Source organism: Cinclus cinclus, chromosome 9, assembly GCF_963662255.1.
Source record: "Cinclus cinclus chromosome 9, bCinCin1.1, whole genome shotgun sequence".
NCBI lineage: Eukaryota > Metazoa > Chordata > Aves > Passeriformes > Cinclidae > Cinclus > Cinclus cinclus.
The window spans coordinates 18,272,425-18,332,726 of NC_085054.1; the positions used below are offsets into that span (position 1 = coordinate 18,272,425).

General features: G+C 43.1%; 1 protein-coding gene across 1 annotated transcript; it reads left to right on the forward strand.

Moving 5' to 3' along the window:
- The first annotated feature begins 6,632 nt into the window (after window positions 1-6,632).
- On the forward strand, window positions 6,633-44,363 carry SLC15A2 (solute carrier family 15 member 2). The gene is made up of 22 exons (XM_062498302.1): window positions 6,633-6,764; window positions 10,061-10,148; window positions 10,753-10,894; window positions 12,710-12,802; window positions 13,895-13,994; window positions 19,115-19,205; window positions 21,249-21,326; window positions 23,948-24,030; window positions 25,007-25,093; window positions 25,397-25,486; window positions 25,817-25,861; window positions 27,917-27,949; window positions 29,004-29,092; window positions 30,780-30,861; window positions 32,807-32,932; window positions 33,295-33,459; window positions 36,093-36,139; window positions 38,147-38,257; window positions 39,335-39,431; window positions 41,857-42,003; window positions 43,023-43,127; window positions 43,970-44,363. Exons 1-22 carry the CDS (start codon window positions 6,633-6,635, stop codon window positions 44,144-44,146), a joined length of 2,208 nt encoding a protein of 735 aa, XP_062354286.1. The 3' UTR covers window positions 44,147-44,363.
- Window positions 44,364-60,302: the final 15,939 nt, after the last annotated feature.

The window sequence follows — 60,302 nt, forward strand, 5'->3', positions numbered from 1 at the left end:
CTGCTCTGAAAGATCACAAGTCTTATTCTGGAACCAGTTCCAGGTTTGTTTTTTTTTTTCAGTGTTTTTGTGATACTCTCATCTTGAAAGCCTAGAAAGTAATTTAAATTCATGGTTTTATTTTGTTTGTGCTGAGTTTTCTTCATTTCCTGCCTCAGCTCTCTCATGTCCCGTGTTTTGCTTGAACATTCCCTTCAATAAAGAGAAAAATCCTAATTTTTCCTTGCTACAATGGCCTCTTAAATAATTGTTCACAAATAAAAGCCCTTCCCCCTTTCTCTCTCCTCCAGTCTTCTAATATAAGTTACAAGCATTACCAAGTGAAGATTTTTTATTTTTCCCAACAACTATTCTCCCTCCAGCTTTTCTTCTCTATTGCATTGTCTGGCCTGTAGTGCTCATTTGTCTTTTCTGCTTGTTTTTCACAGTGCTTGCCCAGAGTCTCATGCTGCTGGCTTTGCCATGCTGTGCTTTGTACTTATCTATGCTATATCTTCTTATAATATGAATAACACTCCCTGGATCCTGCCCACACTTCCTACATTATAGATTTAAATTCTTCTTACCATCTATCTTTTCTTTAATATCTCTTCTGTGCACAGCCTGCTCTTTTGTAGCCATTATTAAAGTTTTGCTTCAATCCTCCTTTCACAAGCCCCTCATGATTTGCCATCATCTTTTTATGAGTTGTTCATGCTGTTCTTCGTCTTTCACTTCAGGCTTTGCATCCCTTGTTGCTCTACCAAATGAATCATCATAGGTAGGAATTTATTCCTCGTTTCATTTTGGAGTTTGATTGTGATCAGCTTAGGCTTCTCACTATTGCACATTGTAACTATTGTATGCTTCTCTTCACTCTTAAATTCAGGTCTCTCTTGGCGTTTCCCTAGTGCATCTTTCTAGTCCTCCTGCCCAATTCCACTGGATCATTCTATGTTCAGCTAATAGCAGAGTTCATCAGGAACTGACTGCCTGCTTGTAGCCTTGACTTTACCTTGAGGTGATGATGATAGATATGGGGCCTTGAAGCAGATGGGACTTGAGTGCAATAAGAAGATGAAGGATGTAGATGTCTTCAGGGCCATGATGTTGGCTGATGGAGACCACATTTTACTCTACTGCTGAACTCACTCCAAACTATTTTTGTGTCTGCAGAAAATATTTGGGATTTTCTCCTGAAGAAGATCTTCTCTAAAGCCTCTCTGAAAGAAAGTCACAGAAGTTTAGAGGAGGTTATGTGGGAAAGCAGAAAGGACTAAACTAGATGTGTAGTAGTAGAAAAATTGTTGATTTTCCTTCAGGCAGCTCATGGCTTGAAGGTGAAAAAGAGTTTGGGGGAACAGCTTGTCAATGTTTTATCTGCTTTCCTATGTGATCTGTGAAGAACTGGGAACTGAAGACAGTCTGTCAAAGATTGGTGAAGAAGCCCTGTGTCTTTTCACAACCTTAAACACTAGGTGTCCCATCCCTGGAAACGTTCATAATCAGGTTTGACAGGGCTTTGAGCAACCTAATCTAGTTGGAGATGTCCCTGCTTATTGCAGAGGAGTTGAAATGGATGGACTTTGAAGGTCCCCTCCAGCCCAACCTGTTCTGTGATTCTATGATAATGTAAGCCATGTATAGTTATAACCAGCTTTGTTGCTGGTGTACAGTGTCAAAAAATTGGATTTATGGCCAGCTGTAGATCCTGTCTAGTCACAGAGCCAGTCCCTACCCTCAGCCAGAAGTAGTATTTTTATTGAAAGATAGTATAGCTGCAGCACGAAGTGATTGACTGTGAACATCCATGAAAGGTGCCATGCAGCCTCAGAGGCTGTATTCAAGAAAGGCAGATTCCCTATGACATTTGAGAGCTGAGCAGAGGTGACTTCAGATCAGAAATAAATGGAAGTTTAACTATTTTATTGGTGGCCAAAGGACTGCTGCTGAGAAGTGAAACATTAACGGCAGTGTGAAAGAGAGCTGGGATTGCTCAACGAGGTTCATCTTCAGGCACAACAGAGCTGGGGTCATCCAAGGCATGGGAAGCAGCTGGAATGGCAGAGGGGGACTGCACACTACAGCCTGCAAAGGAAGCCCAAGCTGGTGAGGAAGTTTTTAAAGATTTCTTCTTGCTGACAGTAGGGGAAACTGAAGGGAAAATGGCACAAGGAGGGATGAGAAGTTTCTCTGACTGTTATAGGTTGACTTGTGACCAGATGACAGGCTCTTAAATATAGATTAGGTACTTGATGTTGTTCGTGGTATTAATCTAAATGCCTTCACAATTTTGAGTCTGTAATGGCTGGTGAATAGAGGAGAGATGTGGGTTTGAAGGCTTCTGGCGTATTTTCCTGGTTGTTCAAGTGATTTGATACATGATTTTCTTAAATTACTTTGAAGTTTGGGAGAAGTCTGCAGGCAATGGAAACCACTCTTGATCTGTATAAATCAGTTAAGCACTGCTCTTTCTTGTGATCAAAGAATTGGAGAAAATAAGCAAGAGGAGACCTCCAGAGGTTATCACATCCTTCCAGGGTCTGGTCACCGAGCCCAAAGTGTTGCTGCCACACATTCATCTAGTTTCTTAAAGCCTTATCTCAGAAACAGAGAAAGAGGAGAGAAATACATATATGGTAAAAGGGCTATAAAAGTATGGCCAGTGTATTGAATTAAAAATAAGACTCATTATTAAAAGACAAGTGTGGCTGAGCTGAAAATTAGGAAGGGATTGTACCATGAGATGAATGCAGGTAAAAATGAAGAGATTAGTTGAGTATAAACAGATTAAGGTGCACAGTACTGCAGCAGGGAGTGGTAAGAATGTAAGGATTGTAAAAGCAATGTGAAAATGCAGATTCTCTTTGTGAGGATTTGGGAACCAGGAAAAAATTAAATTATGAACTGAAAGTCATATTAAAATGTATTCATGGGAACTTCTGGCTATGCGAGGCATCTGGTAGCTGACTATAACACTAAGCATGAATCATCCTATAGACTCCCCAGCTCCATAAAGGATAATTTAGAAGAGAGGAGATCTTACAGAAAGCAGTCCTTGCTTTCTTACTTACCAGGTGAAATTTTTTGGCGCAAGATTTTCACAGGAATTCAGGAGGGCACCTGATCAGTGTGCCTGCTCTGGGACAGGACCTGATGTTTGTGTAGTCCCTAACACTTTCTTATATAACAGACATCATGGGTTGTCTGAACCCTGCAGGCCGAGCCACACCATCTCTGTTCCAATTCTCATCTGTTCTCACTGAAAGGGAAATTGGAAAAAGGACCCCCAAATATTCTTTACTGGAAAAATCACTTATTTCTCTCATCTTATCCTCAACAAAAATGGATTATAGTTCTTCTCTCTGGCTGTTTTCCTGTCAATAGAAAGGAGTAGCATTTGGTATTCTTTCCCAAATTTCATAATTTTCATTCCAGAGTAATAAAATGGTTTCTCTCATTTTGCTACACCATTTTGGAATCATACCCCGTTGTCCCCCAGGCTTCTTCACCCTGGTTTCGAGCTCAAACAAGAACTCCGTGATGACTGTGCTGAAGTTTTCTTTGCTCATGGAAAAGTTGAGCACCTGCATGTTTCATGCTTTCCTAACCTGATGGAAAATCATTGATACTCTTAGAGGGATTTCCCAGTTGTCCACTATTATGGACATTTCATATGGACACTATTTCCTTGTGAGGGTTCAGAGACACTGGAGTTAGGATATATTACGCACAGAGCTGCTCTAGCTGTTACTCCATTTACCAAAGAATAAATCAGTATGGTTTGAGAGCATTTTTTTCCAATCTGATATGGCTGTTTTGTAATTCTTATTCTCCTTTTGGTGCTTAGAAAGGACTATCTGATCAAGTATTTCACTTGCTATGGAGAAACACTCCTGGAGGAACAATCTGCTTTTTTAAAGGCAGTGGTGATGCTTGTTCTGCTTTTGCCCTTCACGAGGGAAGTGGCTCAATATGGTATTCTGCACTTGAAGGTGAATTTCATCGGGCTTTGATGATCTGAGCATATTTGAGATATCCAAATATTATTTAAGCAGGTTTTTTGTCTCATTTCACACATACTCCTGATGATTCATTTCAAAGGTGTTGCATACCTTGTTGCAATTTATTTTTTTTAGTGAAAATATCAAAAAGGATATAAGTTTCCTGGCTTCTCTGGACGAGCTTTTGTTTACTTGTTTTCTGGTTTAAATAACAGCTTTTCATTTTCCTTCCTCTTTCTCCAATATTGACAGCATTTCTAACACCTTTCCTTATTGCCTTTTATGTCCCCTTGCTAGCTGTAGTTCATTTTGTGCCATAGCTTTGCAGGCACACCTCTACTGCTACGTGTTTGATCTGTTTGTTTATACTTGTCTTCAGAAATGTCACCTTATTTCCAATTGTGATACAATTCCTTCCTGATTTTCAGTCCAGTTGCACAGGTCTCCTATCAAATATTAGTCTGTATTTGTATCCGAGGTGCTTGCAAATTTATTCTCCTAAACTTGTTTTTGCTTTTTGCTCCAAGTTAACATTTATTGCCAGACATTTGAATTCCTTTTCTTCCTTTCTGTCTGAGAAGACCTTCTGGCAGCTCATGGCCTAAACAGCTCTGCAGTGTATTAGACAAGTAGTATGATAATCCTACTGACAGATAGGGATTTTCATGCTAGCATTAAAAAAAAAGTCATTTAGCTTATGTGATGCATGGGTCTGTATACACACAGAGGAAATATAGCTGCAGGAGGCTGAAAACATTAAGGCATCACACTGCAGCAGTGTGGGAGTGCTGTGCAAGGGATGGTGAAACATTTCCTGTTTTCCTTTTGTATTATTCCTTTAATAACTCTGCTGCTGTGTTTGCTCTGCTTGCCTGTGTATGGCAGAATACAGCAGGTTTCTACTGGGAGCTGTATAGGCATACCTGGGGCATGAGATGCCAGCAGAGGGCTCAGAAATATTTCTTTCCCCTCTAGCACGGGGTCAGACTTGCAGGACATTGAGTACCTGCCAACCTGGTGTGTAGGGACAGGACCCATGTGAACAAGACCTGTTCTGCCCCCAACACTGGGTCTGCTTTTGAGCACTCATGCCCATGAAAAGGGCTTGATAAACCTCAGCTCCCTGGAGGCTGCACCCAGGTAAAAGCAATGTTGTGTGTGTGTGCTGGTCACTGGGAGGGCTGAAGACAAGGGGCAGGTTTGTGGCAGGACAGAGGAGGTACCAGACTGTTGTTTTGCCACTGCTGTAGAAGAAGAAAAGAACAAGGAAGGGGTAGAACTTTCTGGCACCGTCAAAAGTTTGGCCTTCAAGTCAGCTGCCCAGTGAGCAGGAGTGAAACGGAATCTCAGGATTTCCAGAGGAAGCAATGCCAGAGCCCATGGAATGTGGATAGGAAGTGTACTTCCTCTGTGAAGGCCATCACATCTGATTCCCTTGTGTAAGTGTTCTCCATGTCTTGTTAGCAATAACTGAAGCCAGATTAAGGATCTGTGGTGTGGCCAAAGGCTTCTTTCCTGGTTCATTAGCCGCCAACCTGGTTCTTGTGATAACCAAGAGCTGTCAGCAACTTAGTACTTGCACTAAGGATGAGTTTATGCAGACTCCTTGCACCAGCTGTGGATTCTGGGTGTGGTCTGTGCATTGCTGATAAGAGAAGGGAGAAATATTTGGGAAAATTCTTTGAACATTTGCGTTTTAAAGAAGCCAAGTATAAGAGGAAGTAAAATCCTCTGCACTGCGCTGAGGTTACAGCAAACCCACAAGCATTGAGGATAGTTTAGGGAAAGGTTGTGAGTTTTGTTCTGCAATTGCAACTGGCACTGGAAGAATACTGATGAAGAGCTCCACTATTGCCGTGGGAAGGGCTTGGAAGGAGGGACAACAATGTATCTACAGGGAACTGAGCACAGGGAGCTGCAGGGGGAATCCAGGGACTCCCAGCGCAGAGAGTCTGTATTTGTCACATATGGAGCCCCAAAGTGGTCTTCTGGATAATAGAAAGTAGAGAGAGGGGTTGGGGCTGCTTCTGGGTGCTGGCTGTGCCCCTTTAATTAAACTATCCCATGGAAAAAAGCAAGGTCATTCTAGGGAATTGGTGTGGGAATGAACCCTGGGTCACTTCACTCCTGCAGAAAAGAAATTATTTAACACAGTGCAGGCATCTGTGACATCCAGCGTCCAAAGGTTTGGTGTGATGAACATTTTTGCAGTTAAGTCTTGGAATATGTGACTTTCCAGTGAAATGAGATCCCTGCAGAGTAAACCTGTCATTACCACACTGGGAGGGAGATGCATGCTCTGCTCCTAAATCCGCAGGCTGTAGGTGTATCTGGGACCTGGGATTTTTATTCGGCTCACATCTGTGCAGCATCTAGCACCGTTCTCGGCTGGTGAACGCACAATAGCTGGGGGCATGCCAAACAACAGGGAAGGGTGTGCCACAAAGAGCTGACAGCCCCAACCTGTGACTGATTTAGACTATTTTCCCTGACTCCTTTTGAACTCTAGAGTTGTCTTTCCTGGTAGCATCTCCCTCCCCTTTCTGCCCTGGCTGCACAAATGTGCTCAATTAGGGTTAACTCAAACTGAATCAAACTTCGTGCCTGAGGTTGGAAATCTTCCCAGTCAACTCACCACAGCCACATAGCATGGTGGGAGACAAGGCGAGAGGGGAGATGAACGCTTTTCAGAGAAACGAATCCAAGGAAACTTTGTTCACTTTTATTTCTGCAGGAGATGATCCCCCCAAAGGAGATTTCCCTCTTCAGAAAAAATCCCCGGTAAGTGTTACTGCTGGTTTCCTTTGCTTTGCTTTCTGCTCAGCTTGTTTTAAACATTGCAAGATCTCTCTGTTCTCTCCTCTGTTGTGCTCTGGCTAGAGACAAACACCCTTTCTTGCAGAGGGTTGAAATAAGCCTTAACAACTCAAGGCAAAAAAATCCCTCCACTAACCTGATTAAGTTAAGAAAGTGCAGTTTAAAGGGAAAACACAAACTGTCTGAATGTTTGGGGAAAAGGGTGAGGGTTTTTATTGCCTTTTTCCTGAACACTACTTTCCTTGTGGGAAAGAACTTAGATCTCTGAAGTGGATGGAGCTGTTGTGCATCAACAGGAGGGAGAGACCTGAACTCTGTTTAGTTTTATGAAACCAACTAGGGAAGGGTACCCAGATGCTGAAAAGCAAAAGGAAAGACAGGGATTGCGGACAGGACACTGGTGAATGTTACAGAGCCCAACTGTAGTGCCAGAGCCTTGGGTTTTCATCTTTGGCTCCAATTTAAAGCCTGATTCAGGTGAATGTGTTGTTGCCTTGCAGCTTTGATATTTGTGCAGGTTTTCAGGCTAATTCTTGTTGAGTGCTTGACCCCTAAAAACTGTTCACTGCATAGGATTCAGGTAGAATTTGGCTTATATTGCAGCTGCTTTGACTTGCAGGATAATATTTAATACTTGGTCTTAAAACTCACAGTCATGTCATTAGCAAGCCAACTATTTAACTCAATTTTAATTACTGTGCAGACATTAACTATTGGATATCCAGTGCTCCTTGGAAATATTAATCTTTATCCAGTTTTGCCATTAGTCAGCAAGAAGGAGAGCTGAAAACAAACATCTCCTGTCGTGGGTACTTTAAATGAACTTTCTTTTTTCCAAAGACACAGTCTATCAACTTCCACAGTATCATTAAGAGATCCATAATCCCACAGATCCCAGGCTTGCTGTGGCACTGCAGACTATCTGTGTGTTCATGAATCCAGGCTTAACCTCTTTGCTTTTGCTGGGGCTCTCTGCTGAGCACGGTCCGCCTCCGCGAAAGCGAGCAAACTGCATCTGGCTCTCCGCATGGATGAAAGCTTCCCACTTTTGGATGTCCAGGCAGGCCACAGGCAGGTCAGTGACACAGTGGAGAGAATACATGAGGGTTTCTGCATGTGCTGATGCCATCTGATGACACACAAGCCAGATGGAAGTACCCCCACTTGTAAGTTGTTGCTATGTGTTTGTAAGCACTTACTCAGGGTCGTGGCTCAGGCACTCGGGAAGGTTTAGCTGGGAAGTCACTGCCTCCTGCTCTCCTTTCCCTCCTTGCCCCTGCTCGTCTGTAGGAGGTGCCATTCCAGAGCAGGAGTGGCTGAAATGAGTCACTGCACCTTAAACCGGTGCAGATAAATCCACTGGGGCTTGTGCACTGGATGTGGAGGGTCGAGTTCAGGCAGCAATGCTTCTGCCACTTATCCACCTGGTTTGGACAGTCATTCTCTGCACGTCCATCAAATCTTACTAAATACTATGAGTATGTATAGTGAGGTCTGGGAAGGAGAGGAAGAAAAAAAAAATCCGTGTTGTACAATTGTACTTCCGATTTCATAAAATGCCTCCCAGCACCACACAAAATATAACCTGCCTCTTATGGATTTTCTTCTGCTATTATGAAGAACTTACTGGAGGAAAATATTCTGTGTGCGCATATGGTTGTGTGTTTGTGCATTTATAGCTTAAATATGCCACCATTTTTAGGCTAGTCTAAAAGCAGGAGGCCCCAGTGCAGTTTCTGAGGGAGCCCACTCTTACAAGGCATATTGCTGAGCACAATGGTCTCAGAGTAAATCATAAACTACATGAATAATTACGTATTTACTTTAGTAAAGCAAAAAAGTCAAGGGTTTCTTATAAAAAGGCAGCCCATATTTAGTGAGAAAAATATATACATTTATATTATACATAAAAATATTTGTCTTTAGAGGTTTAATTAATGGAAAGTAGGGGGGAGTGGGAGTTGTGGAGTTCTGATTTTTTACAATCAGTCTGTTTTGTTGCTCTTTCATAATGTTGAGGAAGAAAATGTCATTAAGATAGACTCTTCTAAATTTAATGCCATTGCTTTGGGAATCCAAATAAGCTTAGGTCCCTTGGTGGTGAAATAAACCTGAATAAACACATCTATTTTGGTACTGTATTTGCATTTGGGACTCTGGGAAGAAATACAGGAATTCATTATTTCTGACAAGGAAATGAGACACAGAAATCCATGTGACGAGTTCACCTCACTTCACTGACCCATACCATGACTGTTTAAATCCATAAGTATAGTTGCATCTGTTAATATCGCATTCCCCCCAAATTCCTCACCAAATCCGTGGCCAGCCCCTCTCTCCCACTAATTGGCAGAGGCTGGGCAGTGCTGTGAAAACCTGCTTTCCTGTTGCGAGGCAGTGGAGCTACTAAGCAGCTGGAAGCTGAAAGCTGCTTAGCTCAGACCACTGTGGGGTAGCAAGAGGGACAGAGGCCCACACAAGGTCGTGCCAAGACTCATCTGTTTAACGCCTTGTATTTCACTTGAGAAGTGCTGATGTTAGCTGGAGTAAAGTCAGGCTCAGAGAAAGAGTGGCCACACTTAGGTTTGACAGTCTCGCTGCCGGGTTTTTTAAAAGTTCTGATTAATAAACTGAATTATCCACAACTATGCCAGCAATCTCGGAATATGAAATAGGTGTCATGCCTGAGGGAGTGCTGGACAGAGGGCTGATGTTCTGCTTCAATGAGTGGTGGCACAGCTCAGCACAAGTAAGAAGCAGAGATTGAGCGAGGTAGCAGCTTCACACACAGAGGCAGACAGCAGATCCCTGGGGTCTCCCAGTTTCTGAGGCAAGATCTGGTTTTAGAAGAGGGAGAAGTTTTGGGGCAGGGTGGTAGCTTTATATGAAGTGTGGAAGAAAACGCATCCAAAGGTGGTTTTTTTTGGTCTTAGTGACTTTTCAGCATTGCAGTTGAGAGTTAGTAGCATCCTTCCAGTGGAGTTCCTGGAGCTACAAGCATGGTGGGCTGCTGGCAGCTCACGAATCCTCATGACAATCCTTACTGGGCCCATGTCTAGCCTGATTCACTGGGGAGCCTTAATCAAGGCAAGAGTAGTGTGAGGTTCACTCTCTCCTTTGAGTCCGGCTCACAGGCCACTCAAGCAGCTGTGGGCACTTGGTTTTTGGACTGGACTCCTCTCCACCATCTAGACACTGTGGGAATATGTTGGTGGGGTGAAGGCATGGACAGCTGATATGATCTTGTTTGTCTCCCACAGAAACTCTGTGGCTCCAACTACCCCCTGAGCATTGCCTTCATTGTGGTGAACGAGTTCTGTGAGCGCTTCTCCTACTATGGCATGCGAGGTATGTGGCCTGTGTCTGGGGAGTGACTTTCCCTACACAAACTGGATTGGTGTTTCTGAGCTGTGCTGTGTGTAGTATCAGCTGTCTTTCAAAGTTAATTGACATTTTGGAATGCATATATGATCAGTGTACTAACATTGTTGCTGTATCTAAGATGAGAAGAAGTTGGGACTAGAGAGCTCCAAATGTACCTTCCAGTCTAAATTATTATACAATTGTCTATATCAAACCTGGTTTTCCACTACGTGATGTCTTTCATAGTTGATGTGCAATCAGTGTGTTTGGGAACTGAATCTTACAGGCACCTAACCTGCAAATAGAAAATGTGCATAAGCAGAACTACAGGTTAGGGTAAGATAAGCTAGAAAATGCGTTTTTCTGCTAAACATAAATGTTTATGAGCAAAGGATGTCAGATACTCATATATCTCATTTTAGCTTCTCCTGTGTTAGAAATTATGTGGAACAGGTCTGAAAGCACAAATCTTTCCACAGCACTTCTCAGTTTCTAGACCAATCAGTAGTTTTCTTGCCACCATGATCCTGTTTACCTGCAGATATACACACTAATTATCTGATATGATTTTTTGTTTGTTTCCTTTTAGCTGTCCTGACACTGTATTTCTTAAGCTTCTTCCACTGGGATGAGAATCTCTCCACTGCTGTGTACCATGCTTTTTCCGCGTTGTGTTATTTCACACCTGTCATCGGCGCCATCATGGCAGACTCGTGGCTGGGGAAGTACAAGTAAGTGAAGACATCTCTCTAATTCAGTCAGCATGCATCCATGCTGTGCAGCCTGTGCAAGGACAGTTGCTGCGTGTGGTCCCAGTTTTAAGCTAGCTCAGAGTGCAGCGGACACACTTGTGAAGGTCAGCTCCTCTCTCTTAACAGAGCTCATCTGTTTGCTCATGCTGTTCTGTGCTTGTCTAACACGTAAAGACCAACAGGCAACAAAGCTGGGACAAATTAAATATTACAATAACCCTTTTCATCCACTGTCTTTCCCTACCTGATTTCAGGAAGCTGTAGTGTAGGGCAATTAACCCTCAGTTTGCTAAGGTCTGCTTCTGAGAAGGATTCAAAGATAGTGAGGAAGCAATGTCATCATGTAGATCTCACAGATTCAGATGAAATGTCACTAACTGTAATGTACTTACACTTCTCACAGCATAGGTAATGTGTCAACACACCCACTTTTATGCCTGAGAAACCTGTGTTCTCTCAAATCATCTCCATCAGCACATAACCAGGTCAGCTCTTCCTGAGTAAGTCCTTAGGCACTCTTCCCTTCTGTTGATAAGTTGTGTAGCCAACATCCACCCTAGAGCGGTGATGACCAGCTGGATATAGGACTTTGTTTGCTTGGCACTGTTTTTTGATTGTCGGAGGAGTCTTGGCTGTCAGGGGGTTGAAGTGCAGCTGAACTCTTCTCTCTAGGACTAAGCCTATCTGGCAGAAGAGTCTCAATAGGAAATAAACACCTGCCATAAGCCTGTCCAGAAGAAAGTTCTTAAAGTGCTATCAGTGTCCTTTTTTCTCTGTGCTTAGTTTTAGTTATCTTCTTGACCCTTTGAATGAAAAAAAAAACCCAGCTTTATTAAATTCATTATTTAAGGTCACCTAGCAATGTTCATTGGTATTTGAGGATGTCTACCTTGCAGCATGATGTGTTGAGAACAGATACTTGTGTGTTAGGCAAGAGACTCCTTGGAGCAATCCCTATAATTTAATGGGAAGTGGATTTGCTGGACCTTGGCCAATATAACAGATCAGAGGGGCTTTGAGGAATGATCTGATGTGGTGCTAAATTAGCTGTTGCAGCCAGGGTTTGAATGCATCAGGGACCTCTTCCATGCTCAAAGCTTTTAGGAATTCTTTTACTGTTTCTGTCCTTACAAACCCTTTGATTCCCTCTGCATGTGTCTTCAGCACATGAATACATAGATTTCTCTTAATCTAGAAGGTGGTGAAGGAATAGAATACACTCAAGAGTCTTATTATCCTGCTCATATTTCTTCTTCTCCCTTGCCAACACATGGGAGGCAGACAGATGAGCTCAGTCTTTCAGAAATACTTGGGACCAAAAACAGACTTACCATGAGGAAACCACACTCCTACTTCAGGTCTGTTGGTCAGGTGGGTTGAATGTGGGAAATAGTCTCTAGACATCCCTTCAAGTCAAGAGATTCACTTATGCCCATCCTACAAAATGCCAGTTATTAGCAATCTGGAAACTGAGTTGGACATGAACAGTGCTCTTCTCTTTGCAGTCTTCCATATGTGACAAGACTGGAACACTTTTCATATATTCTGCTCACTAATGTCTACAAATAAAGCGGGGGCTATCCTTCCTTAATCTGAACCATTTGCATATTCCTTCTAGTGCCCTCAGTGTTGACACAAAGGAATTATAGCTGCCCGCTGCACCACTGGTAGAACAAACCAGTTCCTTGTGTGTCTGCCAAGTAGAGCTGCCATATCAGGGCACATGGGCACACTCTGTTTTCAGATTGTACATCACCCAGCACCTTCAGTCACTGCTGTTTGCTTTCCTCACAGGACAATCATCTACCTCTCCATCGTGTATGTTGTTGGCCATCTGATAAAGTCAGTCGGTGCCATTCCATCCCTGGGCAACCAGGCAGTTCATGTGTAAGTAGCCCTTGAAGCTGCAGTGCTGCATCAGGTGGTGGTGGTAGGCAGTTTACCTAAGCCTAATTTGTTTCATCTCCATCAGGTCAGCATTCTGGGGGCTGTGCATGGAATACTGTCATCAGGGAAGGGTTAGGCATGTCTGAGTAAGAGCAGAAAGGTGGATGTAGTATATGAACATGCCAGATGAAGCTGGAAATCACCACACAGACTCTAACCCTTTTGACACAAGCACTGGGGATCACCTGTCTCTGCTACACCATGTGTCATGGTTTGGTCTCCTCCATCCAACTGCCTGCATCAGGCTCCCTCCTCCCTCATTTCATCAGCACAGCTGCCCAGCTCAGCAAGGTTCCCCTGTGTGCATGGGAACACAAAACTGAAATACATTTTCTGATGACAAGGGATGGGTCTGTCTCTTCCATGGGATACAGTCCTCTAGATTCTGAACTGATAGACTTGTCAGAGTAGTGTCTCTGAAACCACCAAGCTGGTTTTGTCTGTGTGGTTATGGCTCAAAATAAATGCACATGCAGGCAGGAGCACATGTTGTTTACAGAACAGTTTTCTTTTGTCCCAGACTGGCCAGCCCTGATACTCTTGTTCCCTGGAGACATAATCTGTCAGGCCAACAATGGTATTTTGAAAACCACCTGGAAGCAGAAAGCACACAAGAATGAGCTTAATTCGAGCAGTTTGTCTGCTCTTACCCAGGCTACAAGGCTGCAAAAAGTACTCCCCTTTTTCTTCATTTTTTCTTTTTCTCAATTGATCTCTGACAGCTTTTGTTGTCATATGAGTAAAAATAATTCCACAGATCTTTGATCTCCTTTATGTCCTTTGGACCTCAGAACAACAAGAAATTGACAAAATCAGTTTGGTTAATTGATTGGTACGGAATGCAGAAATTAGGATAATTAATTAGTTTTTCAAATTATTTTGAAATTTAATTTGTTTGTTTATCTGGCTCATCAACATTACCTGTGTGCAAAAGACAACATTATCAGAGGAATCATGGTTGGGTGACTCTAAAATGATCTCATAAGCTCTGGAAAGGTTTTGCAATGGTGATATTTTTGTTCTTGCATGAAGGGTCCTGTCTATGGTTGGTCTGTTTTTGATCGCCCTTGGAACGGGAGGTATCAAGCCCTGTGTCTCTGCATTTGGTGGGGACCAGTTTGAAGAGGAACATGTAAGACTTCTTTTCTTTCCTAAAATCTGCAGTGTCTGCTTACTTTGTGAGGACATTTATGAGGTCAAAATCCTGTTGTGCTAGAATAAGGACCAGTTTTCTGGAAAAGACATAGTAAGACATGAGGTAGGATGGTTTGCATAAGACTTGAGAGACTCTAGATGCTTCAGGAAGGCAAAATGACAGCAGAACAGGATTGATACTGGAAAGGATAGGTCATAATTGCATAAAATCATCTAAACGTTAATTGGTCATCAGAGTAGTTAAAAAATCCTGGCTTGCATATCATGGAACTGTGTATATCATGGATCAGCTTAACAGGGGTGATTATAATGCACTGCAGTGGAATACAGCAAATTAAAGAAAAGACTTCACCAGCCTATGCTTCTGTGGGATTTTTCCTCAAATCAGTCATAGTCTGTGTCTCAGATGTTGTTTAGAAAGAACTGTATGAAATTCTAGTCTTTTGCAAGTAATGCCAGAATGTTTTCTGGACGTTCCAGAACGGAAAATTATAAAGAGTTGAGAGAATGTTTCTATTTAGCTGTGCTTGTGCTGTGTATCCTGTGAATTGTAGTCCAGGTGCTGCTTTGTGTCCTCATTCTCTGTCATGAGTACTTAGCCCCTCATCTGCACTAATCTCAAACTCCCATTATTCAGCACTGGGGCTCAACCAGGGATGAGGTAGTGCTTAAGGAAGCAAAGCAGGTCAGGATCTGCTAATCCTCAGGCAAAATGCAATTGACTTCAAGTTAAATAGATTTATGTTGACCTAGCACAGAAATAAAAATTTCTATTTTCTTAATGACAAGTATTCAAATCAGCAACTGTGTGCATGGCATAAGTTCATTGTGTGCATGGCGTAAGTCCTCAAATATGTAGAAGGCCACTGCCACAAAAAAGAAAATAAGTGTTGGGGTCTGTGGTGAATAGGTTTAAAATCAAGGAGGTTTATTTAGGAGTGACAGTGTGAAATTTTTTTCAAGAAATAGATCTAGAGAAATGCTGGAACATACTAGGGCCTTTGGGAGATAGAAATGCCCATCAGTGGAGGCATTAAAGAAGGACATTAGACTAATAGTGTGTCAGGAAAAGCACTGGTAAAGTTGGATAAGACTTGGCCCCTTGGACAAGGAGCTCAGTATGGTAGTTTTCTCCTGGTCTTTTGCAATGCCCCACTATGAAGTCAACATATAATGAAATAATACAGACTAAATTTAAAATTTTAGGAAGTGTTGTGCTTTCTGCATGTGAACTGAGTGATGCTGAAGTGATAAAGCTTATGATTGCTAAGATGTAACAAAACGTGGGATGTTCTGTGGTCACTTGTCCAAAGCAGATCCTCCTGCAGGCATGTCTACATGCTGTCAGTTGTACCTAGTGCTTTAGGGAATGCTGAGAAGGGGGATTAGCAATGCTCTTGTGGTTACCAGCCTCCCCAGCTGGCACAACTCTGACCAAAAGCAGGTTGGCAGCACAGCACATGTGCTCTGGATAACTGCATGCATCCCACCCAGTGCATGGGCATCCTGGATTGCTCCACCAATAGATGTCTCAAAAGAATTCTAAGAGGTCCAACAGCAGCATTTACACAAGTGCTACTTCTATGAATATTAATGATTAATGGTGTTTATCCAGCATCTTTCAATTACCACATAATTACAGTATGATAATATGTAGCACTTATCTTCAGGGTGTTTTATAGGCTTCAGCTAATGAATTTCAGCACCTCTCTCATGCACATACATATTATTATTCCAAATTTACGACTGCAACTGCATTACAGAGAGAAAACCTGAACTGCCTATGGTTGTGTGGGCTTGTACCCATTCTCCAGCATTCAGACTACACCTCTCCAACAAATTTATCAACTACAAAAGCTCAAACATTCACCTGTGTGCTACCTTCAAGAAAAACTAATTTAGAGAAAGAAAACTGTGAAAAGCATTCTGATAAGAACAATGTGTTCTGTTCTATTCATTCTCTTTCAAACATTCTTTTCAAAGTATAAAGTATTCTATTTTACTATTCTTTTCAAAATGTAAAGTATTCTATTTTACCATTTTGAAGTGACTTGGCCTTTCAGAAGAAACAAATGCTTTATGCTATATGATCAGAAGTTTAAGTCATCAGAATTAGAATGAGAAATTTTGATTTTGTAGGGAATGAAAGGTTTGAGGCCAATCAGAATATTTCTTTCCTCTGGAGTGGTGTTTGAGAGGCATTATGTTTTTATTTTCTTCCACTCCAGGTATGTTGAAATAAGTTTTGAAAATTCCCTATGAAATGAAACATTTGATTCCCCCTTAATTTTCAGGACACCAATAAACTTAATCGGAGTCCTTAAGTGTACAGGCTTAGTTGTTTCATCTGAAAACTTGGGATGAAGTAGTTCTGTGTATAAATAAGTAAATTGCCCCTGCTATTCCTAGAGACAAGTTTATGTTTTGAGGTAAATGCACAACATCAATCTGATCCTCTTTTAAGTAATTCAGGAGCATAATAGTCTTAGATCTGCCACTTTGAGAATGGTATTACTACAGACAGTGATGGGGACTGATTTGGTGAGAGGTCTGATAGAGAAAACAGATTTATCTGCAGTAGATTCCCAAATGCCTTTGAGTATGGGATTAGAAGTCCAAGTTAAAATTGCCTGAACAAAATTATATTTATGATATGTTATATGAATGTGAAGCTGCTGCGCATATTAATTAGGGACCAAAGCTGCTTTCAAACAGTGCAGTATAGTGTTTAAGGTGCTAAATAGCTTTTCTTTGTTTCTTTATTTTCTGGTTGCCAAGGAGATCAGGATTATCATGTGCAATACCTTTTCTCAAATTAACTAATCCAAATCATGTTGTTAATGTATGTCTGCTCTAAAGATTAAGACAATAGGGAGGAAATTCTTTATTCCAATCATTATAATTTGCAAGCTGCTGGGTCATTATTTTTGTAGTTATTTCAGCTTTTCTCTGATAATTTTTCTTTCCATCACTAAAATCTGAAAATGCGTGAAATAAGATGCTCCAAATTCTTTATGCATCACTATCCTCTTCTCTTATCACCACATTATTTTTGGTAATTGTTGCTCTAGACTTGATCATGTGAAAAGCTGCATGCTTGAGTTTATCACAGCTCTTGGAAATCCTGATTTGCTCAGATATGAAGGGTTAGAGACATGCCATGACAATTTGGCTAGAAGAGGGCAGGACTGAGAGGGCTCTACACCACCCTCAACACCCTGGAAGGGCTATCCAGGAATGGGGAAGATTGCTGAGGCTGCTCATTTCTCTAGTTTTCTCTATGATGATAAATAACTAGTCAAAAAGCTAGAATGAAAAAGAAAACATAATTTTACAGTTTAGCGGAAGCAAGTTCTGGGTTATCAAAACCACCAGCAAGGAATGGAATATAACAGATAGTAAGGCCCACTGCTGTTTTCTATTAACCATGAGAACATGCCAATGAGGTGATTTTTATAAGGCTTTCAAATCCTTTAGTCCAGGATAAATAATTTATAAGGAATGCATGGGTCAGCCTTGAACACTCCAGGAAATAAAAGTGTGCAAATGCCACAAGCTCAAGTCGATGGGGTCTTCCTAACTGTGCTGGGTCAAGGCAGAAAGCCCTTAATCCAAGTAAGCAGACCTCCTTACTCCCCAGCAGACCCCCAGACTCCTTAGTGGGTGGCAGTGGAAGGTGATGGGGCTCTCACCCTGACCTTCTCACTACCTATTTTACAAGGGGACATAAAGAGAAGCACTCCCATACTCTTCCACCTCCCCCTCTTTCCTGCAGTAATCCCCTGTGGTAAGAGGCTTTTTTTTGATACCATATGAAGTAGCAATATTTCCTGTTGGCTGCACCATCAGTTAGGGGAAGTTTTGTTACATTTTTTGGAGCTCAGGATTCATTACTTTACAGCTGTCCTCTTTTAGCTGACTGCAATTCTTCAGGTTTTCTCCAGTTTTCTAGCCTTGTGAATATTGTTGTCTCAGGAAGCAGACAGAAGCAGGACACATTAGAAGGAAAGGAGACAGAACAACAGTCCCTGAGGAGTTTTCTAACACTCAGTTGAGTTAAAGCTTTGCATTCAAATGATGCTCAGGTCATAGAGATGAGGTTCAAGGTGCCCTAAGAAGCTCTGTGCCAGGCACTATGCCATGTCTGACACAATTTTTCCCAGCACCTTATCAACTCAGGTGTCCCAGATCTGCTGATACACATGAACATGGGGTGGGTCAGGTAGCCTGCTTTTGTTTTCCCTCCCTGCTGGCCCACCCAGGCACAAGGAAAGAGATAACCACTGTATACAGCACACCTGTGACTGTACATGGATGTCCCTTCCACAAGCAAGGAGAGACTGCATGCACACATTACTCCTGCACAAAGGACCAAACTGCATCAAATTCTTGATTCCTTCCAAATTATGAATTATGTGGGGAGAAAGAAGATCAGCAGGGATGCTTTGACTCTATAAACTACAATATGTTACAGTTTAGGTTAAATTCAGAACTCTTTCTCTTAGAGTTCATCCTTCTATCAGGCTCTTGAATTTGCTCCCCTAGATTTAATTTACCCTATTAGTTTGAGGTTGGTTGTCCACACCTTGGTGGTCTCCTCTTTGCTGGATACTACTCAGTTGCTGACACTCTTTCTTTCATCTATGCTGTGATTACCAGTTCCCTAAAATGTACAAGTTTCTTTTTCTATTTCTACACAGGAGAGGAGGGGAAAAAAAAAAAGAACTCAGGCATGGAAGGAAATTATGAGCTTGTCAATCCATGCCAAATTGGATTGAATTAGGTGACAAAGGATCTGAATCATGCTACTTGTTCTGAATAAGTAAATGCTTTCCCCTCCTTCCAGTCTCACAACACTCTCAAAGCAGCGGCTTTTCCTCTGAAATGCCAAAAAGCTCCAAAGCACTTCTCAAGTAACTTGAGCTGATTTGTGTGAGCATTTGCCATCACCTGAACAGAAACTTGTTTGCTTAACATTTTATGCACTTTGTGTCAATATTTACCCAGCCTTCCTAACAAGAGAATTGATAGTGTTCAATTTGCAAGCCCAATGCTGTGCATTAGTCATGCCATTGACATTGTCTTCTCTTGTTTTAGACCTCGGAGAGAAGCAAGTTTTTTTCCATCTTCTATTTATCCATTAATGCTGGAAGTTTGATCTCCACGTTTGTAACTCCTGTATTAAGAGGTCAGTGTGGATTAAGAATAAAACAATAAATTAGCTGCCATCTAACTACTCTGCTGTGCCTTGTTAGTCTCTTACGACAACAGAACAGCAGAAATTATATTATGTGTGGAGTGGTCAGTGTATTGCATTTACACCTTGTTAATCCTGATGTACCAGCATAACAGATTTATAATACAGGCAGACAACTCACAGAAATGTTATTCCTGGTTGTATTTCAAAGCCAGCCTGAACTACAGAATTAAAATATGAAAGGTGGAAAGACCTATATGGTCATCTAATCCCTACTGCCAGTGAAAGACTTGCCTTCAGGTAAACTGTGGATGGGAAATGAGCTCTGCTGTCCTGTGCAGCATCAGGGCTGAAAAGCTTAGGAGGGATGGTTTTAGAGTCCTACCTTCTCCCTCCCATGGGGTGCTGCTGACTTCTGGAGGGCTCTGTCCTGGCACTCTGGCTTGTCTGCGTGGGTTTGCTCACAAGATTGCTGCCCTGAGCAACTAGCCTTGAAGACAAAGCACTGTGCCCCATTTAAGACCTACTTTATATTCCAGCCTGCTTGCAAAACCCTTTTTAGTCCCCAAGCCTTGCTGCACTTACTTTATTGTGTCGCAGCACTTCGAAGCCAAAGGGATTGGCACACTCTAAATACAGGCACAGAGGCAGAGCAGCCGGCCATAGGTGATGGGGACAGGGACAAGGTAGTCTTCACATTTCATTGCCATTTTTAAAATTCCATTCCATGGCTTCCAGAAAGCTCTGTTTATTTGGAGTGTCATTTTAACAGGCTCTTGTCTCATGTTTACACCATGCACAGGGACAAGGACAAATGCTCTGTCTCTTACTTGTTCATTATCTGGTGTCTCTGGGTCAGCATTCAGTGGAGAAGGGCTTTTGCTTAAAGTGGTCATGAGGGAGATGAAAATCCAGTCCCTTGAAGCATCAAAATGTGCCAGTATCAACTAGTTGCAACATGGAACTGAAGTGCAGAGGATGGGGAAAGAGTAATATTTTTGCTAAGTGTGAAATATTTTCTTGGAAGAGCAGGAAATTCAGTTTGTAGACATTTGGTAAATATTAAATATATACTTTGAGGTAGAGAAGTCCAATTCATTTAGCATGTTAGTTCAGTGTGCCCAGAGAGCTCATGCTTTCAGCATTATTGGATTTTAGCTAATTTGCTGAAAATGAATAAATGCTATGCATGCACACAGCTGTGCAGCTGTGACTTTCCAGCTACAACAAACAGGAGAAGCTGAGGGCTTCATGGATTGGTCTCCTGTTAACTCTGTTGGCTTACTTTAGCTATTTTGTCATTATCCATGTTAAGGATGCAGCAATGTCTAGCCCCTGGCATTCAAACACAGAGCCCATTGCTGGTTTGCTGTTTGCAGCTGGAGCATGGTGCAAGAACTGACCTGGTCCAAGAGGCACAGGGCTTCAGTGACCCAGAGCTCAGACTGATACAAACTCACACCTGGTTTCCCATTGCGTTGCTGCAAGACCTGACATTTGGAGCAGGCTGACCTTAGTGAGATTGCTGGTGGTGAGAAAGGGTACTGGAATTCCAAGGCTTGTTCTGGGCTCCCACTTACACAGTGCAGGCATTGGCTTCTACTTTGTCCACTGTAGGTCGCTATGAAATCAGATTCAGGTTTTTCACTCAAGACTGATGCAGCACAGTACTGGTTATTTAGATCTAGTCAAATACAGAATGGCTTTGGGTTGTTTTAAATGCTGTACTTCCCCCCCCCCCCCCCCCCATTATAGTTCCTAGTATTTCTTTATACCTATTTGTCTGCCCCCTCCCTTATACCATTTGCATCAATATCCCATTATCAGCTGCTTTTGCTGGCAGACACTAACCCTGTTTCCAAATTGTCTTCATCAAGGGAGGACAAATGTTTCAAGGAGATTCAATTCACAGTGTCAAGCACCAACAAAGATTTAAAACCAGGGGAATTGACTGATTTAGGGAGTCAAATCAAAAGCACCAGTAACATAAGTCTAGATGTAATGAGCTGCTTTTATTTCTGACTTCTTTTTCAGGGGATGTGAAATGTTTTGGAGAGGATTGTTATGCACTGGCTTTTGGTGTCCCAGCAGCACTGATGGTGTTGGCACTTGGTGAGTGGAAGCAGTGGTGCCTGTAATAGGAATTACCATTTTTGATCCCATGGATTGATGAGAAAATGCACAAATTCACTAATTCTGGATGGATACTGTGATGGGAAATGAAAGGGTTCAAGGTCGCCTAACACTTCCCCAGTTCAGAATAGCAATAAATATCAGTACTTCATTGATGGTGGGCAGACCATGGTTTTATGCAATCTTTTATTGTGATACTGTTAAGGAGGTGGTCTGATGGATGTTGCACTGTATAATTGCTTTGCTCTAATGCAAAGGGAGGCACCAAAATGATTCTCCTGATGGCTTGCAACTTTTCCTATGAGCAGGCATGGCCTTTGAATGGCAGTCTGAGCAGTTCTCAGAGACCCCCAGCTTACAGAAGAGAAGCTTAATATGCCACTTCTAACCTTTCCACGGGCTTCTTGCAGTTCAGGGCCATTTTTAATGGCTCAGACTTCTGCTGCTGAATCTGTGTACTGCACAAGGAACTAAACGAGATGTTAGTTTGTTCTGAGCTGTCTTACTTTGCTTGGCTGAAGTAATTCCCACATTTACAGTGACAACTTATTATTATGTTGCAATAAAAAATCCTTATGATTGAAGTGTCAGGAGACAGCCACAATCCCTGAGCTTCTTAATGCTTGCATCTTAGCCCTGTTAATGTACTTGTCAAGATTTCTTGTTCAACCTTTATAAAATATTCAGCAATCTCCCCATTTTTACTGTTGCTCCTTGGTAGCCAGTACAGAAGACACGCTATTAACTTTAGTTTCACAGCTGCAAGATGTTGAGAAGAACACTCCCCTTAATACACTGCATGTGTGAGCTTGGGACACGGCATGGGGTGACTTCTCATTCAGCTTGTTACCTTCACGGAGAGACCAAGCAGTTGTGTGATTTCAATGCAGCATCTGGGATTTGAAAAGTTTGTCCCCCAGAGAATATGAATGTTGCTGTCTCCACTCAAATTTCCATCAAGGAGAAGAATCAGGAAACTAAAGAAATGTCATCAGGCCACAGATAACATTGCAGCAATTATTTTCAAAAAAGTGCATGGTCACGGGCCTGAGAAGGTTCTATTTTCTCCTGTGGCCTGTTCCTATCAGTTTAGGGCCACACTGTGTGCATCATGCTCTGATGAATGTTTCTAGCAGAGCAGTAGTTGCCCAGGGGGAAATGAACGTGTAAATATTGCAGTTTCAATGAGGGCATCAGTTGAAATGTGTTTTTAGCTAGTGTCCTTCTGCCAAATTCTAGGTCCTGCCTGGCAAAGCAGCTCTCTGTTCTTTTGTAACATGCTGAAACGCTCTGGAAAGTGATATATTTGACTATGTGAGCAACATGCAGAACTGGAGAAAAACACCCTTTCAGCCCTGACTGGCCCTCTCCCTCTGTTGATGGAAGGCTAGATAGATTTAGAGGCAGATTTAGAGCGAGATTTTCTGGGCTGCTACAGTTCCTGAAGGATGGGGTAGGTTGATAACATTTAATTCCAAATGCTAAACCTAATGCAGGAACATCAGCTCCAAAAGGAGTCAATGGCATGGCCAGAAGGTATTTCAGCAAACCTAATGGATCATGTTTTTAAAAGCACCAACATCTTCCAAGGGACATGCTAAAGATTAGGTAGTGCAGCTACCCACTCCGGGTGACTTTGCACAAATGCAAAGTGCTGCTCACCTAAACTGACTTCAGAGGTCTCTCAAGTTCTGCAAGTTGAACCTGGATTCTAAAGGTCTTCATAGTCAGATAAGAGCAAAGGTGAGTTCCCTGCAGTGTCTCAGGCCTCCTGTGTTAGAACAGAAGTACCTGCTATTCTCCACTGCCTGTGGACTGATCCAGACAACTGGGTTAGTTTTAAAAGTTCAGGTGAGTTCATTATATAGATTTCATGCTCAGTCTTAAAGGTGTTCTCCCCATTAATTTCTTTGGAATTCCAGTGTGTTTGAAAACTCCTAGAGCAGGATAAATGATATATAATGAGGTAACTCCATCTCTAACAGGATTTTGAAGTCCCATTCTGATATTCTTTGTGCTTTGAGGGAGAAAATCAAGATAAAACAGTATCTTAAATAGTATATCCCTTTGTGGAAACCATAAATGGAGGTAAATTCTGTTAATATCTCTGTGTGAGACAGGGATCTTTGAGCAGTTTCCATTGAAATGTGTGTGAGGTGCAAGTGCACAGAGTCTCTGTTGTATCTGGATTAATCCCCACAGGTTTCCAGTGGGTGAGGGTTGATTTCCAACATCAGGTGCAGCGGTGCAACATGGATTGTACTTTGAGTCTAGTATACAAAAAGCATAGACAAAGTGAATTTTCAAAGTTTTGGTTCCCAGCACAAATCAGATGTGGAGGTGCCTATTGTGCCAGAGCAGATATTAAGACAATTATGACTTTCTAGGGATCACACTGCCTCTTGTAGGATGCTGCATTTTCTTCCATCTGTAGGCATTAAAGGACTCCTATATATTTATTTAGTTAGAAGTGCAATCTTGTGTGCCCTGAGGGCAGAGCATTTCTCTTGAATACAGGGGTGGGGGATCCTTCCCAGAAGCCAGTGTAGGACTGAGTTTAAGCCATGTGAATCCCCATTTAGATTACAATATTTTTTCAGTTGTGTTCATTGCTGGAAGTGGACTGTACAGAAAAACACCACCACAAGGAAACGTCTTGCTGGAAGTGTGCAAATGCATCAGTGTAAGTGTGTGTAATTTTCTTTTTCATGCATGATTCTGCAGGACAAAAAGGTGCAAAGGGAAAAGGGAGGTGACTTTTGGAGTTCTTCTCTATGCTGGTTTGGGATGTCTTGCTGATGAGCTGTAAGGAATAAGAAACACATTTAGGTCCTAGTTTAGTCTTTCAGCATTTCAGTTTTCCCTTAGCTCCATTAACTGTTCAGTTGATGTCAGTAGAACCGTGAGTGGCAGATGCTGGTGGAAACTGAACTGAAAGGAAAATTCAGAAACTCAGAGGGTATCAGATATATGACTACATTTTTTTCAGTTGAATAGTTTTTCTGAACTTTATGAGTTCAGCAGACAGTAATAGCACACATTCATATTATGGACATTCAGCATGTTCATGTAAATGCAGGAGACACTTGCTGAAGTTGCATTAGAGCCTTATGAATTGTTTTTCATGGTGTGTGAGCTGAATACAGTATGTGAAAAAATACTCTCTTATTATTAGGTGGATAATGATGTTTCTATTTCAGGGAGCTGTTACTAACAGCAGATGTTTTCTTTTAATCTAGGTCAATCCTAGTGCCAAATTTACCTTGGGGAAATAGGCAGGATCTTAAAGACAGGATTTCTGGGTGAGGTCTGCCACTCTTTTTTTTCCACTGTGGCTCAGTGACTGAAGCAGCATAAACAGGCCAGGAGCTGGACCTCAATGGCCCTTGTGGGTCCCTTCCAGCTCAGGATATTCTAAGAGTCAATGATTTTATGATTCATTCCTCCATCATACCTTTAATCAACCAGTTTCATAGAAACTTCCCTGCAGACAACTCATCATAAAGCATCCAATCTGAGATTTTAGAGGTATCCGGCAACCCACCCCCTCAATGTTCTAGCACTACTTACATTTGGAGATGGGGAAGGTAGCCTTGAGTTGGGAATGTGACAAGGGCAGGTACGGCATGAGTGAGTTACTCACCTGTTTTTCTCCCTAGTTTGCTATTAAAAACCGGCTGAAAAATCGTTCCCGTGAGATTCCAAAGAGAGATCACTGGCTGGACTGGGCATCAGAAAAATACTCAGTAAGTGATGCTCTACTTGGTAGGTCTGGAGTGGGAAGGGGGAGATGGGCAGACAGACAGGGGAGACAGTAAGACTCCGTGGTCACACTGTTCCTCACGTGCATTTTCCTGTCCCTTCCCATTTCTGTACTCTCCTGACCCTTAATGGACAGTTTAGGTGCTGCACTGAACAAACATATCCACTGTCACAAGCAAGTGCAATGAAGAAGTGCCATGCAGAAAGAAATATGAGTTATGGTTTGTGGCTTGAATCACCTGCTGGCTTAACACCCCTAACTTGTCTTTTTTCCTGTTCCCTTTTAGAAACAGTTGATTGGGGAGGTTAAAATGGTGACTCGTGTTCTCTTCCTCTTCATACCACTACCAATGTTCTGGGCCCTGTTTGATCAGCAGGTACAGTACAGTGTGTACAGCTCTGCCTGCCAGCCTCGGCTGGCACCTCTGTCCTTTTGGGGTAATGCCAAAGCAACCTGAGGACACAGCAGGCCACACTCCTACCAGATGTCCAGGGCCTTCCACCATCATTGCTGGTCAGCCCTTCAGAGTCCTGCCAGGTGTCTGGCACAGGAGTATGAGAGGGGAGAATGTGCCCTGCCTAATGACAGGTGAAGGGAAGGAATAGATGGGGAATAAGACCTCTGTCACTGTCCTTTTCTCTGTCCCCATGTTTTCTAGCCCCATGGAACATCTTGAAGGCTTCACAGCTCTCTGTTTTCTTCTTAGGGATCCAGGTGGACTTTGCAAGCCACAAAAATGAATGCTGATTTTGTAAGTACTTAATGTCACCAGGGCTGGTAAGACTAGTAGTAACATCCCTGCTCTTGCTTATTAACCGGAGTCTTGCAGTACTAAGAGCGTCTGCTTGGTGAATCTGGGTGAGTTTCACTTTTGGTGATTAGAAGCCAGAGGCTCTGTTCATGCAGCAATGTTCAGTTCATCACAGCTCATCTCATCTAGAAGTGAGGGCTAGGAAGCCATCAGCAGCCTGCAAGGTCTGGGGTGCTGACCTACTGGCAGCCAGTGGCCCTGTGACCTAGAACAAGTAGGATTTTCAGCCTGCTGCCCCCATGGAAGGCAGACAAGTCACTCAGCCCTTTTAAGGTGTGACTAGAGCTGTTGTACATTTCTGCACTGCATCTCTTGGTGATACATTAATGAAACCTCTTAAAACCAGCAGGAATCTTGTGTATAGTATAAAGATGTGATAGGGATTAATTAGCTAGTTTCCATAAAGTTCTTCAGAGGTGTGAATGGCAAATGGTGCAGGCTGCAGTAGCAAATAAATGTAGGTCAGCTATCTGCCTGAAGATGTCCCCACCCAGGACTGTCTTTCAGACGTATATGTTTTAACAGGCCATCTAGATCTTGCCTGCAGATGTTCACATGAAAATCTAGGATTGCAAGTATACATTTTCCAGTTTAAAATTGACTTAAAACCATAAATTTGAGACCTTCTATGTCACTCCTGTTAAAAATTGGGCTCTCAATATGTGCTACTCATTAGACTTAATTAGTTTAAATGAGGCATGAAAAAGACTAGACCTTGGGTAATATTTATCCACCTCAGAAAGACAGAACAAAGTCCATGCAGTCTATGTGATGTATACCTAAAACATTTGTTTTCTGCTGTGTCTCCTTTGCTCTCCCCCTCATGAGCTGCCCCACGGCAAGAAGGTGAAAATTAACTGCAACATTGGAGTGATCCCACCCTTAGGGTTGTTGGAGTTCATGTTTCTAATAATCTATGACTTTCTGTTTAGTGAACAAGGGCTCAGCTAGGAAGTCTGGAGTCAAACAGGGAATGATTTCGTGTCATATGAAATATTTGCAGGCTCATTTCCTAATGGCACATTTCTATAGTGTCTGCAAGGGGGTATTTGCCTGGTATTTTTCCACTCTCCCAGGAGGCAACTGTGGGCAGAGACAGGCAGCCAGTCTAGACTCAGCTCAGGATAGGACTGGCAGACACAAGACAACCCCCCACAGCATTTTCTTGGAAATACGTTATTTCCTTCCTAACTTCTTCTCTCTTGCACCCTTTCCCAAACACCCATCCCCCTCTTCTTCATCTTAATTTCAAATGAAAAGCATTTCATGGAGTTCAGAAAACCACCAGTCCCTTGCTGGAGACAGGTCCATGGTTCCTTTTGGAGTCTGGGATCACTCCATCCATCCATTCCTGTTGACCTTGCCTGTTTGTGGGAGCTGGGATAGTGATGCAAGTGTAAGACACCTCTTATAGCCTTGAGGACTGTTGGCTCAAACTAAGAAGCTGCAGTTGTCCAAAACTTGTTAGATGCAGATGGGGGTGTAGAAAGAGGTGTTTGTGCAGCCCCCTGAATCAAGGATGGTCTTTTATTATCCTTTTGGGAACTTAGGAGAAGTGCCAACAGAGGTCACAGGGTCCTGAAGCTTAGGAACGCTCACTTATGGGATTGGGAATTTTCATATTTTAGAAAGAGGGAGGGAAGAAGCTCTAAGCCTGCCTCCCAGCACGGGTACTAACACCGCCATTCTTCTCCACTCACCTCGTTCATGGCTCAGCCAGCCTGAAAGATGGGCCTCAGTACCTGTCATGAGCTGTGTCACAGCTGCCAAATATCCAGGATTGAGTGCAGCTTCCTTCTGCAAAATGATCTTATTAAACACTGTGTCCTTAGACAACAAGTGTCAAGAGCACAGTATCAGTTGCTAAAGCCAACATAAAGCATTTGAGGAAACCCCCTTGGCTGTAAAGGCCTCTCTGGGACCGATTACTTATTTGCCATATGCACTGATACATTATAGTGTTTATGAATCACTTAGAATATCTTTTTGTTTCAGGGAATATATGTCCTTCAGCCTGACCAAATGCAGGTAAAAGATATTACATGGTAGGAAATAACCCTTAGAATGTGTCATCTTCTTTTCTCTCATTTATGTTTTTCTCATGGGACCAGTGGCCATTCTCTGCTCCTTTTCAAGGTAACAGCAGTGCTCCTGCTGGTTGCTATGGTGTGGCCTCTGCCTTATTGTTCATGGGCTGTTTGTCAAGCTTGGGGTTCAGAAGACCCCAAGGATGTCCTAATGCAGAAGCTGACTCCTGCAGAACAGTGCAGAGGTGTGGTGTGACATACCACCACAACAGTTCTTCAACTACTGCTGGCATGTGGAGAATACAACCTGTATCTCCTTTTAACAGGACCCTGTCCTGGGATGAACACTGTTCCTGAAATATGTTTCTGCAGGGTAGATGAAAACATGAAAACTCCAAGATGGTGCTATGTTATCACAGTTGATTACAATTCTTATGGTGAACAGCTCTGAAGAAATTCAAAGCTGTTCTATTTCCTGAAATCTTCCTTTGGAACTGAAACAGCATTTCTTTCTGCTTGTTTTTCATCACTCTCTATTTTCTTGCTCTGCCACTGCTGGCTGGCAGACATCTGTGCCCCTCCCAGGAGAAATCTTGTTCCTGGAGGATTACTTGGTTGTTTTGAAGTGCAAGAAATTGCAGATCTCACAGAATAATGCCTGTTCCCCTGGGATTTTGCTGGAGTCCTGAGATGTTTCCATTGTTGCTGATTTGTTGTAAGGTCCCACCACAGCACCAAAGGTCACCTGTCTCTATTGTCAGTGGGGTTTGTACTCTCCAAAAACATCATGTTTCAGTTTTCTCTCTAGGGAAACTGGGCCAGTGATGCTTGCTTGCCTATTGGAGGGGAGGATATGAACAAAATATATTCATGGCTGTGAAAACTAAATAACAGAAGCTGTTAAGTGCAAACTATGATTATATTTTAAAAGGAGATTTTAGGGGTTTATCCATGTCCCTTCTGTAATGGAATTATTTCTGGAGGACAGTGCTTTATAGGTTTAATTACTGAAAGTTGCTTTCTATCAGCTGAACTCCCATTCTTTTGTATTTCAGTTCTTAAATCCACTTCTTATTCTTGTCTTCATCCCAATCTTTGACCTTGGGCTCTACCCCCTCATAAACATGTGCAAGTTGAATTTCACGTAAGTACTTGGGGACAATGCAGATGCATCTGTGCTTTTTTTTTTTGCCATAAGTGCGCAGAATACCTCTTAAGAAAGAGAAACACAAATTTCCGTTCACTTTTCCCAATACTTGAGTATACTTCAGTCCCAAGAGGCAGCAGACTCTCTTCCACAGACCATGGAAATGCCAGAGAAAAAATCAGTAATGCTGGATTCTGCTCTGTACAGACTTTTCCAAAAGAAGATACGAATAGTCTCACTTTGAATTTGATCAACATGTTTTCCACCTTGTTTCCCATGTCATGCCTAAATAATTCCCTCCCTGAAGAATCCCTGTGGGACCAAATTCATGGTCCCATGCTTGCTAGGGTCTGAACCAGTGAGTGAATAAGAGGATTTACATATGAGCCATGCATTTTATCCTTAGTCTGTGTTAGCAAGAAGTGCAGTGTAATAGGAGCAGAGCCCAGGTTGTTTATGAGACCCACTTTAGGCATTTTGTGTGAATTAACTTCAGAGTATCTGTATTCTTCCTCTGTGGAGTGATGCCCTGTAGCAGTGGAAGTACATTATGTGCATGCTTGGAGTGCCTTTGTCAGTGGAATTTCAACTGAGAGGAGCCAAGTTGCTATGCTCCAGCACCACTTCTGCAAATGTACCATAGCATGGGAAAGGGTAATGAGTGGGGTGATTGTTTCTAATGTTTCTAATCCAAACTAAACCAAACTAAAATGCTGGACAGACAAAACCACGTAAAATGGAGGTGGCAGGGGCCTCAGAAGCCTCCTCCTTCACCCTGCTGTTCCTTTCCCACCATGCTGAATTATTTGCACCTGAGCACGTATCAAAAACTCTCCAGCCCTGCAATGGTGCCCCTTTTGGAGGATACACATCAGAGGCTGTGCTTCTCCTGATACCTTTGTGTGCTCATGGCCTGGGCTCACCCAGCAGCACAAACTCAAGTACCAACCAGGACTGAATGGCAGGACTAAAGACCATTACAAAGAATGGAGATCACTTACTCTAGAATCAGATTTGTCTCAAATCTCAACAAATCAATACTCAATTTGAATCTGCTGTTCTGGACATGTATTATTTTGATTTATATCAGATTTTCATGTAACTCTGGTTAACATATATCATGTAACTCTGGTAAAATTGCACTAGCTTTGCCTTGAGTTGAGAAGCAAGGTCTTTATTTTCTAAAAATGTAAATGTATTGGCATGAGAAATAACCCAGAATGATGCCCCAGATGGTCAGAAACATTGATGACACAAACTACACATTTTTATGTTCCTCATTCCCACTGCTAAATAGAATGTTACTTTTCTTTTGCCTTTTCCAAAAGGGACTTGAAGATATGTAATTTCTGGTGCTCCTTCCAACATCATGGATTAACATAATGTCATGAGCTATTCCCACTAGAAGAGCTGGAGAAAAGATAATATGAAACTTGCAAGGAAAGAACTTCTTTTCATAGCATAGCAGTTTTAATTGGCCTCAGTTCTGGCCTCATACAGAATAATAAAAGAGTTTTAAGTTAAGAGATCAGCAATTTAAACAGCCTGTCATCCTGAGTGCCACCTGTTGGACAGTTTATTACATGGTTTTGGCACATCTTTGTCTCTGAGGGATGGTATTCTATAATTTGAATTACCTTTTTTTTTTTTTTCCTTAATGGCACCTCTTTCATTTGCTCCATAGACCTATTAGGAAAATGGCAACAGGTATGATCCTTGCAGGGCTGGCATTTGGACTTGCAGCTGTTATAGAAGTCAAAATAAATGTAAGTAAAGCACAAGGCGTTCCTCAGAAATACTTTCTTTCCATGGGGTGTTTTTATTGATGTCTGGTAGATAACCCTTTAAGCCATTGTGCTCCTTGATCAAAATTTGTAATGTTTTTTTTACAGTAGAGCATACTTACCCAGTTGCTAATGATAATTCTTACCATATCTACTTTTCCCTCTCTTTGTCTCTATGTCTTTCTTTCTAGTCTTTGCAGTTTTGCTGTGCTGGTCGTCTGTATTGGTCTATATTCTAGATTTCCATCGTCAAAGTGCTTTACAGACATCTAGTTAATGCTAGTGATTAATTTCCAAAAGGTAGCCTGATCTCTCTCCTATTTCTTGCTGTAGCTTACCTATACTTTTCTGTCTGGGGTCTTCTGTGTGTGTGTGGTGGTTTTGGTTTTTTATTGAATTGTTTTAATTTTTTTAAATTTAATTACTTTCCTGCTTTAGGGTGGGGATGGCTTTTTTTTTACAAGCCAAATAATTTCTCTGGGGAGGCAGATGAATGCTGTCACAGGCACCAGGGACTGCCAGGCATCCCCAGAGAGAATGGCAGCACATCTCTTATAAATTCCATGTTAGCTTCTGCAGATTTGTACTGTTTGTTTCTGGCTCATGACCAGCATTGTGTAGACTTTGGCTGACCTTTGTCTCACATAAGTCACTATAGGATTAATTTTTAAAGCTTCTATGTATACTTAAAACGTTCTCTTAGAGTGGCTGGCTCACAGCCCTGGATTAACATCTGTTGGTTCCTCAGGTGAATCTCCTAATGAGCCTCCCACTGAAATGAGACTGTGTGGGTTCAGGTCTTTTTTCTGATCTCTTTATGTGAGCAAAGAAATGTTCTTATTACCACCACCAGAATCTCTGGCCAAGCACCAAAGTTTGCTCTGGCTGTGGGTGACTCCCCTGGGCAGAGGCAGGGTGAGTTAGAAGTTCCTCCCTGCCTGTGCATGAAAATTTTACCCTAAAGGCCATTTTAAGACCTAGCAAAAAGGAGGATTTGATGGTCCACCTTCACTTGACTGTGTGTAGCAGAAGTGAAAAGCTACAGTAATGGAATTTGCTGGATAATATTAGCAGACCTGTTGGTCCAGAGCAGCATATGGATACAGGGAATTCAGCTCATTCTGTCTTCTGTGGCAGTGTCTCCCCATCAAGTTAGGTTCAAACTGCCCTGCTTGCAATACCCAAATTTTCAGATAAGATAGAAGAAAAATAAATAGCTCTGCAGTATCGCTGGCAGCTACTTGAAATAAAATGAGAGAAAAAAAGAGAGAAGTTAAAAAAAAAATTAGCTCTGCAGGTAGTACAAGGCTGACACTGATTGATGTACTCTTTCTAGGAAATTATTCCTGACAGAATAAGATACCTCTGTGCTGGAGGCACCAGCTTACTTCTCTCAGGAAACAAGGAATAGTATCTATACAGTCAGCTGTATAGATAGCTGGTGTCCAGCAATGCAAAAACAGATTATAGACATGAAGCTGGACTGGGATTTTCAAAACTACTTAACTTCTGTCTGATTCTTTTCCCAACCACTGACTGCAGTGGGAAATAATTATTCTGGTCACTACTTTTGAAAGCTAAGCACAAATTTTTCCATTCTGACGTGGCAGTTGGTTAAATCCAGGCGCGAGGGAGCTGCATAGTGGAAGCTGTGACATTGTTCTACCTCCTCAGTAGGTGTGTACTCTGTACACTTAGTGGTGTGAAGAGAAGTTTTTGGGAGGAATGATAGGTTGGTCATTGAGGTACTATGAGGAAACCTCCCTAAAAGAGATTTATGTTCAGTTTTCTCTGAGTCCAACTTGTGTTGAGGAAGAGTTGGAAAAGTGTCATTACAGAGAGGAAGACTATTATGCCTAAAAATGAAGAGATATGAAAGTGCTAATAAAGCACAGAGATGGCACTTAAAGCTTTTTACTTTAATTAGGAAACCGATATGCCTCGACTTGTCCCAAAAGAAAGTTTAATTCGGGTCCTGAATTTGGCAACGAACCCTGTTCAAGTGACAGTCCAAGACAAGGACCTATTTCAGCACCCTGTGGAGTCTTTTCAGGTAAGCATGTATTTGGGACTGAAAGGCCTGATTTTCAGTCATTGGAGAAAGGATGGGCTTTTTTTCAGGCATTTTCTAATAAAGCCCACAGATGCAAAAGCTTGTTCTGCTCCATTGCCTTAGAAGTGCATGGGAATAGCTTTACAAATGAAGCATAATATCTCTGTTACATGAAACAGAAATTGAACGCTTGGAGAAAAATTTCCCCAGCAAAGGATACACCTTACATTCAGCTGTAATTAGGAATAAAGGATAAAAGGATTACAGTCTCCCTTAAAGAGGTGATAGTGTTGCACTTGGTAGGAAAAGACAGATCCTTTCTTATCTGAAGAAAGTGTAACCAAGTTTATTTTCTTCTGCAGAATCCAGCTGAGTACTCAAAATTAATATTGAATGGAGAGCAACAGAGCCTTCACTTCACCCTGCAACATCAAGGATTGACTCTTGCTTTTAACTACACCGTGAAGGAAAAATCAGTATACAGCTTAATTGTTTTTGAGGCAGAAGGAAGCCTATCAAGCCGCTTAGTGAGTGTGGGAGTGAAGTGTAAATACAGTATTAATTCAATGGCTGTGATGCTACAATGGGGTAATGGGCTCATTAATTCATTTGCTCAGTTGCAATGTCTGTCTGATTGCTCTCAGATGCTCTAAACCTCACTTCTTAGCTAGAGGCACTGGATCTGTACACATTTCTGCTGGTTGATTAATAGAGGTATTGTGGCATCTGAGAGTTTCTGGGCACACTTTAATCCACTGAATGCTGCAGTGGGAGAGAGGAGTCATGCCTGCTAGGCAGCAGAGCTGGAGAAAGCTGGGGAAACGGAGCCAAAGGTTTTCCCCCAAAGATGGTTCTATAAAGCAAAGATGTTAAAGAGGCTCTAGGGCTGGCCATGGAATAAAAACATCAGAGGAATGATTCTGGGATTAGTTATTGCAAGTGTTTAGTGAAAAAGCACAAAAGGCCCATTTGTTTTGCTGAACAGAGTAAATGATTAAGCTCATTTCAGGCTCTGCAGTAGAGCTGGCTGTATTTGGACTTTTGTGTATTTCTGCAACAATCCGAGAGGGGCATATGGGATGTGTAGGGCAGATTCTGATGTCTTTTATGCGTAACTGTATCCTAAGAAACTCTCATGACATTCATGGTATTATTGCACACTGTGGCAGGTGTGTAAATGCCATCAGAATCTGTCCTCATGCTAAAATATCCATTCTCTTTGCAGTTCCTGAGCCTTTTGCCTTGCAGGGTAGCCACACCAAGCATTCAATATTATATAGTAGAAACCATATAACTGTTTTTTAAAAATTAATTTAAAGAATTTATTTTGTCATAACATCAATGTTTTTTCTGATGATCAAACTTTATTGTTTGGAGCCTGGGGCTCAGTATCACACAAAGTTAAGTTTCCCTGTGACCCTGAAAGCTATGAACTGTTTCCTTAAGAAATGGATTCTTGTGATTTTCATACAGTCCTTAATAAGCAAAAGCCTGCAACAGGCTTGGAGTGGAGCATAGCAGTCTCAGAGCTCCAGTACATCTATGCTGCCCCAGCTGTCTAGACTGTGCTTAAATTAATGCCCACCCTGGCACAGGCAAGCTCCCATGTGCTGGGAAACAGCTGTGCTGTTGGGTGATGCTATTGACCTGTCATTCACAGCTCTAGATAAGGGAGATGTGGAAGACAGCATGGTAAATTATACTTTTCCAGCATTGCAACACAAGGAAAGCAATGCCAGCATCACTGCTGTGTTACAGGGCTCACCCTCGAATAACCTCCCTCACTGCTGGGTTTGGCCCACTCACTCAGGTGGGAGCGCTTTCCTGGAAGGATCCTATCTAAAATTGGTTTCTTCTCCTTTGTGGGCTGTTGAGTAGGCAGGAAATGAATTTGAGAGCTCTGGGGATCATCAGTGAAAACGAGTAGTAATTTGGCTGGTTTGTCTGCAACGAACTAGAGTGTTCATCCCCATGTGCCTCCCATGGAAAAACAAATGATGTTGCCATTTATTATTTATTGCTCTGACATTTATTATTCACTGTAGCTATTCATTATTTAGGGCATATGTTATTTGTGGGTAGCATATTACTCTGAAGTACAATAGACACTAAAAGATATACTGAAATTCTGGATCCGTGGTCTCAGAAACTCAGGGTTTCTCATCAGGAAAAAAAGTGCAGAGAAACGGCCAGAAAATTTTGAGAGAGAGCCAGTTTCTGAAAGTCCCTTTTGGCATGCCTGGGTTCCATCTGTGGGCAGTGCAAATTGAAATTGCCCTGCCATCTTCATGGACATGGCACAACTCTGGATTTCTACCAGACGAGAGCTTTGCTTTGTGTTCTTTTTTTGTGACATACAACCTCCAGGGCAGGGCTGTGTCTTAACAGTGTTTTTTCAGTGTTGTACTTCAAATACATTTCTCCAAATGAATGTTGATTAACTATCTAGCTGCTGCTCTAGTTGTGGTCTCCAGGAGAGAGACTCTCACTCCCTGTGTGCCCATCCAGATGGCACTTCAGGGATCTGTCTGCAGGGATCTGTGAGCACAAACAAGCTCAGTGCATCTTGATTTCTCCTGCTCTCTGCCTGCACATTACAACAGCTTAATCTCTTGAGTATCAAGGATCAGGAAAAGCTTAAATGATGCATGATGATCAGTATAATAACCTAGCAGTTCCTCTTAGCTTTAGACTTCTGTGAATTTTATGAATATGACAAGAATCAGAGTCTGAAAGTTAGGGATTTGCAGATTTTGTAGGAGTTAAGTGCTCAAGTTTAATTGTAACTAGTCACTAAAAGATGCTAATGTGGATAATACTCTCTTACTATCTTAAGATCAAGAAAAATGCTTTTCTTGGAGGGTGTTACATGCCTCAGTAGAAGGGTGACTGGCTGAAACTCAGCAGCCTTCGTTACAGAAGAGATGAGGAGAAAAGGTATGATCTCATCTTAAGCCCTTGGAGGAGATGAAATTTTGCCCTTGGCTTCATTGTACCAGGGCTCCCCAGCTGTGGTCTGATATAAAGCTTATATGAGAGTCCAGTTGATTTCCACAGGCTTTGCAGCACACATATAACTCTACAGACACCACTATTGTCTGCCACACATTGTAAGGCAGCATTAATAAATACGTTTGTTTTTTTTTCTTTCCCTCTTTAGATTACAGACTTGGAAGCAAAGCCAGAAAATGGTTTGGCAGCTGTTAGGTAGGAATGGCTTTTTTTGAGGATTTGGCGGTGGTTGGGTGAGGGAAAGTGCTTTTGTCTAATACATCTGTATGTAACATAGCCCAGATGTTCTTGGGTTGGAATCTAGTCCACACTTCTCATTTGGGTGTCAGCTGTGGAGGTTTGACAGAGTCTCACCTCCCACACATGCCATGCAGAGATGAGAACTATTGCTGCTCACTACCTAGGATAGTCTGGGCTGAGATGGCAACATGAAAGAGCTCCTTCCTTGGAAAAGTGGCAAATTCTTCTCACTGATGAGAGGGAAGCAGCAATTTGGAGAGGAGCTGTTGCTGTCCTTTGCAAATCGGCCAGCTCATGATGTTCACCCAAACTCATGCACTAGCGTCTACTAAATTGGATATAGAAACAATTTTACATCCTCACAAACAATTCAGCTGGGCATTGGGCTCTGCTTAGTTCACTCTTCCTAATTTGAGCTACTCCATTTAGTCCATGAACATTCCTGTGCTGGTTTGTGCCGGCTGCTGAGGTGCAGAAAATGCAAATTTGCAAAATAACCCAAAACAAACCCAAAAACCAAACCACCAAAAAACCCCACAATCAAAAAACAAAACAAAAATCCACCAACCAACAAAAAAACCCCAGGATTCCAGCTGAACTTTCTAGAGGATTTTTGGCAAGATGAAAATAATAATAATAAAAAAACCCAAACAAAACAAAGCAACAAAATGACCCCAACACAAAAGCAAAACCAAAAAACCTTAAAAACAGTGTTGTCAAGGTTTTGACTGACTAAACGCCTTGAAGACTTGATTCAGTCAGAATTTTTTTATATTTTTTGTGGAGATTTTTGACAAAATCCCCAGACTTTCCCTTTAACAATTTGTAAAGAAGTTTCACTAGGAAAAGCTATTTTTGCACTAAAAATTTACTTTTGTTATGTACTTTACTAATTTCAGGGATTCGACCCCCATTTAAAGAACTGAATACCAAAATATCTTAAAACACAGATCAAATGAAAAGTGTTTGGTTTTACTAACAATTTTTGAATTGCCAGAAGGAAACTCTTTTGCCTATGAATAAACACAGAACAAACTGTTCCCATATAAGTTTTAGTTTTGATGAAGATACTTTATTATGTTAGAAAACTCCTTGCCACTGCTAGAAACTCTTTGCCAGCATTGTGCACCTGCTCACCAGGACACACAACTTTGGAGTTTCCTGTGGTAGGCTGAGACTCTGTCCCCTCACACAGCCATGGCACAGTCACCACAGTGTCATAGAATGTTCTGGGTTGGAAGGGACCTTGAGATCACCTTGTACCAACACACCAGCCGTGGATAGGGACACCTCCCACTAGACCAGGTTGCTTAAAGCCTAATCCAACCTGGCCTTGAACATTTCCTGGGATGAGGCACCCACTACTTTGTTGGGCAACCTGTTCTAGTGTCTTACCACCTTCATAATGAAGAGATTCTTCCAAAAATCTAACATAATTTAACCCAATCCTCTTTCAGTTTAAAGCCATTCCTTCTTGTCCTATTACTCCATACCCTTGTAAGAAATCCCTCTCCAGCTCTCTCCTAGGACCTTTTCAGGTGTTGGAAGGTGCTCAAAGGTCTCCCTGGAGCTTTCTCTTCTCCAGGCTGACCAGTCCCAACTCTCTCACCCTGTCCTCATAGGAGAGGTGCCCCAGCCTTCTGATCATCTTTGTGGCCTCCTCAGAATTTGCTGCAATCTTCGTTGGTATCTGAGATTGGATTGCCTGGAGGTTCTAGACCACAAAAAGTGAGGGTTGCATTTCATAGAAAAGAGAGTTAGAGGGTAAACTTGTGCAACAGGGAAACTTGTATTGAAAAACTAGGCAATGAATCAGACAAATATTTTGGTAACTTGCAGAAGAGACTCTCATAACCTTATGAATTACAGAATGCTTTTGGAGAGTATGCAGACTTCTAAAGTGTCTGCCATTATGCTTCTCCTGCTCTGTCTGACAGGTCAATGAATATGGTTTCTTTGCAGATTCATTAATGGTTTGAGCCAAGATATCAACCTCACCATCAATAGCAAAAGGTTCATTGCTGTTCAGAAAAACTACAGTGCTTCTGAGTACTCATTACTGGAGAGGGACATGTAAGTCTGCCTTCCTGAGCTGAAGGTCCTTGCTGAGGCATTTCCTTGTGAACAAAGAGACTTTTTTCAGCCTAATAGCAAAACCTGAATTGCTGTTGTCTTGGCATGTGGTTGTGGGGGCAGATGTTTGTAAAACCAGAATTATCAGCTGAGTGCAGAGCAGGTGCTCCAGGCCACTTGTGTATGCAGAAGTTTTTATTCACATTATGTGGGGGCATGGAGGGGAGAGACTGGCCATTCCTGTGCAGGTGTCAGTGGAGTAAGGTGAGACATAGTAAAGTCTCCCCTGCCATTTATTGCCTGCTTTATTTTGTTATTCTCTCAGGCCCAAGCTCCTGGTGTTAGGGTGCTCTCAGGAAAAGGGCAGTTCATACTCCGTGCTATAGAGTATGGGTTGGTAACATCCAGTAGTGTTACATGGCTTTGCAGGCTGGGTTTGTTAGACAGGGGCTCCATATGGCCTTGGTTTGGCAGCACTGGAGTTGGCTCTTGTAGGGTATTTCTGGCATTTCCAATGTTTCAAAACAAGCTTCATGGCTTTTCTCTGCATTAGTTCCATCCAAAATATTTATTGCTGCAATTTAGTAGGATGCAGCAGCCATTGTGGCAATGCTGCTGAGCCTCTGTGCCATCTCACACATCCAAAATCAGAAGAACAAATATGAAGGCTAATTTGCTCTATTGAGAGGAAACAGTTGCTTCTGGGTCCACATCTGAGTTTCTGTTGACTACTTGTCTGACCTACATTTCCTGAAGAAATGCAGACAAATGTGGGAGGAAAATAAACCTGGGGGGGAGGGGGCAGAATGACAAATTACATCAGCACTAAGAAGAAGCAGAAACCATTGAAAAATGTTAGCAGTGGCCTGGGTCCCTAGGTGAATTCCAGTCAGTGTCCAGGTGCTTCTGGAAGGATAAGATAGAAAGAACTCCAGTGACTGTCTGATGTAAATACTACTGCATCTTTACATCTTGCATCCTCCCTGCTCCATTTCAGGGGCATGTTTGATTGCTCTGCTCTGTGTTCTTTGTTTGTGAAACTAACTGGGAGATACTGTCCTTCATCCTTTTATCTAGATATAACAATGGAAAATGCATAACTGAAACAGGAGAGTTCCCCCTGGAGCTGGGGCTGCTTGACTTTGGTGCCTCATACACTGTTGTGATAACTAATGTAAGTGTTCCTGTGACGGTAACACACTCCTGTTCTGTTCTCTGGTAGAGCTTTTGGTCCTGTGTTAGTGACTCTCTCTTGCTTTGTCCACTCTCTGATCCCTGGGCAGTAGCTATCTGAAGGCATTATGAAAGGGATAGTAAAAGTTTTGGTACCTACATAAACAAGGTGGTATTTGTTCCACCTTACACTGTGATCATGTCAGGTTGCATGGGTTAAAAATAAGAAAAATATTTTCCTTGATAGAAATCCTCTGTAGAAAATCATGTGATCTGAGGTTTGTGCTGGTCTCATACCATCCTTGAGCAGTTAACATTGACCCAGAGCACTACAAAGAGCTATTACCATCTGCCAAGAGCTGACTCTGTTTGTGGTCTTTGAAATACTGTGCCTGGTGGTGCCTCACACCCAAAAAATGCAGAAACAGTCTGCTCTACCCTCACATTTAGCTTGCTGAACTAAAGACTGATCTTCCAAGATTTTGTAGATTATGCATGGGGGAACAGGGACAAAGTCTTGAGGGAGGAGGTTAGTGAGGTTGTACATCTGTTTCCTCCTCTCACTGTCTGTACAGCTAATTTGGAGCCTAGTGTAAAGTTCAAAGCATGGTTTTCTGAATAGCCTAGCCCTGATGGGGTCTGAGCACCACTGAGAGGATGGATTCCTCTCCCTGCCTGCCAACCTCTCAGACACACTGCTTCAACCCTGGTCCAACTGGCTGGAGCTGCGGAGATGAACGTGATCAGCTTAGTTCCCATTTTAACCTTTCCACCACAAAGGCACACAGACTAACCAGGTCTGACAGGACACACTGCTAAGCTGCCCTCTGAGACTTTGGCTGCTGTATTGTGATGAGCAGAGCAAAGTGTTGTCAGCTACTCCCTGGCAGCAGCATCTCCCTGTTGGGCAATTAGTGCATGTCTGCAGAGTCCAAATACATCGGGGGAAAAATATAGCCGTGAAGCACCTGGCATTTTTTTTTCCCAATTCCAGTAGCTGGAGTGGGATGTACAGCCCTGGAGGGAACAAGCAGATGCTGCCATCTGAATGCAGAGATTTATGTACATAAAATACACACACTCGAAGTGATGTTGGCCAGACCCCTCTTCCATGGCTGCAAGCCTCTTTCATCAGATGAGAAACCAGATAGAGAAGTTACATTAAAAATATAACACTAAGAAAATTGCCCCAGAACCTGTGGTAACACAACCAAATGAGATAGATGTGTCCCATGTCACTGTGCCAAGGATTCCAGTTTCTGGTCCCATCTGCATAAATCCCTGCTATAGCCCTGGCTGCTCAGGGTGGCTCTGTGCCCCAGCCCTTCTGAACCCTGTGCTAGTTCTTTAATATTTTTCACTCTCTGTTTTTTCCATCTCTCTCTCTGTGGTTTCTGCCTTCTGTAGAGAGTTAGTTTGCTTGAGGCCAAGATCACTTTTAATTATTGCAGTGATTTGTACTGAGCCCTGCTCCTCTGCTAGGAATGCCATATAGAAGAACCAAAAATACAATATATTAGTCTGCTAATGTAGCTGAACTGTGAAACTTAAATCATGGGGATGCTGCCTTCTACCCAGCCTTCCTCAGTGTGCAGTTACAGCATGGTGCTTGTGACATTCCTTTATGGGCTAAAGAGCAGTGCACAGCTCTCCTCTCACCCCTTTTAGCCTGCTGAAATACAATCTCTTGATTTGCCTCCCTGGCAATGACTGGTGATTAAGAACATCTCGTAAACATCCCTTGTATTTTCCCTAGTACTCTCCTTAAACACAGGGCTTTCTGCCTGAAGTAATTTCATTCTAGTGTTTTGCTGGCTTCTAGTCAAATCTCTCTCAGCCTCTGAGCCTCTGCGTATCACAGAAAGTATTAATTACACCTGGGAAAACAAACAAAAATAGTTAGGAATACAGCTACCATAACTATCTGAATAGATCTAATATGGAGCAGTCTTTGCTGCTCTTGCCATTCTTGAGCTGAATTTGTTTGTGTGTCAGTGAAATCATAGGGAAGTTGTACAGTGCTGATAAAAGAGGAGCAGTGACCACATGGATACATTTACCCTTTCATCCTTTTTTGACCTTGGGGGCAGCAGCAGGTCACAGGCTCTGTACTGGAATCTCACAGGCCTTTCCTAGGCCCACTACAGAATACAACTTGTTGGTTTCCAGTAATTCAGAGAATTCTTGTGCTCCCTGAACAAGCTGGAATTCTTCCATCCTGCTCTCTTTGTCCCGTGCAGCAGGAGTCACTCTATTCCTAACAGGCTTGGAAATGGCAGGGATGAGAGCCATAGTTTGCTTCAAAGGCAGAGCTTTTTCTCCACCTTTGCTTAAAACTTTATTTTGGTAAATTTGTTTTTGTTGTCCAGGCTAAGAAAAAGCTAATCTTTCAGAAACTAATCAGTGTGCCCTCATTTTCCTGCTAGATTTCTGGAGATGCTGTTGAAATGTGGAAGTCAGAAGACATCAAAGCCAACAATGTCCATATGGCCTGGCAGTTACCACAGTATTTATTGATATCTGCTGGGGAGGTGATGTTCTCCATTACAGGTCTGGCCTTCTCCTATTCTCAGGTACTCCACTTCAAGATAAGGGCCTTACAATAAGACTTCAAGATTTATTTCTGCATCTGTCATTGACTTGTCATACCTCCTTTGACATGACGCTTACTAACAATGTTATCTATCCTTCAGATGAAAGTGGGATTATAACACATCTTGCTGGGTGCCCTCAAGCTAAATTAATTCATATTCTGAAGATACCTGTTCTCAGTGATACTTGGAAATATCCTTTTCTGGTAAACCTGAGAACACAGAACAGAGCTGCCTAGTTAGCAGGAAAACTCTGAATATTTTAATATCAGGGTTTTTTCCTAGTGGAGTATTTTGTGCTATGTATTTTTCAGTGATAAAAAGGCAAAGGTATCTCAAAGGCTACAGGGTGGCATGAGGGCTTGGCATCTGCTTTATATGGAGAGACTGAAGTGGTCTAAACACGCAAGGTTGTAACAAAGGAGCAGAAGGTAGTGAATGTGCAAGGCATGATTTGATTGTTGTCTGGAAGGTTGATGAGAAGAGAGGACTGAGACATTAAGTGGTCGAACAGCTACTGAAGCTGCTCAAATTTATCCCTGGAGTAAGGTGCAGATGTTTATTAATGAGGATGATTAATACAGTGGGACGATCTGTAATGGGATGTGAAAAATTGGTCCTCAGCAGGAAATTTAACATGAAGATCCAGTCTCTTTTCCAAAGGTGTACAGCCGCATGGCACCAGACTCCAAGCTGCAGGGCTTGTGCGGCTCCTTGGATGTCCTGATCGTACCATTTCTGATGATGCAGGTTGGGGGTGACCCAGATTCAGCTCTGCAACAACAGCATCTCTTTCATGTGTCTTCCTGTCCGTGTTTTGAAAGCTCCATGTATGCAGCTGTTGAGATGAACCACAGATGAACCACTCCACACAGGAAATCCCACCATCTCCTCCTAGGCTGAGCCCAGTGACACCTACACTGGGCAGGACTCTGGAGGGTGAAGCAGGGCCACAGGGCACAGCATGATTCCCACTGATCAGGCCCTTCTCCTCTTTTCAGTCTCCAGCCAGCATGAAGTCGGTGCTGCAGGCAGGCTGGCTGCTCACGGTGGCTGTGGGAAATACCTTTGTGCTCATTGTTGCTGAGGCTGCACCAATGGCACAGGTATGGTTTGGCTCTTAAAACAGAGGTCACGCTTTACAACAGGCTTCTGGTGCTTCTGGATGGCCGTGTCCTGGTGCACAGTTTCTCTGTCCAGCCCCAGGCTCCTGCACCTGAGTGACAGCAGCCCACTCTGAGCTGTCCCCCAGCCCCTACCCTGTGGAGCCCTCAGTGATGCTCACCCTGGGGAGCACTGGTCCTCCCTGACCCTCCCAGTGGCAGAGGTAACTGACCTGCACTGGGAACCCTGCTGGAGCTCAGCTCTAGGCAAGCTGGCTGTGCCTGGACCTGGAGCTGGACACAGTGGCAGCCACACGTTGAGTTGCTCACCAGAAGCAACGAGACCAGTGGGCACTCAGTTCTTCCTCAAGGGTCTCACCTGGGGAATCCTGCCAGGCCAGCTGCCTGTGGCATCCCTGCAATGTCAGGCTTACAGGGGGAGGTAATGGTGCAGAGGTAGTTTAATTCAGGCTGTGAAACTTCTGGGGTGATGCCATGAAGATGTGAACTGGGTTTTTTATCTGACCAGCACGAATCTGCCTCTCCCAAAAGACTTTTGTAGGCAAAAAGTCAGGTAGATATGTTCCAGTCAGATTCATAAGAAAAGATTTAATGAAACCATTTCAATCTGTTTTGTTTCAAGAGGTATCACATATTTGTAATTACATTATGTAATTTAAGCATTTACCAGAGAACAAGATAAGAAAGTTTCTATCTTGTGAGCTATTTTGGAAGCTAAAAAATAATTTTCACACAGCTCTTTAAAAAGCACTTGAAAGTGAAGAGATATCCTCCAGAATGAGAGTCTAGGGTCTCCTGACCTGCTGTTCTTTTTTCTTTCCTAGTGGGCTGAATTTGTCTTGTTCACTGTTCTCCTCTTTGCTGTGTGCATTATTTTCTCCATCATGGGATATTTCTATGTCAGTGTGGATCCAGAGGACCTAGAAGAAAAGGAAGAGAAGAGAGAGACCTCAAGCAGAGGAAACATGATTGGTCTCGTTACTCAGAAAACAAAGCTCTAACACATCATGGGCTGGGATTTTTTTTTTTTAACTCAGTTGTGAGAGGGTAAAAGAAGGATGGAGACAGTGTTACTTTATTTTAGAGCATTGCAGTCTTTATTACTTAAAATGTAGCCACCTTATAAATGGGACCAAATAGCCCTGTGTAAAAACAATGGGGGTCCTGAAATCAGAGCAAAACTCCCTGGGAAAGCTCTTCAGGTATTAAAAGCCCTTATTAGTAATTACAGTGTAATTTAAAACCTGCCCATCTTTTTAAGTATGGAATGCTTTCCTATGATTTTTGCCTTAAGCATATATTTAGGGCAGCAGGGAGGAAGGGTGGAAGAAATGCCATATGACACAAAAATCTGAAAATGTTAGGACAGAAGAAAGAGGAAAAGCTAGTATAGAAATTAGGAAAGAATAGATGTTAGTGGCAGAAGGATTTTTAATGCTGAAATCAAGGACTGTAAGGGTTACACACAGTCCCAAAGGATTTCATCATGTAATTCTCCTTATGAGTATTTCATCCCATTATTGCATGTTATGAATGGTTCTGATTTATGATTTTCACCTTCAGGCTCAGAAGTAATAACAGGGAATTAAATTCTGCAGGCTAAAGTATTCCCAAAACACTGCTGACGAAGACAGGCATGCTACCACCTCTCTGATACCCTTTTTTTTCCCCTAGAAGTTTTTAGCAACTGATGATGTTCCTTGATTAGACATGATTAGAGAATTAGTTTATGTTTTCTTATTTCAGAATTCCAGACAGTTATTTGCCATCTTCCTATATATTAAGCTTTTATTGGGCATTTCCTTTTACAGTACCTGTCACTGCAAGTTAGGATATGGCTGATTTCTTATCTCATGGTTCAGTTATTCCCCACTGGGAGACAAGTTGCAGTAGTTTCTATAAAATTCCAGGCATCCTACAGTGAGTTATTTACAAGGATTCACTTTATCATTTTTTCAGTCTACAAGAAGAGACCATGGCATATGCGATTTTTCTTTTTCCTCCTTGTTTTTCTGTCTCTACCAAACTTTGGATATAGCAATTTTATTGGAATTGTGATATAATTGTCTGATTTTCCTCAATTGTGTTAAGCTGTGATTTCATGTTCTGCATAGGAATAATTCAACCACTGCTGATGTAGTAAAACTCCTGAGAGAGTCCCTGCCTTCCTCTGTCACTTCAAGGCCACAGCTGTAACAGGTATGGCCTAAATTAAAACAAGACTGTCAATAGGACCTTCAGGTTCACAGAGAAAAGATTTTAAATTATGCTTTCCTCTTCCATCTTCGCATTGACCATAGGTGGTTGCTGATACCTGGATTCAGAAGATCCCAAAATACATGTTTAATTCCTGTTCAGGACAGTGCTAGGAAATACACTTACTCTGACAGCTCAGCTCCTCTGATGTGCTGCCAGTGTGTGTGTATCTTCTTGAGTAACACTAAGCAAATACAGCTTTTTGTTTTCTAACTCACAGCCTAAGATTGATCCCTCTGCTGCCTGTCCTAACTGGGCATGGACTTTCACCACTAGTTCTGCACAAGCTCCTGCCTGCTGTGAAGTAGCATCTGGGGTTGTGCCAGAGGGGGACCATGGTCTCATCAGGTTAATGTGAAGAGGCTGCAGACGTGCATGCAGGAACACTTGGGGTGGTTCAGTCCATGTGTGCTGGTTTTGCACCACCACACCAAGCAGAGACATTTATTAAGTTGTGGTGGCTGGATCCGGGCAGCTGAACCCTGCAACTCCATGGGGAATGAAGAGTTTTGAAAGCTATCTATTAGGTCATCCAACCTGCTTCTCAGAAGCCAAGTGAGGATTATTCCCCTCTGTTCTTTCTGGTATTGTTCTCCTGCTGTGATTCTTTGTGTGGGTTCTTTCTCCTCCAAGCATTGTTGTCTTCCTAATCCCATTTTATGACACACTGTGAATAGGCTTGGAGGCTGCTGAATCACTCTGCTGTGATGCTGTTTGACCAGCTTCCAACTGAAGCACTAATAGAAAGCATTTCTTCCTCCACCCACTGCAAACAAAACAAAAATCCCCAAAATGAAGGAATTACCAGGCTCCAGTAACACTGAACAAACACAATTTGGAATTATTGGAGCATTTAATTTTTTATAAGCCTTGAATTTGGAAGTATGTTGTGGTTCGAGGGCATACATGGTGAAGAGACAAATGAAAATTATTGAAGCACTTTCCTTGGGAAGCACTTGGTAAGCAGTTCAAAGTGGCATGAGGGAAAGCAAGGTACCCAGATCTCTAAGATTACATATGCAAGAACCTCTTGATTTTTTTTTTTAATTTCCTTATTGGCGACACTACCAGAAGCTGTCACAGACTCTGAGCTTAATTTAAAGGAATCGTTCCAAACTCATAAAAGATACATTTAGGATGTCATCTGTATCTGCTTTTTAGTCTTCTGATGCCAAATTGCCTCTTTCCAAACATCTCCATGTTCCAAAGTGTCACCAGAATGCTGGGGGAAGGAAAAATTACAATTCACAGTTGGGAAGATTATGAACAGGAAGGCAATGCTATAAATAAAGTGCTAACATGAGGCTGGGGGCTGCTCCTGCAGCCCCTCCCAGGAATTGCTTAAGGGACTATAAGGCTCTGTTCACATTTCTCTCAGAGATGAACCAGTTACTTCTTCCCACCTGCTCATCATCACCTATTGGAAGCTTTTCCTTCTCCGATCTGCCTGCTTGGTTGCTGATATGATCCTTCCCCACTGCTTCAGCTGCTGTGGTTTTGCTAAATTGGACCCATTTATTTGGAATGCACCAGCAGTTTGGAGGGATTTCTACTGGCATGTTCACAACCAGCCAGGAGCAGGTTGGGGGCTGTAACAATGAGCTGCCCCTTCTGTAGCTAGAGAAGGTGGAAAAATAGCATATTTAGCACAGCACTTCTCCAGCTTTAGAGCCACAACTCCATTCTTGGAGGCCTTGCATCACTTTCAAATGGACTCAAGACTGTACCAAGGGTCTGGGAATAAGGAGGTCTCTAGGTTTTTCTTCCATATGGTCACCTCAGAGATGGGGCCATGCCCAGCTCTTCATACTCAATTTTAGACAAATATTCTTTATTCCTCACAGTTCTTTGCTTTAGGATCACAAGGAGGATCCAAAGTAGTGATAGTGTGTGTAAAGCTGTATGAACCTCTATAGAGCAATTGCAGTCTGCTGCCTGCCCAGTTTTACCTGTCACTGAAGACTCAGCTGATGGTGAAGCTTTCCCTGGCATAGATTAGGGAAAGCCCACACCAAGTGACCTACAGGATTTAACCTCTCCAGCTGAGGGACAGTTAAGAGGTGGTAGGGAACTGCAGACGTGTTGCTGCACAAACCTTCGTGGAGATTGCAGGGGTTTGACTTTGCTCTGCAAGTATATGTGTTTATCTGTTTCTCTGAAGGGTGCTTTGCACTGCCATTTGCACTGCCTGTTTCCATTTTTCCCCTTAGGTTGTAAGTGTGATCAGTGTTATTTCCAGTTCTGCATGAGAGAAGCATAAAAATGAGATTTCAAACTCAGCAAAACAACATCTTGGCTGTTGGTTCCTTAAATTTACCTCTTTTCTGAGACAATCAAATTCCTTTAGGTAGCAAGCTTCTCTATGCAGCTCAAAGGACTTGCATCTCTCTTTTCTTCCATCTTCCTTTCACCACAACCCCAGAATTCCAGAAGATGAGCCCTGGCAGGGCTGCATGGGACTGGCTTGGATGCAGCTGGTGTGTGCTGTCACCACTGACTGGGAAGCAGGAGCCTGGCCAGGTCAGGAGCTGGTTCTTCTCTGTATACCCAAATGGAGCCTGGCAACATAGACTGAGGCAGGGCTGGCCCTGGTGGAAGTTGTGGTTTACTGAGCAGTGACCTGGATGTGACTTATTGTGAAAGTGAAACATAAGCGAGTGAAAGGAAAAGTTTTTGCTTTACTTGGCTTTGGCCTGAGGCAAGGAAACTGCAGACTGATGGGCAGGGAGGAAACAAAGGGCTGTTTGGTGAAGATCTTCCCAATTCCTCAATGAACAGCTGAAGTTACATGAAATTAATTGCAGAGAATATGAGAGAAGAGGAAAGCTCAGAAGATTAAACAGTGGATGATTTCTGGTCTTTTAGAAGAGCACTCTCCTAGCTGGTGGTGAAGGGCCATTGGGGGAGATGGTCACCCATGGTCTGAAAATGGGCTTGGCATTTCAGAGTACTGCAAAAACCAGCACAAACCAGCACTGGTGGGTCTGCACTGACCAGAGGAGGAGGTAGCTGTTCCCTGGCAATATCCCCACCATCCATGGGAGCCACCACCTTGGCTTAACCATTGGGACAGAACAAAAAACTGAATGGTATTACAGATGTGATTAGCACAGGAGGGAGAGCTACAGTTAGGTGTGGTTAACAAGTTTTAGCCAGGGTCATACACAGAAGGGTAATATCTTTTTTTCTCTACATTGGATTTCTTTGCTGATCTACAAGAACCACTTTCTAGCACAGGCTGCTTGAACCTGGGAGATCAACGCCATAGCAAATACGACAGCTGCTGAATATTGCATGGTACTAGACTCTGCATTTCATTATCACTACATTTGTTATTGTGATACAATTTTAAAACAGCATTTAAGAGACGTGTCTGGTCCCAGATGTTGACAGATCTGGCCAGGGCTTTGATAGCTGGATTCACTAGCTGTTGATAGCTAGTCTTTCATGTTAATGTGTGTCATAAACCTCTCATATACGAGTAGGTGTGGGGCCTTTAAAATTTTCCAGCAATTTAGAAAAAAGTCCTAAAGTTCAACATGAAGCTGGCAAAACATGAACTGTGGCATTGCTTCCTTGAAGGAGCTTCCCATGTACTTTGTAAAGCAGGGACCCTCATTCATCTCCTGCAAATTGTTCCCCAGAGATACAAAAATGGGAGACACAAACATTTTGCCTTGAGAAGGGCTCATGTTACCTAATGGAAATTGCATGGAAGAAAATAATTGCTTTGCTTAAAATCCCTCCTTCCTCACTGTCTTGGGTGGACAACAAGGAAGAAAACTGTTTCTTATTGAGCTTTCTATCAAGGAGCTGCTGCATGCTCTCAAAGTATTTCTGTCCTGTGTTTTGCCAGCAAATCAGCATTACCCTGGCTCTAGCACCTGTAGATCAGAAGACTGTCACGATGTAAAGCAGCCACACAGCAGGCTCCCACAGTCAGCTGATCAACTCTGATCTCTTCATTTTTAATGAATAGTTGTAGCAGTTATCCTGCAGGCAGTCAGTCAGAATTGTCCTAAATTTAGGCCACAACTAAGGAACTGAGAGAACTGTAATCAACAAGATAAATAGCTAAAGTCTCAAAAACCTGCTAAAACACTTAGTGCTTAATTAAAATTTTAATATGGTTGCAGAAAGTAAAAATGTAAACCTGAATTTAGCAATTCAGTCAGAGCAATGAGGAGCTGTAGCTGGAATCCACCAATGTGACAAATGGCAACCAAGAGGAAGATAGACAAATCAAGCAAACACCTCTCTTTAGGTTATTTTTTTTTGCCATTGCAAACATTGTGCAGTCTCCTTGGCCTGTCCTGTTCGATCTACCCATGTGTGTAAGGAAAAGAAGCTGAATTGACTTGCCATGTACTCTTTCCAAGCTGCAGCTTGGTTCTCCTCTTGTTGCAGACTCCCAAGTTAGCTCCAAATGTCTCCCCTTGCTAGCAGTCAGCCCCTTCAGTCCCACATGCTGATCCTCCCTCCCCACAAGTCACTTGCACAGATGACTTTCCAGCCCTCAGCACCTTGCTTATTCCTCCACTCATGCAGCCTCTTTGCTGGTAGTAACAGCCTATTTGCTTGGGAGCTGTCCTGGATAATGCTGCCCACTTCCCTGCAACCAAAAAAGCTGCTGACACCCACGAGAGCTGTGTCTGGGCAGAGACCATGCAGAGCCAAATGTCTGGGTGGCAAGAGCATCTACCCTGGCTGCTCTGGCTCTGGCTTTTTGTCACATCTTCGTATGCCCTGACACATCTTCTGTAGGCAAATCAGTTCAGAGCACAGGGGTTATCCAGCATCTCCCTCCCACCTATCCTGTGCCTGGTTAGCTGCCCACAGTCAGCCCTGGTGTTGTGCCAAGTGAAGACACAGGGACTTCTGGACCGACACGCTGCTGTCACCAGCCTTGGAGCATCCATTGGTGCTGCCTGTGGCCCCAGCCTATTTGCACATTATTTATGGCCATGCCCTGCTAGCCAGTTTGAGAGTCTCTCTCTTGCACACAAGTGAGAGAAAGCCAAACAGATTTGTCCATCTCAGCAGTGGTGTGTGCACAGTGGGCTGCCTTTGCAACCACAGACCTGCCATCAGCATGGAAACAGCAGCTGGTGGAAAGGAGCAGCTCCTCTGTCTCCAGTCCCAGCTGGTGTCAGTGGGGCTGGCTCTGTGACCATTCCAGGCTTGGCCTTTTAAAAGTCAGTGTCAATGTTTTGCTGAGAGCCCTGTGTTATCACTGTGTATTACCATGTGCTGCCAGGCTTCAGCTTCTGAATCTTGTGGTCGAGGAGCAGCAAGCTGCATCCTGGCAGGGCACTTTCTGCTCCTTCATGGTCTCCTTGTCCATCCTCAATGACCAGGTCTTGGGTAATAATTGGCATTTCCCAGACCTTGCTGTGTTTAGGTACCACTCACAAATGAAGTTTCTTCAAAGAGAAGTGAATTTGTTTGGAGCTCTGACTCTACCCAAGTCTGCTTGGAACTGCTGGGAGCCTTTGTTCAGGCTCCTTCTTTGTTTAACCTGTGCATCAAAACACTTTCCAAGCAGCCTTCATGCTGTCCTCACCAAAGAAAGAAACCTCTCAAAGGTGCGGTACCAGTATGGATTTTTCCTGCCCAAGTTAGAGGTGAAACAGGCCAGCAAGAATCCATCAGGCACCAGAAGCTGCTGTCTTTCAAAAAGAAGAACTGCTGTCAGTCACAGTGGCTCCCCACATGCAAGGCCAGGCAGTTCAGCTGCTGCTGTGCCCCGAGCTCAGCTGAGGCCAGCGGATGCTCCAATGCCTCTCTGGGGGCTGCAGCTCCCAGTCCAGCACTGGCCAGCCCATCTGTGTGCAGTTATGGGCTGTCAGTGCCATCTTTACTTCCTGACACTTTATGCAGCCCAAAATCTCCAGAGAAAAGAGAAGAAAATTCCCTCTTCCTGCAGAGTGTATTTAATTTGTGTGTTCCTGCTCCTTTCTCACCAGAGCCAGTGTCATCAGCTGGCCTGTTATTTCAGAGATGGTCGAGGAGCTGTGCAGTCCCCATCTCACCCCTTGGAGAAAGGGGAGGTCTGGGCTTTCCCACTCTGCCCACCCACAAGCACCTTTCTGGAAGCTTTCCTCAAATTCAGGTCCTCCACCTCTCCAAAGAGCACCTCCCTCATGAGACCAAGGATTTGACATGTTTTTAACCAATCAGTTCTTTTGTGGGGATCAGCCAGCCTGGCTAATGTTTGCATTTTACGCTTTGCTGTCTGCTAGTTCTGGATTTACTTTTGGAGCTAATATCACTGATTTTCTTTACATTTTCTCCCCAAAGATTGTCCTGAACCACCTGCATCCTCTGAACAAAATAAATGGCCTTGACTGTTTGCAGGCAGATGTTTTATCCATCTTGAGCCAAAACTTTGATAGTGCTGTGAAGAATCCCTCTGCACTAGTGGTGACAGCACAGTCCTTTGCATCCCTACAGGAGGATTTCTTTGTTCTTCCTTTTGTATGTGCTGCTTGTACCAAAGGGCTTGTGCTCCATTTCTCACAGTTCTTAGCACTCCTCAAGCTTCTGTAATGCAGGCTCTGAGTTCCCTCTTCCATTTGAGCTGAAAACTATTAAAGGCCATTGAGAGCTTCAGAACCAGCTGGGTTTTGTCTAGTAAGTTCCTTTTTTTTTTTTTTAAATTATTTTTTTTCCACTGTGTTCACATCCATCACTTGCAGCTTGGGAGTGAAACACTGCTCCAGTCTTCTGTCAACTCTCTCAGGAGAAGGCTGGGCTTTTAGCTTTTCCATTAAACCCTTATCTGTGATGCCTTTGGTCCTAATGTTCATTGTTCAGCATCCCTTGAAGCCAGGGATTTTGGTTCCTTTCTTTGGGTTTTTGCTTCAGTCCTCTCAGCATGTTTTAGCTGGTGTCACTATATTACACCTCCTGGGATCCACTGACCTTTGGGCTGAAAATGAGCAGGGAAGCCATCCCAGTGGTTTTAAAAGATGCACCTAGACAGAACCTGCTCACCTCTGAAAGTTTTGAGCTTCTTTTCAGCTTTTTAGGGAAGAGCAGGCACTTTTCCATGCAAAGGTGTGCTGCTCATGCTTACTGCATCCTGCTCTGTCTGGGAGGGGTGCTGCCAGGTCTGAGCAGCTCCACCATCCACAGTACTTTCTGCCTTCTTTTCTCTGGCTCTGCATTTCCTGGCTTGGATTTCTCTGCTCTTGGCCTCTCCTTGGTGGGTCTCTCGCAGCTATGATATTCACTTAGAGGGAGATACTGCCTCTAGCAATTTATTTTACCAGTCTCATGTTATTACTTGTGGTGACACCAGTCATGGAATTTATTTTGCCTTTTCAGTCTCCATTGTTTTTCCAGGTTTCTGCTGTGATTTCTCTTGATTCAAACTGTCAAGCTCTCGCCAAATTTGTCTTCTTCCTTATGGCTTCCCATTATCAATGCTGTACTTGGAGTCCAAGCGCCCTTCATGCCCCAAATCTGCAAGATAAGTAAACTTAGAAAATCATTAGGGCGGATTTTGACTGCTCCTGTCTCCATCAAAGACTAGGATTAAATTAAGTCCCTTTGATAAACTGAGCTGATGGAGCTGATGGGCCAATTTGGAGTGCACATGTGGTATTATGAGCCTCACGGGACTTATGATGAAAAGACATGAGAGAACACAATTATTTAGAGAGCTACCAGGAGATTGCTTTAGCTCACTAGTCACCTCTTTATCAGAACAAAAGTAGAGTCCAATTCTCCAGGGTGACAGACAGCTCCTGGGAAGTGTCCGAGTCTCTAATTGCTGCGGGAGGCAGGGCTCCCTCCTTGATGTGCTATAACACTGCAGGAGGGTGCTGGGGAGAAATCCACTACAGCCATTTCTGCCCCCAAGGCACTTGGTCCAGGAGTGAAACCTTCCACCCAGCTGGCTTCTTTATCTCTTTTTACAGTTTTGTTTGTTTGTTTGTTTGTTGGGTTTTTTTTGTTTTTTGTTTGTTTTTTTTTTCCCCCACCATAAACTGCAGTTGCTTTTGCAGCAAGCTAGAGCTCAACTGGGTTCTTTGCCTGGACTGTGATCAAATCCTGACAGGCACAGGGAGCTCAGTGCAACCAAGGCTGACTCCCTGCATCAAATCTTCAAGGCTGGGCTGGATCCTGACCCAACAGGAAAAGTCGTGTTAGCTTAGGCTATGCAGCAAGCCCTGGAGATGAGAAATGTCTCACTGGACACAAATACAATTTTGCCTGCTCTTTTTTTTTTCTCAGGGTCAGGCTATTGAGTGGGGGCTGGAGGACATATGTAATTGTAGCAAGGCTATTTTTCTCATTATTTTTTTTAAAGGAACATTCATGCTGCATTTTAATTACAACATTCAGAACATGTCCAAATAGCTTGAGCTCAAATTGATCTTGTTTTTCAGCCAGGAAGCTTGTTTTTCATCTATTATTAAAATAAATGTGCTATTGATAATAGTTTAGGCGCAATACAGCAGAGCTTTGTGTCATGCATCAGCTCTTGAGGCTCAACATTTTCTTATTATCCATTACTGACATGACAGTTTACAAATATTTAACAAACAAATTACCAGGTTTTCCTTGTTCCCTCTTAGTTTGCAGTCTCAGTCCTTTTGACAGCTGAATTCAGGATTAATGATGATCTTGTTCAAGATGATTGTTTGCTAGCAAACAGGTTTATTCTCTAAACCACAAGTGCAGTTGGAGACCTAATGCTGACACTTTGAATTAAATCTCATCCTCAAAGCAAATTTTTTAGCTTTATTCCATCCAGTTCTCCTAAGAAGAAATTGGGTTTGCCTGGTAAAGTGCTTAGACCTGTTAATAATTTTTTAGTTTATGTATTCATTTTAAATATAGACACTTAATATGAAGGGCTGGCAAAAGGAGTATTTTTCTCTGCCAGCCCTGAGCTTGCTGGGTCTATTCAGTCTGTAAATGTTTTAAAGTCCTTTCTGAGCACAAGCAGGGGAGCAAAGAGGCTGCTTTGACCCTCCATGGGAAAGAGAGATCCAGAAGCACAAGCTGGAATTGGTTCTCCGTAAAGCACTGGAGGCAGCACTGGGAAATATTCAGCCCAGGTCCTGGGAATGGTAAAACACATCCACGCTTTGCAGCAGCTTCTTCTCCACCTGCTCTGGGTCTGAGCACGGGGTGAAGGGCACAGAAAGGGCTGTTGGCCAACATCTGCCTGGGAAGGTTGTTTCTGCTGTAGATGGCTGCAGGTGATGCAAGGAAGGTACTACACCTCCCTGGGAAAGCCTGATGCATCCCCAGGAGAATCAGGAGCATCTTCTGGGAGAAAACACGCAGCACCAAAATAGAGACTGGAAGAATGTGTGAAACACCCCCTTCAGAGCACGTCCTGGGCACTGGGCCACCTCTGCCCTGTGGTTTCTGATCTTGGGCTTTGCATGCACAATAGAGGAATTCACTGGTTTGTGGGCCTGGCTTTGGAGATGAGAAGTGCATTTGTTCTCAGGAAAAATCACTCTTTGTTTGCAGAAAATGTGTGAGTTGACTTCCCCAATGGCATAGTGTTTGAAAATCACAGATGATTAAGAGATAACACGTTTGAGGATTAGTTCTATTTTGTTTTGGTGGTGTTTTGGTTGAGTTTTTTTTTTTCTTAGGTTTTATTGTTGTTGTTGTTGTTTGTTTTGGATTGTGCTTGTGGAAGGTGTTTATTTGCCTTTGGGGTATGACAAAGTGAACACCACACATAAATTTCTCCACAACTGACCTGGCCAAAATTTTTTTTGTTTTAATGCAAGAAAATCTGAGACTCTTCATGAAAGAGGAGGCCTCCCACCTGAGTTCTGAAATACCAAATGTCACACTAGCAAAAACAACTGAAGTTGGCAAGTCTGAGTGTAGTTTATCGCATCAATCTTAAACAAAGATAAGCCAAATCAAATCAGACTTGATGAAACGGAATAAAAACATGCTTGGCTTGAAATAATGTGTTAATAGAGAGTATTTCTTATTATATTTTATTTGGTAAGCAATAAAACCACAGACTGACAGTTCATATAGTCATTTGCAATGCAAGCACTCATTACTGACTTCCCATGGAACCAGTGTGACCAGCATGGAGCAGCAGGTACAGGGATGGGGGGCACAGCTGAGGATGTCAGCATCTCTGCAGGTGTTTTCAACCCTGGAATAATCCCATAATATGGACATCTTAGCCTGGTATTTAGCCTTCATCTCACTTGTTTTTAAGGCTTGCTTAACACTTTTCCAGTTGATTGATACAGCATCAATCACAGTAATATGTCAGCTATGATGTTCCTATTAATAAGTCCTGAGAAGATGGGTGGCTCAAGGCCCTGAGTTGAGCAAAGGCATTTTCCTTGCAATGCCAGGGAAGGTGGCACTGACAACAGCAACTTGCAGAATGTTTGGGGCAGCAGCAAGAAACTGCCCATCATTCCACTCCCAAGCACCTCCCAGTTTGGGAATATGCTTGTCATGGGGTTACATCTGCAGCCTTTTTCTGCCCAGGGGTTAAGGCTTTGGGGAAAGTTTGTGGAGTGCAGCTGGACACACCAAGGGTAAACTGTCTCCTGCTTTGTTTATGCCAATTGCCATGTATTACAAATCAAGCCACTCACAAGGAAACAAACTATTAAACTGCTTTCTCAGAATCATTAATTATAAAGATACCATCACTCATGTTTGTAAAGTATGAACTGTCCTGTGAGAGCTGATTTACTGTTTTTCAGTTCAGTGAATTATGATGGTGAGGCTGCAAACAGGGTTGGCAAGTGATTCTCACAGGGATCTGCCCCTGCAGCTCTGAGCAGGTGAAACCCCCCTGTTCATGACACAAAGCCAGCACAGGGACCTCACAGGTACAGATTCACACTCCCCCATCCTCCTGGCCATCCTCCAGGCGAAGGTCAGGTAAATATTTGGTACCCTGACAGCCAGTTTAAGGAGAAGCTTTCAGGCCAAAAGGAGGTCACCTTGAAGACTTTCTCTGTCATGCTGAGCACCCCAAAACTTTTCTGGGATCCATCACTGTGGGTACTGATTTATCTTCTGCCTTGCCATCCCTAATGTGTTTAGGTTCAGAGTGGCCGCACAGTGAGAGGGATTCTTAAACCCCTCCCAGGGCAAAGTTCTGGGGAAACCCCATGTTTATTCATCCCTCTCCCAATTCATCCTGCTGGTGTTCAGCCTTCCTTACACACCTCTGCCATTTCCTTCTGCTGGGTAGGGCAGCCAAATGGGTCAGAAGAGGAAAAGCTCTTCAAAGCTGCTCATCCCACCAGGGCCACTTGCTGCCCAGGTTGTCATGATCTGAAGACTGAGCTTCCAGAAGGATTTGCCACCACAGCACCTGGGACTGCATTTTCACCCGTTGCTGCTTTCTGGACAGATGTGTGCCAGCTGCTCGGTCTCCTCAGATGCGCACACGAGTCCGTGTGTGTGATCGGATCGCTGATCGATGCTCCACAGCCATCTGGGTCCAGGGAAGAAGTGACAAATCTCCCCACACGCACAACAGACGTACCTTCCATGTGATTTTGATGAATGAGATCTTTATTGGCTGCTGGGCTAATTAAATAGAAGTTGCATCAGCTTCTAGCTGACAGGCTTTAATTGCTCCTGAGCAGATTTTGAGAGGACCAGATGAATACGAAAATGAGAGGAATGACTGTGAATTGGATCCAAGGATGTCTCTGACTGCATTGTGCTTCAGCTGAAAGTTTGTTCCACCTTTCCCTGAGGAGCTGGAAGGGGACAGGGGCTCCTGTATTGTGAGGGTGCTGTCAGAAAAGCAAAAATTCACATAGATAACAAAAAGGAGAAAATAGTATCCTGGTTTTAAATAAGAATTTCTGAAGTCTTATCTTTGCCCCAGTGTCCACCTTTGGCCTTGAGCGGCTGGTACCCATCCACTCTGTGCTCCTGTTCCCATCTGTCACACAGGACTCACAACACCTGCCAAAGCTTGAACTGCCTGGGATGCTCTGACACATTACGTATTCCTGAGACTGTTTTTCTCTCTTTTTTTCCCCCTCTTGTTTATATAAAGTTCAAAGACTGCAAAAGGTGTGTCAGGCATCTATCAGCCCCCCTAGCCAGGCACAGCCCTGTGCAGTTCTGCTGAGAGCTTAGGGGAAGGATGCTTCCCTCCAGCAACAAAGACTTTTGAGCCTGGTCATTCATTGGCGCAGGTCCTTTGAAGACAGGAGGTGCTGTGTGTGTCCCACAGTGTGTGCTGGTTGCCAGCAAGGGCTCCCCAGCCCTCTTGGCCCCTTGCTGCCATATCCCCATGCAGGAGCTGGGTAGGGGGCTGATTTGCATCTCTTCTCCAGGCTCCTGCCTAAACCTCCAAGTGGAGTCTGTGAGTGGCTCAATAGGAGAGTCAGTGACAGAAAAAGTTTCTGGGTACTCAGGGTTCAGGTTGGTGCAGGACAGAGACAGGCCTGGTACACAGTAGATTAAAAAGTTAACTGAAATTAATGACCAAGCCCTCAGTGACTTCAGTGGTGTCATGTTTTCCCCAGTGGACTCTGCAGTTTATAGCTGGGCAGATCCAGCCTAAGAGGCTTGTTCCATGTTTAATTTATGGCATGATGGATGAGTTCTTAGCATACAATGCACTTAATTCCATTTTAGGCTGATTTATGGTGTGAACCGCACGTGAAGTTTTTAATTCAGTAGGTGGTGACTCTGATCCAGTATATGGAGTGTGACGGAAGAGTTGATAAATTTGATTCCAAAGGTGATGCATCAACTTCAGTGTGCATCAAATTTATCACATGGCACATTGGTTTCAGTGCATTACACCCCAGCAATGGCAGTGCCAAGACAGCTGAGTGAATCACCAGTGGTCCCCCACATCCACCACCCCCTCAGAAGAAAATGGCCCTTGCTGTTTGTCTTTCATTTGATCTTGCAGGACTTGAAGAAAACCAGAAAGATGGCCCATTAGGTACTGGTCAAAATATATTGTCTTCAATATAATACATGCACCATATAAGGGCTTTTGATATCCCACCTAATTTCAAGTCTCAGAAAGATGCTGTGCACTGGGGAACTTCAGCACCAACTAGCAAATTGGCTGAATTTGAAGGTAATTTTATGACTCAGTATCTTTGCTTTTAGCTCAACATCTGGCTGATCCACACTGCTGAATGGGAATGTGGAGTTTGAGTCCTCTCCAGGAGATTGGGCTCTTCAATTTCTGTAACTTCAGACAACTGTTAAAAAATCACCCCTGGAGTAAACCCCTCCTCATCTCCCTCACTTCTCACTGGGGATGCTTTTGGGTTAAGATTTGCTGTCTGAAATAAACCCACGTCTTTTTTAGAAGCTCCTAATGGCATTCAAGCAGCAGTAGTTTGGGAGTCGATGCACACAATCTGGACAGCCCAGGGTGTGCTGGGCACTGAGGTGTCCTAGTACCTGTTGTACCCAACAACTTCCCCATCCTCACACTCCATTACACCAGCACTACTGAATCCAGCTGGGCACTGCAGAGCATGGCAAATCACTGAGGCAGCCAAGAAAGACATGAGGGAGCTGATGAGAGAATTTGGTGACAAACAGCAAGAAGTAGTTACTTTTCTTCTTCTCTCCTCCTTTTGCTGCCACAGCCCCTGTGGCAGTGAGGATAAATGCAATGTATTAGCAGCAGTGAGTGGCAGATTCACTGGTCTGCAATTTATAACATTGTCCTCTCCAAAGCCCCACTGAAGTGCATTATGAAGTTAGCTAAATAAAGGGGGATAAAATTACGAGAGGGTCACTGTGGAAAAGTGTTTGGAAACCCTCAGAAGAGAGGCTGTTTTCTTCTCTCCAACTGTCTTGTTGAGCTCTGAGGGAGTGTTAGTGCTCATACACCAGATATTAAATTCAATCCAGTGAGAAGGAGCAGATGTTGATGTGCCAAGCCTGTCTGCCACCACGTGTAATGCATAAGGATGGCTGGAAAATCTTCCATCAAAATGTTTTGATTTTTCTTGGAGCAAAAATAAACTTCTGCTGGAAAAAAACAAAGAACCTTCAGGGCAGAAAACTTCTGGCTGAGAAAACTTTGTCTTCAGACTGTTGATAAAGGGTTGCTGCTGTCAGAGGGGATAAAGAGGAGGATGTTTTTCATCAGTCATGTTAATCTGATCTAGCCCTGCATGCAGGCTTGTGCAGACAGATAAAACAGATCCTGATGTGCTGATGAGCCAAACTCTATCAGTTTCTAAGGGACTTTGAGCTGTCTGGATGGAGAATCAGGGGACAGATTTGCTTTGAAATTATTCCCTGATGAAGGGTGTTAAGCACTGGGAAAGACATTCAGGCTAATGTGCATCTGGTCTGCCTGGAGGGAGCTGTTTGCAGGCTTGGCCTGTGCTCTGTGCTCCCAACACCTGTATAGCAAACAAGTCATGCTGCACTTGCTGCTCACAGCCCATTCATTCCCTGCAGGAAGCCAGGTATTCCACTCTCCCAAAGGGTTAAAAAACCCACACAAATATATGGTTTAAATGGTTTAAAGAGCACAAGGGAGGGGAAATGCTAAAAATCACTCCTTTCAATAGCAAAAAATGCTCATGAATCTGAACTCTTGTTTCAGAACCTCTTTGCAAACAGCTTTGCTCATGAGCAGGGTAAGAAACACTGGGTTTGGGAGGTTGTTGTGCCTGCTCCTCTCTCCTCCAGGCACCCTCCTGAGGGGAAGCTTGTGCCCCACTTAACTCTGGCCAAGGGGACCAGACAGGCTCAGGGATGCTCCCACCACTGCCATCCACAGAGAATCTCACTGTCTGAGCCTGGTTGGAGCTGGCACCAGGAGAAGGGCAGCAAGGTATGGCATGGATCCTATTGCTGTGTCCCAGCCCACTGAGCCCCTGACACACACACTCCTGCAGGACCACAGAGGAGCCTCCCAGCTGCAGA

Coding starts and splice junctions, on each gene's coding strand:
- SLC15A2 (XM_062498302.1), top strand. CDS start 6,633: ATGGTGGGAGACAAGGCGAGAGGGGAGATGAACGCTTTTCAGAGAAAC. Junction 13,995..19,114: donor ACCAGTTTGAAGAGGAACAT/GTAAGACTTCTT, acceptor CTCTTGTTTTAG/ACCTCGGAGAGAAGCAAGTT. Junction 33,460..36,092: donor GAAGCCTATCAAGCCGCTTA/GTGAGTGTGGGA, acceptor TTCCCTCTTTAG/ATTACAGACTTGGAAGCAAA.